At 41.3% G+C, this 72089-nt stretch overlaps 2 protein-coding genes across 2 annotated transcripts; both read right to left on the reverse strand.

The window, feature by feature from the left end:
• Nucleotides 1–1317: 1317 nt before the first annotated feature.
• Nucleotides 1318–5761, reverse strand: LOC115150488 (homeobox protein Hox-C12a-like). Its single transcript, XM_029693849.1, has 2 exons — nt 5012–5761; nt 1318–4107 (listed from the first exon to the last, which is right to left on the reverse strand). The coding sequence occupies exons 1-2, from the start codon at nt 5610–5612 to the stop codon at nt 3869–3871; spliced, it is 840 nt and encodes a 279-aa protein (XP_029549709.1). The 5' UTR covers nt 5613–5761; the 3' UTR covers nt 1318–3868.
• Nucleotides 5762–15678: 9917 nt separating this feature from the next.
• On the reverse strand, nt 15679–21326 carry LOC115150489 (homeobox protein Hox-C13a). The gene is made up of 2 exons (XM_029693850.1): nt 20477–21326; nt 15679–16745 (listed from the first exon to the last, which is right to left on the reverse strand). Exons 1-2 carry the CDS (start codon nt 21135–21137, stop codon nt 16486–16488), a joined length of 921 nt encoding a protein of 306 aa, XP_029549710.1. The 5' UTR covers nt 21138–21326; the 3' UTR covers nt 15679–16485.
• Nucleotides 21327–72089: the final 50763 nt, after the last annotated feature.

Consider the following 72089-nt stretch of genomic DNA (forward strand, 5'->3'; position numbering starts at 1 on the left):
CGATAATCGGCCTATATTGCTGAACCATACTGTTATGCGGGTGTGCAAGCGGCGGGAAAAGTGTTACACAGCAAATATATTATTTTATTGCATCCTCTTCGCAGCCTTGTAAAAGCATAGCTTGCTACGGCCAGCTTGTTTAAAAAGGGAAACATAACTGGATTCATTGCTATCAGCTCTCTTACCACTATACCTTATACAATTATTTGCTTGAAATGAGTGGCTGAGAATCAAAAAGGCTTCAGGCTACTTCTGTTAGTGCTCCTCGGGTAAGGTGAATGCGTTTGCAATATTATGTTGGTTGTTAGGATACACAGAATGGCGTGTACTCTACATGTGCTTTATGTTTAGCCTACATGTACACAAAAACGTCTATAACCCCTCCACTTGTAGCAATATTGATGTTAATCATAACTCCAATTACACAGAACAAAAATATAAACGCTTATCGCGTGTTTCATGAGCTGAAATAAAAGATCCCAGACATCCATAAGCACAAAATATTATTTCTCTCAAATTTTGTGCACAAATTTGTTTACATCCCAGTTAGTGAGCATTTTATCCTTTGTCAAGATAATCCATCCACCTGACAGGTGTGGTATATCAAGAAGCTGATTGAACAGCATGATCATTACACAGATGCACCTTGTGCTGGGAACAATAAACGTCCACTCTAAAATGTGCAGTTTTGTCACACAATACAATGCCACAGATGTCTCAAGTTTTGAGGGAGCTGCAATTGGCATGCTGACTGCAGGAATGTCCACCAGAGCTGTTGCCAGATCATTTAACATTAATTTCTTTACCATGTCATTTTAAAAGCATTTGGCAGTATGTCCACCTGGCCTCACAACCGCAGACCACGTGTATGGCGTCATTTTTACCACTTTTTATAACATAAAAATATAGCCTTCTTATAGCTTTCAATATGATAATAACTATAAGGATAATAGAAAATATGTAGCAGACAACAAGCAGTAATCATCAATGCATAGAAGGTAAGTGAATTTCAGTATTTGATGACGTCAAACTTGTGAATTACGGTATGGACAGGCATAAGCTACGGACAACGAACAAAATCGCATTTTATCTATGGCAATTTGAATGAACAGAAATACCGTGACGAGATCCTGAGACCCATTGTGAGGCCCATTTGTTTTTAAAGGTATCTGTGACCAATAGATGCATATCTGAATTCCCATTCATGTGAACTCAATAGATTAGGGCCCAATTCATTTATTTCAATTGACTGATTTCCTTATATGAACTGTAACTCAGAGAAATCAGGATAATTACCTTAACAATATGATAATAATATAAAAGTTAACATATTTTAATAGACATAATAAACCTTACACATACATTGAAACATTCATGTAATTCATATTGGTATAGGGCAGGGCACACAATCGCCAATGTATTCTATACACTGGATATGATGTTACATAACAACACAGACAAAACGAAAATCTATAACATTGGACATTCTAAAATGCAGTTATCTACATTCTAATTTTTACAATATAGCATATGCCTACTCGCAAGTGAGTTGATTACGTGGAGACAACAAACGGGTATCATATTGAATAATACTGAGAGAGAGAGAGAGAGAGAGAGAGAGAGAGAGAGAGAGAGAGAGAGAGAGAGAGAGAGAGAGAGAGAGAGAGAGAGAGAGGAGCACAAACAATTCAGGACATTTATACTGTATTTTCATGAACGAAATTCCTATCGGGGAGAACTTATTCCAAATTCTTTGCAAACACTGTCACTTCGACAATAATACAGCTACTCACTACTTTCTATAAGATTTAAATATAGCCTAGTTATAGCTTTCAATGTGATAATGACTATAATGATAATAGAAAATATGTAGCAGACAATAAGCAATAATCATCAATGCATAGAAGGTAAGTGAATTTCAGTATTTGGTGATGGAACGGATAGGCCCAAATTGCGTGACAATAAATCATTTTTGCGCAATTTCTCGACCTAATTCACATCTTACAGTGGATATCCTATACAAGCCTACATTAAATGTACTTCTCAAAACATGTATTAGTCTTTTTGGTATTAAATATCAATCGAATCGATAGAAGAGCCGTTTGCAGTTAGGACCCATTTTTCACTGCTCTCATTCATGCCCCAGTGGGGCTAAGTAAGGGACGGCCTTAAACCAGACCATTTTCACCTACTCCATGACAACTGCTCAGTTATTTACACAGGAAATACACGTTTTAAAGAGGGATCTAATAGGGATGTGTCCGAGTGTTTACGGAAAAGGATATTAGTCTACACAAGCCGCCAATTATTATTGCAGTAAACAGATCGCAGTCGATAAATAGTCATGACGGTACATAAGCTATTACTTTGAGCTCAAGCGTCGAGAGAATCAGCGGATCATTCCGCACAGAAATAGCAGCATGGACACTTGCCCACCCCTCCCAAAATACCCTCAAATAGCTTATCGCAGTCCCCCCAGCCTTTAAAGACAGCAACTCAGCAAATGTGTGTGTGTGTGTTTGTGTTTGTGTGTGTGTTTAAATGGGACGAGAAATGTAATACCAGATAACCGATTTTGGCAAATCAAAGTGTTGTGATTGACAAACAATATCGAAACGCAATTTAAAAACCAGCAGTAGGGTGTAGACCAGGTGTTGTCCTTGACCGTGGCCATGCACGTCCCCTAGAGCCCGGGACTGATTGGAAATACATAACTAAGGATTTTAATTGCATGCCCCAAAACTGTCTTATTGTCTACTATACGATCAAGACAATAGGCTATCAAATAATAGGCCTATGCTTATTTAGACCTTAGCCCAAATCCAGCCTGGCATTACCACTGGGATTGTTTTAGGATTCTGCAATTTAATGATTGTTATAGGTTCTGGGGTCGATTTTGGAAAAATATCACGTCATGACTTATTAAACAGACTACTGGTGGAATGTAGATTAGATGTAAACTATTATGCGCCATAGCCATACTGCACCGTCGCCTACATAGGCGTATAGGCTATAGTAGCCCTATAAACTCTAACTTATGAAACAGAATCGTGGTCAGTTCAATCATAATTCCACTAAACTCAGGTGATGGACGTAAATGCTTTATAAATACAGGCTGCTATGCATTCGTCAATTGAACTGAGCTATTAATTGATACTTACTATTCACTTGAATCCAATAGCATGAAATCCGTAGCTTTCTGTTAGCTTCATATTCTTCACAACTATAGGATACTTGTTCATATTTTAAATCAAGTACATTTTTAAACCCAAGATAAACTTTGATTAGTTCTACAACATTTTTTCAATGATTGTGACCATGGTTGATCCATGGTTGATCCATGGTTGATCCATGGTTGATCTAGGACGTTCCGCCATAGCGAGTGTGCCACAAGTGTGTAGTTATTGTACTGGTAAAGTTATGGGAAACTACACAGCCAAATATATGTATCAAAAAGTTACATATCACAAATAATATTTTCCCAAATTATGTAAACTGCCACTTTCTATTGCTTTAGACTGCACTGTGCCTTTCATTCCAGGGCATTTACTCATTAGATGTTTCTGTAGACCTGTCAAAGAACACAGAATATAGGCTAGGGAATACTTTACGCCCTTGCACTGCCACTACTTTAGTAACGTTTTATGCGATTCAAGGTCAGATAAACATTTATTTGGACTCTTAATTAATTAGTTTTTCGAAATATGTAGCGATAAACCAGATGCGTCCTCCTTCTTAAGGACATCAGACTTCATACTGTGCATGCTATGCGATCGAATTTGATTACACCAAAATACCGTACGTTTAATTTAAAATACTGCCTGCCTATACTCCTCTTCACAATCTCTCTTTCCCCTCTCTCTCCCTTTTAGAAGAAGGACAAGGACTGCTCCCTAAGCATCAATCTCTTCTTCTTCATCCGCCGGTTCTGGAACCATATCTTAACCTGTTGGTCGCTGAGGTTCAGGCGGTCAGAGAGTTCCCTCCGCCGCTGTCTGGTGATGAACTCATTGAGCATGAAATCGCCTTCCAGCTCAGCCAGCTGGAGTTTGGAGTAGGGTTTCCGTTTCTTTCGGGTTCGGGTGTGCATCGGATACCACGGGGCGCCTGGAGAGGGGGAGAAGAAGTGGATGGGTGAGCATGGATGAACGTATAGGCTCTATAGCCTATAGTTTGGCATACATCGCCAAGCTAAGGTAAAAGTCCTGCACTGCATCAGTTGATTCTATAGAGCTGGTTATCAGTGAGCTTTTGTCATCAGTGTGAGCAGTTCCTGGCCCAGTCTTAAAACAGACTCATTTAAAACAATGACTTAACATTCGGAGTAGATGATGGACACTCAAACAAATGACATTATACTACTACTGTTTATTATGTAAAAGGAATTTACAATTTTGAATTTCACCAAAGAATGTGTGGTGAGACAGTGGGACGTATGACATCTTGTAATTTGATTGTGGATAGATACGCTGTAATTCACATTAGTCTGTGTCAGGTTTACAGGGGCAGTTAAGGTCGTCAATAACGATAGTCTCACTCTCAAGCATGCAAGCATATCGAATTGCCAAAGGCATGCAAGCTAGAGCTCTTGTGAATAACAGCATGTATTTTTTCGGTGTCTGATTTTATTTGCAACAAACTATCAAAAACCTTGAGTCTATGTTTTTGCTGATTTTATCCTGAAATCCTATAGGTTGAAATTGTTCAAAATATTTTGTGTCAATTCTCATTTTTACCACAAGACATTCTCATTTTTACCACAAACAATATCGATTTTTTATTGTGCTGTAAGGGTTTACTGGTGTGTAAAAGGCTGAGTGTAAACGAAAATATGTACCCTTCCTTGAATGCTTCCCCTAGTGGCGCTCACCCCAACATGCAAGCCTGGTATCAATTCAGCATCCTAAGAATTTATAAAGACGAGCAATAGGACTATCAACAAATCAGGAAATAAGATTCCAATGACAAAAACAAGCGCATAACATTCCATTGTTAATGTCCAATAACTCACCTCCGCCCGCTGCTGTGCTTAGTGCGTGCTTGCCAGGGGATGTCAACGCCTGAGCGATGCCTGCAGAAGATTTGCTCCCTTCATTGAGCAGCGATGAACTGGAGTCAGATTCTAGGGATTGACAGGATGGCGGATCTTGGGTCAACTGCTCGGCGCCATAGTCGTATTTGGAAAATGTACCATTGTTGCCCATCCCGTTGTGCAGTCCATGCTCCGTCGTTATGGAGGAAGAGGAGTCTCCTCTTGCCCTCTCTTCACGTTTGAGGATTGCGCTTTCAGCGCAGGATTCCCTGTTGCCGACACCATTGCTGTAAAAACATTTGCTTTCATCCTGTCTGGTGATTTCACATGTACGGTTGAAAGAGGGATTCATGGGCACGGGACTGCTAAAGTAGGATTGAGGATATCCATTGCACGGCTCCGAAGGGGTCCAAGGGAGCGAGCATACATTGTCCCTTCTTGGGTAGGAGAGAGAGGGTAGACCCGCCAGTTGTCCCCCGGACGCTCTGAAATTGGGGAGGTAAAATGTGTCTCCAGTGTGGATGTTTACCAAAGGTCCCACAAACCCGGACCCGGGATTAAGAAGATTATGCTCGCCCATTTCGGCGGGCCCGACCAAGAGCTTCTAGTTTATAGCGATCTGACATTTAACATAGTTAAACCAAGCGGCGCGCCTGATTGGTCGGAATAGGGTCACATGTCTTCACCAACTTGCGTTACAGAAGGTGCCACCCACTATGTCCATGTCTGACCAAACAAAACATGAACTTCTGTATTGTGGGTTTTATATGCTTTTTAAAATACATTTTATGCAAAAGTAAATCTGGGTTTGTTTTCTCTTTATTGCTTGTTTGATTTCTCCTTATTGCTTCAAAATACTCTACTCTTTCATTTTCAAGTGATGACCCAATCCATTAATATTAGGCTACAGGCCATATTGATCTTAATACAGTTTTCCCAGAGCCTGCCTTTTCTTTTTAATATGTCATTTAACAGTTACAAGGCAGTTGCACAAAGGTCTGTAAGTGTTATATTGTTTCCCCCCCACCAAATATCTACCGTTGTTGGGTGTGCATACCTCACTCTTTATTTTAGAGCAAATTACAGACGAATTGAATGTCATATAAAGCTGTGATGCTCCACTTTACGGGTCTATTTTAGGGAACGACTGATACTCACAGGCTCACTGCTCTCACATTTACAGTAACAGGGTCAGTAAGTTGAAACCTTTGGCTCTGTAAAAAAGATGATCTGCAATAAGGTTATTTTAAGAGCATTTCCAAGGAACAACTTCAACATTTATCCTATTAAACGTTCGTAGCAATACATTGGGTAGCTTGTTATTAGCTATTATTTTTATGTGGGTTTAACAAGGTGGTCAAAGCAGCTTAAAAGCGCATCATCAGTCGAAATTCATCACAGTGCGTTTTTATTAATTGATTTGCAATTGAGCGGCCCTGTCCCAAACAAGTTGAGTAAGGTAACTAAACATCTGTATGATACTGCGAAAGAAGGGCTCACCGAGTAATGATAATATTTCATGGAAAGAAATTGCTAAATAGGCATGCACTGAGCCGTGCGCTTTTGTATGAGGAGACTGGCTGGTGAAATTAGGAAAGTGTTCCATTGCCTCTAAACACAACAACATGTAGGAAATGGAATTGAACGTAATTTTTGGCTTAGACATGGGCCTACCCACTACCCACTTCTCATTTTAACATTACTCGTGTAGGCCTAATGTTGCTACTCTCGAAATTCCTGACAACCTTCACCGCTTTCTAATCATTTGTCTACTTGCCAAATTATAGCAATTACGTAAGCTGTAAAGAAAACATTGCTTATTAAGAAATTGCTAATGGATTACCATTCTTGTTACAGTGCAATAGTGGGCCTATGTGTGCATACTCCACATCTTTAAGAGAGGAGTCGCTATTTTATCAATGTGTGATGTGTAATAAACCTGCCCATACATATCACTTTTCATGGAAGCATTGGCTTCTGCAGCAGCTTCTGCTATGCGACAAAAAATAAATGATAGTGTCTGTAAGGATTCATATTCGCCAAGAAGGATGGAGAGAGGCTAGGCCTAATATACAATGCCACATTTATAACTAACGTCAGCTTTGGAAGTTGGCAGTGCATTTGCATGTGCTTTTGCGTACTTCTGTGAGAAAGAAAATATCACATTAGTCCCAAAATAAAGATTGTTGTTATGTATGGAAGATTTAAATGGGATATCGAAAGCTTTGTATTCGAGCTGCGGAAGGAAGGCTTCTGAGGTCAGAAGGAGTTAAAAATATAGCTACAATACGTGAAATCTTTAATATTTGGGACATGTAAGTTAAAAAAGTGCCACGGGTCTTATACTGCATATGCGATAGATATTCAAAGAGCAAGCATAGCCTGTTTCAGCTGTCAAACAATGTCCCCTTTTTACCAATAATAAAAGACAATTGGAGAAAACAGAAACAATATCTGATTCCCTGGCTAGTATGTTTTCTTTGGGGGTAAAGATGGGGGGGGTATTTAAAAAAATGTCGTGCGTAATAGACTACCCAAACCTAAACAAATGACTGCAAATACAAACTAATGAAACACATGGCATGGATTTCCAAGTACTGTTTGTGGTCTTGTACTTATAACATGTTTTGTTCTGCCTTAAATAACTGATGCAGTTAGTGGATCGTTCAAAACGACTTGTGTATGTGTCATCTTCCCTGGATTTTCAAATCAATAGCGTTCGGATTAGTTAAAAAAAATGGTTTAATATTTTTTTTAACTAAGCAAGTCAGTTAAAGAACAAATTCTTATTTACAATGACGGCCTACCGGGGAACAGTGGGTTAACTGCCTTGTTCAGGGGCAGAACGACAGATTTTCACCTGGCCCAAAGCTCTAACCACAAGGCTACCTGCCGCAATTAGTTACGCGGAGTAGGCCTATATGCTGCAAAAGTTCACAAAATGTTGTAGGCATATTATAATTCTTATCAGAAAAAGACACCATCAATCATCGACCTCCAGTCATTCACCGCTTCAGTCATTGCAAAGGTTAGGGTACTAGGCTGGTATTGACCAAAGAGGGCAAGGGGAATCTCATAACAACAGTTTATGATATCTAGGATCACTAACACACAGGCCAATACATATTTGATGTTTGTGCTAATGTAGCCTATCCATTTCTCAGCGCACACAGTGCTTATCACAAGTTATGAGTTTAATGAACAGTCAGTTTGGCAAACACGGAAGTTACCTTGGTGAAAGAGAAGATAAGGCCTTCCAATGCCGCATAATGACAACATTGAAAATAAAGAATAACTACAAAACCTGACGCCTCGAAAGGAAGCAGAAAAAAACAACATGATCACTTATATTTATATTGAACACAAGACTCAGGAATCACATTTTAACATACAGTTGTAAAAAGGTGGCAAAACTTCCGCGTTTCTCTGACTCAAGTTCTTTCTTGACGTTTTTTTAAAACCTTAGAACGCAATGAGCCTACCAATTGGCGCTTCGGCAGTTCAAGGTCACTGTCTAGTGCATTGATGTCTGCTGGCTCATTGACACAACTGTCAATCTCTCGCCATGTCCAGACAGGGACAATAGCGTCAACAAAGAGCGTTTCCTTCCTTTGAGTTCCTTACAACATGTTGTCAAAGTTACAGCACCGTTTTGAAACTCGTGAGATTCTTTTGTCCCCCCAAAAATCATCCTGAAGCCAAATATTTGTCAGACGTGTTTACATTAGGCCACTATAGCTCATTCTTAGATGGTAGCATTTAAAAAGTATAGCACTTGAGTTATCTAATCGTTGAGTAGCCTAATTTTATTTGTCCCATCAATATATGAATGTTTTAAATTTTGTTAATGATTTTTCGTGAGAATTAAATGATATAATTATTCCGTCTACAGCCTGTATGTTGCATCCAGGCAACACCAATAGCAATATTAAATTGACAATCTAAGAAACACAATTGGACAGTGGAATGTAAAAGAAACTAAGGACTGCAACTTAATCCCCTTCAATAATGTTTAATGCTGACGCGTGTCGGGGCGCCTTCATCAGAGCTCATCTTAGCACTTAACGGTTTCTTCATTATTTCAACAACTTCATCAACATGGCATCGATATCATTTTGTACAATTTTAATCTGAGTTTGACACAGATTGCAAGGCTATTTTTAAATGTAATCCACGTTTAATTAGTCTACAACTCAATAAAAGCAGAACGTGTTTTTACTTCAGTCAAATTCAAATGCACAATCTAAGTACCAATTTACCCCACCATCAATGGCTTGATCTAAACAAAATGGCAACGTATAATATATTATCGTATAAAGACAGCTAAAGTAAACAGAAATAAGAGGGTTTATGCAGTTGGATAAAATAAACAAGCCTCAATTTAACTAGGCTTATAAGGTTTACTTTACAAGGCATCTGCAAATCATAATATGAAACTTAGGCTACTACATGGGCACATAATAGGCTAATACATGGGCACATAATAGGCTACTACATGGGCACATAATAGGCTACTACATGGGCACATAATAGGCTACTACATGGGCACATAATAGGCTAATACATGGGCACATAATAGGCTACTACATGGGCACCTAATAGGCTACTACATGGGCACCTAATAGGCTACTACATGGGCACATAATAGGCTACTACATGGGCACATAATATACTTCATGGGCATTGATTAAGAAAATATTCATACTTAGTCAATTGCATCCTTACTCCAATCGATAGGCCTACATTATTTGGTAGGCTAAATTTTGTTTACCCTAAACCCCGAATATATCCAACGAATACATAGCCTAAAGACATCACCTGGGATGGCTTCAAATACTTTTGGAATGATGTTTTCTATTTGTAGGCTATATGACCTATTTTGCAACAGTCCGTGTGATTTGTTTGATAAGGCAACAACCGCATATTATGGACCCAAATGCGGTTTTGGCACTGTGATGCAAATCTCATAAATCTGTCTGGCTGTGTGGTGTGTGTCATAAAGACTTCCGATTACCTACCAAATTACTAATCCACAATTAGTTATAACAATAAAAACTGTTAATCATATTTCGTCGCCAAGAATTTTTGCTTAAAATCAACATCTGCCATAATATGTTACAATATGTCAATTCCCTGCGTGTAAACGCGTCATCTGAAAGGAACGGCTGCAGCTTTTTGCTGATGCAATGTCAACACAGTTCAGCTGTTCAGGATAAAGGCTGTTCTTCTGGCTGACAAACTAGCTTTAAATCATGCAACATGACACATGCTATAAAAACGTCAATTCAAAAAAATATTAATTAAACTACTACTATCAAGTACAATTGATAAAAACGCAACATTTCTGGGTGGGTGGTTGAGGTGGTTGTTTGGATTAGAGTAAGGCAAAATGTAATAAAATCTCAGATCATTAAAACAAATCTCTTGATAAAAAAACTCAAACTTGACCATGTTGTTCTTCTTCCAATTCTGCTCACCTATATACTGCAAAGGGTTAATCCATCCACTACTTCCTGGAATTTCCATCCATCCACCACCAGAGGCTGTCATCCTCATTCTCAGTTCAGCATACCCACTCAGGACAGCACATATTCACTCACTCATACTCCTGCCTAAACTCTGGTCGACTGAGCATGAAAGCCTCCTCTCTCTGAGCTCTTTCTCTAAATCGGTCCACACGGCTCTAATTTAACATATTGACTCACACGAGTGGGCAAAATCCCTGTTTTAATGTAGGCTAAATTATATCATGTAAATTATGTAAATTATAAAACATATAACCGAAGACAGAATGTGACAAGATATTCAACAAAGAAATATAGCCTAATATTTGACGATGTTATCCAAAAACGAGCTATATTGTGGACTTTTTAGTTAAAGAACACTGTTCAAATGTAGGCAGGCTACAAGTGAGACAAAATAATACAGTATTACGGTATAGAGGCCCAGTGATTTTAAATGTAAACAAGCAGCTCAACTACGTGGTTTACCGAGACAAAACAAAGTGATATTTGTCAAAAGCCATTTCAAATTTTTCGATATACCGAAATGTGAAATTGAAACGGCAGATGGTCTAAGGAATACCGATTGCCCACAGCTCAGAAACGTAATGCATGGGGCTAAACATTAAAAACCTAAACTGAAAATATAATCCACATTGTATTATGTTTATTTGGATAAGTGAATGCTACACTATCTTACACACAAATAAACACGTGCGTAAAAGGCTCACTATTTCTTTAAAATGTTTGGCATTTGTTCAGCAACTGTTTCAAATGGTTGTGTGTGTGTGACTTATTTACTTTCTAGGAATTTGTAGATTTTCAGATATTTGTTCTTATAAGAGCAGTCATCGAAACCAAGCAAGAATTAGGACGTGCTATTCCAATATGTACAGTCCAGCAAAAGTGTGCGCTTAACGCCTCCATAGGCCTATGATTGTACAATTCTCGCAATACATTCCAATAAAAATAGCTTTTTCTTGCTATTTAAAATGAAACAAAATAACAAACCAATTAGTTTCGAAGCTGCCTGTCTTCACTAAAACATGCTACTCCTATTACAGAACCTTTAAGGTTGTTTTCTACCAGTGCCATCTAGGCTACTTCATGAAATTGTGTAAGCAAAATGAGTGATAGTTCATAACCTTGGGCTACTGCACTCCCCACATGCAAACATACGACCATAGGTGTGCATGCACACATAAATAAATAAAGTTACATCTTAAGAGGACAAATCTCATGCCGCTATTCTCTTTCCTATTATTGAAGTCCTAAATCTGAAACGGGGCAGGTATACACTCTTGATATAGCCATACAGTTCTGCACATCTATGTGAACTCAAGGTATAAAAACAGCCTACATACCTTCAAAATTAGTTCATGGGCCACGTCTGTTTTCCTTTAAGGCAGATGCACAGCTCATCGCAAGGAGCACACCTTAAATCTCGATTTGAAAAGAACGCTACAGCTCAAACTTGTCAGTGTCAAACCTGATGGACTTGCAAGAAGTCAATGTTCTGTCTACCTGTTATACATGCTCGAAATACGACACACTCCCTATGATGACTGTGTAAGTGTGCTGTATCATTTAAGGTCTGGAGAGCGGGGCGAGATTATTCTGTAAAACCGTCAGGCAGAAAATAAGGAAACATACTAAGAATAAGAAATATAAACGAACGACAGAAACGGATTAAAATGGCTATACTTTGGGGATGATATCAAATAAGTATTGACAGTAAACTATTTTATGGAATGCTAGCGATAACCTGTCTAGACTAGAACAAACATTCTATTGCCTTGCAAACAAACCGCGAAGCCGGTGCCCACCATCCATCCCACCAGAGAAAGGAAGCACAACCTTCCCTAGTTTGCTCTGCACGAGTTGTTGTTATGTCAAGGTCAAAGTGACTGCATAGTCATGGTCAAGGGTAGCCAAGAAGTGACGTACAGACACAAAAGACGAGGAGCTCCGCAGTTGCATTCCAGGGTACGATACAAGCCCAAAAACTTCTGCTAAAAGTTTATTGAACAAAATATACTAGCAACCAAGGCCTATGGTTAAAATGATGACGGATTTGTTGCGTTTTAGAGAGTATGGGCTACATTAATAATCAACATGACTATTGCGCAAATTGGGCTACTATTTGAGCACATGGGCTACCAAGCCTACCAAGTCAGCTAATGAATTTTGCTCGATTAAATTAAAAAACACTCAAGATACCTTAGATAGCATATTTAAAGATACGTATAGCCTCTTATGTGCTCTAATCACACGTCATCCACAAGCAATCTTACCAATATGCCAAAAGCACCATCACGTAGGACTATAGAGTACTTAGTTGAGATTTAAAAATGAAACCATTAGGATCTGTCAATTCAGATAGGAGATGCTTCATGCAGTCTGCGCACGCAACTAGTAGCTCCGTATCCGTTTACACCTTCATTTTGAAATGGTGGGCTAGCATGTCCACAAAACGTTTTCCGAAAAAAAAGTGAATTTGAGACACAGATGCAAGATAATATAGTTGAAATATGGACTATTATGAACCTGTAAAATAATTGTTGAATGTTGATGAAGAAAGTATAGCCTAACATGTCTTAGGGTAAAATGCACCGTATTCAAGGAATTACATGCTACACGAGAGTTCCTTTTTTTACGCACAACTAAACGCGTGCGTAAAAGGCCAATTTCCTCAAGAATGTTATCCATTCATTCACCGATTGTTTCAAAACTGTGTGACATTTCCATTGTCGAATTTAGATAAAAGAAAATGTAGTCGACATAGGTATATATAGGCTTTAGATAATATATTATAATATTACAAATGTAGGCTATAAGAGTCATATGATAATCTGAAATGAGTTAATGCCATATCTTGGAACACATGAATGAATGAATCACATTGCTGCGGAGACTAAAAACTGAAACAGCCAAGCAGCCAAGCGACATAACAGATTTTTTATAGGCTATTGACTAAACGTTTTGTTAATAATTTACAGACAATTCTTCTTTCGACAAAATACCTAGCCTATCATTCCATTTTGACAGAATCATATTCAGAATATGTAGTTTTAGTTTTCACTGAGATATTTTCACTTAATAACCTATAGACCGACTAAACCCAGTTTTGAAAGTGATTTGTTTGGCATGACAATCTTCCAATTTCGAATTGAGATAGTAAGGAGGTTCATTTGTATCAGGAGATTGACTTTTTGGTCTTGAAAGCAGAATTAAAATGATATGATGAGGACAAAGTCTGGCTTGCGTAATCATTCTGGAATCTAAAGCCATAGTCATGGATCCTTTTTCAGCTGAGCGGTTCTTAACCATTTAGTCCAGGAGTAGCCATGCTTAACGTCAGTGAAGCTGGTTCCATGCTAGTTCAAAGAGGTAATGTTATCAAATTAGGCTGTGGCCAACTTACGGCACTTTTATTAACGATTCCACTTGAACATTTGAGGTTGGACTGCTGTTTATTTACCGAAGGAGAACATTTCCAAACATGCATCATTATAACCTAACTAGAATATCAACATAGGTTATTATTTCCTTTTTTTGGATTGTGGTCCATAATTTGGTAACTCAACAAAAATTCAAATGCTTTTCTGATTTGCACAACATTTGCGCATACATTCTTAGCTCTCATGCACCAACTAATAGTCAATGCGAAATTCAACGTCAATTCCACATTGGTTCCACGTAATTTCATTGAAATGACGTAGAAACAACGTTGATTCAACCAGTGTGTGTCAGTTGGTGAAGACCTCAGACAAGGATAGATAGAATCATGTTATTACGGGTGTAGCGAAATGCTTGTGCTTCTAGCTCCGACAGTGCAGTAATATCTAACAAGTGATATCTAACAGGTTCACAACATATACCCAAAATACACGTACATCTAAGTAACAAATGGATTAAGAATATATATATACAGTATTGGACTAAGATACAGTGGCATAGATAGTATAGAGTACAGAATATACATATGATATGGGTGATGCAATATCTACAAACAATGAAAGTGACTAAGATAGGAACAGTGCCTTGCCTTGTTCAGGGGCAGAACGACAGATGTTTACCTTGTCAGCTCGAGGATTCGATGTTGCAACCTTTCGGTTACTAGTCCAACGCTCTAACCACTACCTGCAACCCCAGAGTAATGCAAGATACGGCGACAGTGGCCCGTGATTCCTAATCTATGTCTATAGGCAGCAGCCTTTGACGTGCTGGAGATGGCTGTTTAACAGTCAGTGGTGTATTATAGAATACAATACAGTATAGACATATGAGATGGGTGATGCAATATGTTAACACAATGTAAAAGCGACTAAGATACCGTAGAATAGTATAGAGTACAGTTTATACATATGAGATGAGTAATGCTAGATACGGAACATTATTAAAGTGGCTAGTGATCCATTCCTTAAAGTGGCCAGTGATTCCTTATCTATGTCTATAGGCAACCGCCTCTGATGTGCTAGTGATGGCTGTTTAGCAGTCTGATGGCCTTGAGATAGAAGCTGTTTTTCAGTCTCTCGGTCCCAGCTTTGATGCACCTGTACTGACCTCGCCTTCTGGATGATAGCAGGGTGAACAGGCAGTGGCTCGGGTGGTTGATGTCCTTGATGATCTTTTTGGCCTTCTTATGGCATCGGGTGCTGTAGGTGTCCAGGAGGTCGGAAAGTTTGTCACCGGTAATGAGTTGGGCAGACCGCATCATCTTCTGGAGAGCTTTGCGGTTGTGGGCGATACAGTTGGTGTACCAGGCGGTGATAGAGCCCGACAGGATGCATCTGTAAAAGTGTGTGAGGGTTTTAGGGGTTAAGCCAAATTTCTTTAGCCACGCTGTCTGTGTTGGTGGACCATTTCAGTTTGTCTGTGATGTGTATGCCAAGGATCTTGAAGCTTTCCACCTTCTCCACTACTGTCCCGTCGATGTGGATAGGGGGGTGCTCCCTCTGCTGCTTCCTGAAGTCCACGATCATCTCCTTAGTTTTGTTGACGTTGAGTGAGAGGTCATTTTCCTGGCACCACACCCCAGAGTAGACATTAAGCGATAAAACCTGATAAGTGGGAGACGGGTACAGATAGAGGGTCATGTTGATAAAATAGAAAACAGATTCTATAGAAAACAGATCCATTTGATCTTGTTTGATCGTTATATTTATTTATTTATGAAACATGTTACCATTGAGTACATTTCGATCGAGCACCACATCACAGTTCAAATACTGCACCAAATAAAAGGAATAAAACGTCTTACAATCGGAATGCACAGCCCGAATGCTATAAAACCTAACTCACTATACAAACCAAATGGCAAAAGATTCTGCATGAATATGCAATACTTTTTAATATTCTTATACTGATTACAATCATTCCAGTTGCATTACAGAGACATATCCTTCACTGACAAAAATGATCAAAATATGAGAACCATAAAATAGTCTGTAGCAATTTACAACGCTTGTCACACGAGACAACTTTTAATTAAATATGCATGGCACTGTACAATAGACAATAGTAACCTTGCTCAATCCCGTGGGATCAAACTAAAACGGCCATATACAATATCATTGAAAGTGAGTTTTCAATATCATTGAGTTTTCAGTCTTGATGCATCCAATACCTGAAAATGTCTGAACAAGATAACTGTATGAAATCCCCACAGACCTCCGTTTACTTTATCAGGCACAAAAGTTTGTAATTTAGGTCTGAGGCTATACCAACAATGCTGGAATTGCTTTCAATGCTCCTGTAAGGATGTGATCATTCATTCCAACCAGTTTTCATTCAATCTTCTGTATTTTCCCCCAGTTTATGTCCAAATAGGGAGGTGAGATTAAGTTTGTGTTTTGCAATGCATCATAGGTGAGAATTCTGTCGATATAAATATCGAGCGTTTCTGTGATAAAAGTATTTGAGTTGTCATGCCAGTGAGATTGGACTGAATCAAGTGGCATGCATGTGAGAGCTTGATTTAGATTTACAGACACATTTTTTCTCCTTCACCCGCCGGTTCTGGAACCAGATGGTGACCTGGCGTTCGGAGAGATTAGAAGTGGCAGATATTCGACGTCTCTTGTCTTTGGTGATAAACTTGCTGGCTGCGTACTCTTTCTCTAGTTCCTTCAGCTGGATCTTGGTGTAAGGAACTCGCTTTTTGCGGCCTCGTCTGTAGCTGCTGACTTCTGGTTGCAAAGGGACGACATCTGAGAAAAGAAGGGCATAACACACTGAAAGGAAGGCCGAGAAAACAACAACTGTTAGCCTACATTTGAAAATAAGAAGAAACAATTGGAAATATTGTTTTTTATTTAATTTTATGACAGGCAGAACAATGTGAAAGCACGCAGCACTGGATTCTGATGCATTGCATTTAAAATCATTTCATTTTGTGAAGTTCATGGTCATGGTAGATTGGGCAGGGCTAGGCTATAGGCTACTTTATTAAGATGGGCCTAAATATTTGAGGTAGGCTATGGTTAGATTGCAGTCATTATGGTATAGTTATATCAAAATATACACTTCATGACCAAAAGTATGTGGACCTGGATCGCAATTGCCATTCCAATTCATCTCAAATGTGTTCATAGGGTTGAGGTCAGGGCTCTGTGCAGGACAGTCAAGTTCTTCCACACCAATCTCAACAAACCATTTTTGTATGGCTCTCACTTTGTGTATGGGGGCATTGACATGTTGAAACAGGAAAAGGGCCTTCCCCAAACTGTTGCCACAAAGTTGGAAGCACAGAATCGTCTAGAATGTCATTGCATGCTGTAGCGTTAAGATTTCCCTTCACTGAAACTAAGGGGCCTAGCCCGAACCATGACAAACAGCCCCAGACCATTGTTCCTCCTCCACCAAACTTTATAGTTGGCACTATGCATTGGGGCGGGTAGCATTATTCTGGCATCCGCCATAACTAGATTCATCCGTCGGACTGCCAGATGGTGAAGCGTGGTTCATCACTCCAGAGAACGCGTTTCCACTGCTCCAGAGTCCAATGGTGGCGAGCTTTACACCACTCCAGCCGACGCTAGGCATTGTGTATGGTGATCTTAGGCAGCTGCTCGGCCATGGAAACCAATTTCATGAAGCTCCCGATGAACAGCTATTGTCCTGACGTTGCTTCTACAGGCAGTTTGGAACTCTGTAGTGAGTGTTGCAACCGAGAACAGAAGATGTTTTACACGCTACGCGCTTCAGCACTCAGTGGTCCCATTCTGTGAGCTTGTGTGACCTACCACTTCGCAGCTGAGGCGTTGTTGCTCCTAGACATTTCCACTTCACAATAACAGCACTTACAGTTGACCACGGCAGCTCTAGCAGTGCAGAAATGTGACAAATTGAGTTGTTGGAAAGATGGCATCCTATGACGGTGCCACGTTGAAAGTCACTGAGCTCTTCAGTAAGGCCATTCTACTGACAATGTTTGTCTATGGATATTGCATGGCTGTGTGCTCGATTTTATAACCCTGTCAGCAACGGGTGTGGCTGAAATAGCTGAATCCACTCATTTGAAGGGGTGTCCACATACTTTTCTATATTATTTATATATTATCTAAATGTTTAAATGACTTTGGCCTTGCCAAGCCCATCTCCTGAAGTCCTCAGACATGGATGTATGTCTAATACTGACTTGTATCACAGCGACCTGCTGGCTAGGCACATCATGATGACTGTTTAGTCCAAACATAGATATGTAACCTATGCATAAAAATGAAATTGGCATACTGACAGGAAAACACTGTGAATATTAAGCCTTAATAATCTGAATTGGGGCTATGATTAGCAAGAAGGCACCTCGGGTGTGGGGGTGTGGTATATGTGGTATATACCAAGGGCTGTTCTTATGCACGACAGAACGCGTAGGGCCTGGATACAGCCCTTAGATTTGGTATATTAGAAATATACCACAAACACCTGAGGTGCCTTTTTGCTACTGTAAACTGGTTACCAACGTAATTAGAGCAGTAAAAATAAACGTTTTGTCATACACGTGGTACAAGGTCTGATATACAGTAACATGGCGGTCAGCCAATCAGAATTCAGGGCTCGAACCACCCAGTTTATAATATCACTTGTAATAGGTTGGGAATAGTCTGGGCAGCTAATCCTATCTATATTAATGGACCCTGATTTTAAACTTGATTGCAGCTTCAATTGATGTAATAGAAGACATCACATCCTATTCATTTGATCATGTGGATGGGTTGTGCTCATTAGTTTGGTTTGTTAAAAGTCCCATTATAGCCTATTTATTCATTCTACTGAGTTTTATTTCAGAGGGTTTCATTAAAGAGCGCATCGACAGCAGAGATTATAAAAAGGACTATTTTAATGAGGTCATGAACAACATTATGAATGGTTAATTGGTCAGTCGAACCAAGGACAATAAAAAATAAAACTGTACAGTCTATATGAAAATGTATGACTGTTCAAACACAGTAAGTCTATTCTGTGTTATGGGCATATAGCCCCAATACTACATTATATCACAATAGGCTATTGACTGTATTGGCCTACGACAAGTGGTAATACAAGCTCCAAATGTCATAGTGTCAACTTTTTACTAGATTGTGAATGATAAGCCAATCAATCTATGAGCTATTCGTCAACAAGGCAGTATTCAGAAATTGAATGTGCTATTCAATAGTGTCAATCGGCCTACTTGTCTCTCTGCTGTTTATATGACGGAGTGTCACCACATAACTAACGGATCGATTCAGTTGAACTAGACAATTTATACATGAAAGGTTTCTAAGGCTACGTATAAAACGGAAACAAAACTGAAAATGCATATTTCTATGAATTGACTCAACGCATTCATAGCCTGGATAATTTATTTGTCTCTCTCTCTCTCACACACACACACACACACACACACACACACACACACACACACACACACACACACACACACACACACACACACACACACACACACAGACCTCAACAATCCTATATGGAGTCACTCTTGATTACCATTGATTTGGCATTGAATTTGAAATATTCATGAGAAAAATGAAAACAAATGCGCTCGCAATATCAAATTGAGAATAAACGCAAGGCGTAAAAATCGCGAGCTTGAAGGCACCACTCCCTGTTATGACTAGATTTACTGCAATGAGCAAATATCTGTTATTTTATCCTTGAGGGCAACGGTTCCATGCTCCAATCCATAATTGTAGCGACTATAAAATCAAAGGTATTGTTTTTTTGCATTGTTTCTAGTCCAATATCCGGCTATTGAAAAATGGCCTCTTCTCCGGAATTGAACGCAAAGACGAACATAAACAAACACCATCACTACCCTGTGATATCATGCACATCAAGTGCGTTATAGTCATACGCTGTTTTATATGACAAGGCTATACAAAGGAAACGGGGTTTAAATTAATAAATGAATAAATAAAAGCAAATGTGTGTCATGAAATGTCGATCCTTTTTCCAACGTTGCTAAATTGTTGCCACCCCTGCAATATATATATATAAAAATGTGTGTATATATATATATATATAAAAATGTGTGTATATATATATATATATAAAAATGTGTGTAATATATATATATATATAAAAATGTGTGATATATATATATATATACACATACACACATTTTTTTATTACATTTTTTGCATGGGTGGCAACAATTTAGCAACGGTGGGCTACCACTGCTAAATGAATATAGGGGAAACACTGCGCGCGCGCGCGCACACACACACACACACACACACACACACACACACACACACACACACACACACACACACACACACACACGCACACACACACACACACACACACACACACACTTTTGGTTCTGTTCGTCTTAGTTCATTGCAGGCAACACTAACAAGTGTGAAGCGTAAAAACCACTTGGTATTATAAAACATTACATGAACCAAGCATTTTAATAAAAGTGAAAAGGTTTTCATACCTGGGAATGGAGATTTCCAGAGATGTGTTGACTGTGTTTGCTCTTTAGAACAGTACACCTGTCCGTCCCAGCCATTAGATAGAGCCCAATGCTGATATCCATCCATGGGAATCAAAGTATCATGTCTCGGTTCCGGGTGCGCACTGATACCGGGAACCACAGACACGTCCAAGTAACCTGGGACAGTCTGGTATGAACTGGCAAAACTCGGGTAAAAGGCGAACTCCTTTGCCCTGCCTGACAGCTCTTCCGTGGGCAGTGCCGCGCTTGGTTCTGTATACTTCTCGGCATGGTGGTAAGAGCATGGCTTCTGCTGCAAGTTAACGTTGTGAGAGTGTGACAATCGACAACCGTAATAAGGGCTTCCGAACGGGTAGCCATAACCCAGGGTGGTGCTAGAGGAAGTCTGGGTAGCGGGGCAATGTCGCCCTGTGTCCTGGGAGGGTATGTCCGAGTACACAGAACCCTGGTGGCTGAGGCTGCCGGAGTGTCGTCCCAACGCTGAGTGCGAGATCAGTTCCCTGCAGTGGGTCGCAGGACAATTCCCGCCTAGTCCCTCCATTGATTGGTTTTTATTCTGATTATTTTCATTCGGGCTTTTTTCATATACGTACATTAAGGTGTCCGCCCAGGGTGGATGCAGAACCAGCGAAGTCGTCATATCACGGGTTGCCGAAGCTTTTTAAAAGTCGACTACTCCAAGACTGACACCTCATCTCCAAGCACATTTTACGCATGCGCAATACCCAAGTGTCCAGTTCATTATTGAGACCCTAGGATCCGCCGACACGTGATACAATAACGAGACCGACACGAGAGTGTGCTAGGGGTGGGGGCGAGTGGCTCATCCCTTTAAACCACCACTGGTGTTTGTTTCTTGATTGCAAAGCCCAGCGGATACTCTCATTGGCTTGGGTTGTCAGAGGCAAGTATCCTTAAAGGGGACGTAAAACATGCTCAACAGTTTGAAGGTGGAAGAGGCCATAATCTTCATATTTTACAAAACGGAAAAGTATTTAATCTAAACCACATAACGTTGGCGATGTTGAAGAATTCGCCGGGCCAGTGATACTATTTAGATACGCGTGAGGATTTTCGGTTCTTGATAAGGTAAAGATTAGGCATGTTGGGCGTATTTTGGTTAAACAATATTCTGATGTAATCAACTAGGCTAAGGTACATCACTTACAGTCTAAGGTTTTGAAATACAACATTTAGCAACCATCAGCGAAAGGATAGGCTACGTTTGAGTTTTAAAAGTTACAATGTCTGTAAAGAGAACCGGAGTTTGTTGGCTGTGGGACCTTTTAAATGTAGCATATGACATTAAACAACAGTCGATTTAGTCAAAATGTCTAATCTTACCAGAAGATGCAGAGTGCAGCATAACACACCACCCTTCAAAATGGGATTGTAATTTATAGGACTTTTGGTAGGAAATTATGTTTTTCTTGTCGTAGGCTCTGTCAATGGTAGATAGGCCTGTCTGAAACGTTCTGATGATTCTCAATGCGTAATGACAGCTACATTTATTTAACTTGACTGACATTTTTCAATGTTCAAATTCTAAGACATGTTTGTTTGAATCTAATAATGATTGGTAGGCTTATTTGCGTTAATGGAGGCCTACCACTATCGCAAACAATAGGCAAATACAATTGACACAAGAAAATAACAATCGAAATAATAAAGACATTAAATATAAAATAAAATAAACCTTTTCTCTACGGCACAGAGAAACCACTTTGTTTTGCTCGTATCCAATGCGCAGTTGGATACCCGGAAATAGTGGTTTGTTGAGACATGCAACTGCTTGGTCTTTATAATTTGGGGGTATTAAACATAAATTGCGGTGCAATTTTGGCAAAACTGAAAATATGAAAAACATAGGCTATAGACTATCCACCCCTCCTAAATATGCATATTCTCTAATATAACATGAACGTTTTCTCCAAAACAGTGGTCCATGCATATTCTTCAATCTAACAGAATGTATTATTTTCTCCATTATAGGCTAATGAACAATAAAGATGTGTATTGGCCGTTTTTGTCATCTGAGTCAAAAATCTGTGTAAGGGACGCAAGGCCTTGGTCTTGCGCCCATGCTTGCGCCTGTACTCAAACGATTTAATCGGACAATAAATTATTGACCAACCATAATGCCTTACATTGCATAGACGATGTGCTAAACATAGTTAAAATGTAGGATATTGCTATATTCTAAGAATAGTGTTTTGGGGGGCGTGTATGTACTGGGCGAGAACGTGTTTCGTGAAGTTTCTGTCTCACTATAAACACAACATTGTGATTATTTAAGCCCATCTAAAATCCCAGTTAGTTTTAGTACAACACAAGAAGGACACCATGGGGGTCATGAGGCAGTCCTTTATAGCTAAATGCACCAGGTATGGGCGCTGTGTCAAAAGCAACATGAAACAAACCACAGCCTACCAGGGCTCTCCAACCCTGTTCCTGGAGAGCTACCCTCCTGCAGGTTTTCTCTCCAACCTCATTTGTAACTAACCTGATTCAGCGTATCAACCAGATAATTATTAGAATCAGGTGTGCTAGATTAGGGTTGGAGCGAAAACCTACAGGATGGTAGCTCTCCAGGAACAGGGTTGGAGAACCCTGGCCTAGGCTATTGGAATTGAAGCGATACAGGGAATAAAATATTTTACTAACTCTTCAGTTTGTCCTAGAAAATAGGAACTCATATTGGCCAGCGGAGCAACTCACAGATATTGACTATTCATTCAAAAATGGCAGACACAAGGAAGTCCAAGGTCAAGGTAGGGTACGCGGACAAACACTGTCGTAATAAGTCTAGACAGGCAAGAATGAACTTCACACCGGCGTTGTGGAGCTTAAGTGTAAACTCGTTCCAATTAGGAGAGCCATCAATGACGCTTCCGAGTAGCCAGTTTCAGAAAACCAAATCTGGACGGAACAGTCCTGTCTTGCCATAGTCTAGATCAAACCAAACATTATCATGGAAACCACATCTGGGTAGAGGGCACAACAAAACATCTCTTAAACCGTTTTTGTGATCACATAGGCCTATTAGGCCTACACACAATATAATCGCATTTCCATTATTAGCAAGAATGATACAAAATCAACCGGCTAACTAATTCTATATGACGAACACATGGGGATTTCTTTTAAATTATAAGAAGTAGTCCTAGGTATAGCGGAAACGTGTCTATATTTTATAAGTAAAATGTAAAAGTTGTAAGATACAGTGTAACATAAGTCTGCCATCTTTAAGGCTACAGGTACACGTTGTATTTTGGAAGATACACTTAAACGTGTTTTTCTTTATCCATGGATGTTAAAAGTCTAAGCCACCATTTTGTGATTCAAAATTTAAAGGCATATATAGTAGCCTAAGGTTTAGTTAATTTCCATGGTAAAAACTTTGGCTTAGCGCTGAATTGCATTGTACAGTCCATAATAAATAAACCAATATGCAGTCTGTCTTCCAATAAAACATAAACAAACAAAACAAGTAAAACCCTTTTTATTCAAATAATTTGGGAAGTTGCAGAGGTCCTTTTGCTATTAACGTTAATTGTTAATGCTATGGAGCTACAGAGTACAAACCTTTCCTTTTTGTTATTTTTACTTCATTAATATTTGTTTATTTAATAGCCTGACTGGATTGTTTGAAATGTTGCTGACTAACTAAAATTGAAAAATATATTTCTCTCCCAAGCGTGGTATAGGTGTATAGGCTACAATATCATAAATATACATTCTGTAAACATTACAGCTACACTGTAAGATGTGCATACCATCAAATGGGACCAAGAAAAAAACATAAACCCTGGGGCAATATTCCCGAGGTGCATTCATAAATAGCACTTCCTATGATTGGAACACGATACTAGATTGTTTTATGAGAAGTGTTGCTATGCAGGGTACGGCATTCAGTGAGAGCTTAATTATTTGAATCGTCCATAAATTGTTAACAAAGTTTAGAAATGTCAAAGGAAACCAAAATGAGTCAACTACATCACAGTTATAGCCTAACTTAAAAGGCATACTCTTAAAACATCAAGGGGCATATTCTCATTGAGATAATCTTTTCTGCTAAAAATACATAACATTATCTGAAGTTACCAATGAGGAACTCCTACTGATTGGCTTCAATATTTGTTTTATTATATTCGTTGGTTTCAGTCTTAGGCCTATACGGCGCTTTCATGTGGACTAAAGTTAGACACAAACTACTCATCTCATAATTCCATATAGCTGCAAGCTAGCCTACACTTGTATATTATTTACATGTATAGATAGGCCTGGTGAAAAGTATGGACAGCCACGTGGCATCATGCAAACAACAAAGGCCTAGTAAAGATTCAGCCCTATGGAAGATTTTTTTCATTGATCCTCAGCAGTGTTCGAATGATAACACTGTGCAGAGCCACCTCGGACCCCTAATATAATGTTGCTGCCATCTAAATTAGAGGATGAATTTAAAGTAAAGTTCGGGTAACTGAAGAACAAACCCAAGCCGCTGAATGAGTAGGCTATTCAGTCTTATTTCCGGCAATATGTTCAAACCAGGTAAGTCTATCATGGGTGGGTATGCTTTTCGCTTCCAGTGTTGGATGGAGTCATTCTTAGAGCTTTCCCCCGAAAGCCAATGGACATCTTTTGTATCAGAAACACATGTCAAGTTGGAGAGAGTAGTGTTCCCATATACCTTCTCCCAGTTATTGTAATAACTAACAGTAGGTGGAGATTTAGTTTAAAACTAAGCATGGTCATTGCACTGGTGGTGACAGTAGCCTATTGAACATCCACCTCTGTAGAACTTCGATAGAAAACACACGTCCATACATGTTTTTGTGGAAAAAAGTGATTCATTTGATTCATGCAAAAAACGAGATGGGGTTTCTGGTTTTATTTTGATCAGGGATCATGGCAAAGGTATTTTAAATCTTAACGGAAAACATGGTTTTGATTTAGCCTACATGCTTTCACTCAATTCTGAACGTGAGCCAGGTCCACATACCTGAAACGTCGATTTCTTTTTTAAACAATATATTTCTTGGATTTTTTTCTTCTTCTCACAAGCATCCAAAAAAACATGACAATTAAGATAATGCCCCTTCTACACCATACTTCTACACCAGGGTTGGTCGTCATCAAATGGATTTCCCAAAGTAATTCATAAAAAGGTCATAATATATATTTTCCAGAATGTAAAATAAGCAACAGGTAAATGAGATGATGTGCTTCATAGCATTCAAAACGAGTTATTCATGCTCCTATGTATTTACATTAACATTGCCTGTCATATTATACAGCGTGGACTCCAATTCCAGATCTGGAACATGTAACATTAGGCACATTAGTTAGTCGAAGTAGCGGTTTGAGATCACTTCAGCACGGTATGCCAGTCAACCTAAATAGAGAGACAATGATAACGCCAGTATATAATTGCATCAACGACAGAAAGTGACTCCCGAGGTGCGTAGCGGTCTAAGGCACTGCATCTCAGTGCTAGAGGCGTCACTACAGACCCTGGTTCGATTGATTCCAGGTTGTATCACAACTGGCCGTGATCGGGAGTCCCATAGTGCGGCGCACAATTGGCCGAGCGTCGTCCGGGTTAGGGTTTAGCCGGGGTAGGCCGTCATTGCAAATTAGAATTTGTTCTTAACTGACTTAGTTAAATAAAGGTCAAATCAAATAAATACAAATAATACAGAAACTCATTCATGTTAGATAGGCCTACATGAAAAAAGTTAATGCAAAGGCTGTTACAGAAAAAAGCCCACAAAGTATTTGTATAAAGATGTACTAATCGCCTGGATGAATATAGTATATGTTCTGGGAGTATACCCAACCTCACATAACCAAAAGCCGGGTTATGATCCTTTATTGCTAATTTAGGGTGCTGGAGGTTACCGTATTTCTACTTTTACCAAATCACAACTGGAAACCTATTAACGGAAAATTAACATTCCTCTTACAATTTCAATTACATTTACAATACTGAATTGTACAAGGGTAAAACTAGATCAGACTGTCACACGTGGCGTTGCAACCTATCTTGAGAGGTATCTCTGTACTCCGAACTTAATTAGCTTGAATTCGAGTTATGCGCGCGAGTCTAAAATTGGCCGTTAGTGGATTAGGGTCAAACTGGACCTACTGTATTAGGCTATTCAGACAATATTTAACATTGGCACAAATGAGCCTAATCAATTTCATCCGTTATTATGGTCAGGTCACCATGCACTATACTCCATCTCACATGGATTGGGCCAGTCTTTTCTAATCAACATCCGTTATAATAACATGGTAAAACACGGCAATCTCAATGTGTAGGTGGTTTCTTTGTGTAGCATCATGGTACCATGATGCAAATAGCTCGATGGTAATATACCTGTCACATGTACCTCAGAAGTCCAAGTTCAAGTTAAAAGAGACGTCCACTGCCTTGTTCTGTCCAGACCGCTACACAGAAAAGGCTAGCTCTTTCTAATTAGGCCACCATGTGCACTAGGCCTATACATCTGACATGGAGTTGGCCGTCTTCTCTCATGGAAACATTTCTCTGCTAACACTGTTTCGGTTGAGGAAATGGTATGCAAATGTGGTGTCATAATAAATAGGCAAATATTACTGTTTATATTTTGAAGTTTAAGTCTCTACTTAACTTTCCACTTGTTGGATGGACATTAGGACATCCCTTTGTAGAGGAAAGTAATCACAGCTTCACGGTTTTTTTTGGGGGGGGGGGTTCATAGGGAAATACATAATACTGCACCAGATCTGGTGGTATAGGCCACATCACTGGCTTTGATGAGACTTTTCACCGGTCAGAAATGCACGTCTCCCTCAATATGTTTGGAAAATACTGGTATTTAAATGTCACTTCTATCATCCCTCATGTCTGTCAACTAGGATAGGGCTACAATCAAACCAAATCACTAAATGTGTTTACCTTTACAGACTACCTTTACAGATTCCTTCAATATGTCTTAATATTATTAGTATAGGTTTGAAAAAGGTAGGGCCACATGCACCCTCTAAATATGTATTATCAGTCTACATGTAAAATGCATAGATTAAAGCTACAATCTGGGATTCGACTTTGAGCAAAACGATATCCTTGCCAGTTGTTTTGATTTGTATACAGAGGCATGGGGAAATGTAACCCCTCTCAAAGACAGTGCTCTAGATGCAATAAGTGATTTGTATACAGAGGCATGGAGAAATGTAACCCCTCTCAAAGACAGTGCTCTAGATGCAATAAGTGATTTGTATACAGAGGCATGGGGAAATGTAACCCCTCTCAAAGACAGTGCTCTAGATGCAATACGTGATTTGTATACAGAGGCATGGGGAAATGTAGCCCCTCTCAAAGACAGTGCTCTAGATGCAATAAGTGATTTGTATACAGAGGCATGGGGAAATGTAACCCCTCTCAAAGACAGTGCTCTAGATGCAATACGTGATTTGTATATAGAGGCATGGGGAAATGTAACCCCTCTCAAAGACAGTGCTCTAGATGCAATAAGTGATTTGTATACAGAGGCATGGGGAAATGTAACCCCTCTCAAAGACAGTGCTCTAGACGCAATAAGTGATTTGTATACAGAGGCATGGGGAAATGTAACCCCTCTCAAAGACAGTGCTCTAGACGCAATAAGTGATTTGTATACAGAGGCATGGGGAAATGTAACCCCTCTCAAAGACAGTGCTCTAGACGCAATAAGTGATTTGTATACAGAGGCATGGGGAAATGTAACCCCTCTCAAAGACAGTGCTCTAGACGCAATAAGTGATTTGTATACAGAGACATGGGGAAATGTAACCCCTCTCAAAGACAGTGCTCTAGACGCAATAAGTGATTTGTATACAGAGGCATGGGGAAATGTAACCCCTCTCAAAGACAGTGCTCTAGACGCAATAAGTGATTTGTATACAGAGGCATGGGGAAATGTAACCCCTCTCAAAGACAGTGCTCTAGAAGCAATAAGTGATTTGTATACAGAGGCATGGGGAAATGTAACCCCTCTCAAAGGCAGTGCTCTAGATGCAATAAGTGATTTGTATACAGAGGCGTGGGGAAATGTAACCCCTCTCAAAGACAGTGCTCTAGATGCAATAATTGACAGTCCACGACATCTACGTTTCAGTTTGAGGCTATTGGGGGGTTGTTGTTTTTAAACAATTGAGTAATAACATATTTGTTATTATACAGTAATACAGTTGTGCTAAGCTTATGAGGAATTTACAGTGCATTGGGAAAGTATTCAGACCCATTTACTTTTTCCACATTTTTTTTTACATTACAACATTCTAAAATTGATAAAAAAATTGTTTCCCATCAATCTACACACAATACCCCATAATGACAAAGCATTTTGTATTAAAAATAAAAACGGAAACATCACATTTACATAAGTATAAAGACCCTTAACTCAGTACTTTGTTGAAGCCCCCTTCTTCTTCGGTATGACGCTACAAGCTTGGCACACCTGTATTTGGGGAGTTTCTCCCATTCTTTTCTACAGAGCCTCTCAAGCTTTGTCAGGTTGGATGGGGAGCGTTGCTGCACAGCTATTTTCAGGTCTCTCCAGAGATGTTTGATCGGGTTCAAGTCCGGGCTCTGGCTGGGCCACTCAAGGATATTCAGAGACTTGTCCTGAAGCCAGTCCTGTGTTGTCTTGGCTGTGTGCTTAGGGTCGTTGACTTGTTGGAAGGTGAACCTTCGCCCCAGTCTGAGGTCCTGAGCACTCTGGAGCAGGTTTTCATCAAGGATCTCTCTGTACTTTGCTCCGTTCATCTTTCCCTCGATCCTGACTAGTCTCCCAGTCCCTGCCACTGAAAAATATCCCACAGCATGATGCTGCCACCAATATGCTTCACCGTAGGGATGGTGCCAGTTTTCCTCCAGACGTGACACTTGGCATGAAGGCAAAGGAGTTCAATCTTGGTTTCTTCAGACCAAAGTACACTGCTCAAAAAAATAAAGGGAACACTAAAATAACACTTCCTAGATCAGAATGAAATAAATAATCTTATTAAATACTTTCTTCTTTACATAGTTGAATGTGCTGACAACAAAATCACACAAAAATAATCAATGGAAATCCAATTTATCAACCCATGGAGGTCTGGATTTGGAGTCACACTCAAAATTAAAGTGGAAAACCACACTACAGGCTGATCCAACTTTGATGTAATGTCCTTAAAACAAGTCAAAATGAGGCTCAGTAGTGTGTGTGGCCTCCACGTGCCTGTATGACCTCCCTACAACGCCTGGGCATGCTCCTGATGAGGTGGCGGATGGTCTCCTGAGGGATCTCCTCCCAGACCTGGACTAAAGCATCCGCCAACTCCTGGACAGTCTGTGGTGCAACGTAGCGTTGGTGGATGGAGCGAGACATGATGTCCCAGATGTGCTCAATTGGATTCAGGTCTGGGGAACGGGCGGGCCAGTCCATAGCATTAATGCCTTCCTCTTGCAGGAACTGCTGACACACTCCAGCCACATGAGGTCTAGCATTGTCTTGCATTAGGAGGAACCCAGGGCCAACCGCACCAGCATATGGTCTCACAAGGGGTCTGAGGATCTCATCTCGGTACCTAATGGTAGTCAGGCTACCTCTGGCGAGCACATGGAGGGTTGTGCGGCCCCCCAAAGAAATGCCACCCCACACCATGACTGACCCACCGCCAAACCGGTCATGCTGGAGGATGTTGCAGGCAGCAGAACGTTCTCCACAGCGTCTCCAGACTGTCACGTCTGTCACGTGCTTAGTGTGAACCTGCTTTTATCTGTGAAGAGCACAGGGCGCCAGTGGCGAATTTGCCAATCTTGGTGTTCTCTGGCAAATGCCAAACGTCCTGCACGGTTTTGGGCTGTAAGCACAACCCCCACCTGTGGACGTCGGGCCCTCATACCACCCTCATGGAGTATGTTTCTGACCGTTTGAGCAGACACATGCACATTTGTGGCCTGCTGGAGGTCATTTTGCAGGGCTCTGGCAGTACTCCTCCTGCTCCTCCTTGCACAAAGGCGGAGGTAGCGGTCCTGCTGCTGGGTTGTTGCCCTCCTACGGCCTCCTCCACGTCTCCTGATGTACTGGCCTGTCTCCTGGTAGTGCCTCCATGCTCTAGACACTACGCTGACAGACACAGCAAACCTTCTTGCCACAGCTCGCATTGATGTGCCATCCTGGATGAGCTGCACTACCCGAGCCACTTGTGTGGGTTGTAGACTCCGTCTCATGCTACCACTAGAGTGAAAGCACCGCCAGCATTCAAAAGTGACCAAAACATCAGCCAGGAAGCATAGGAACTGAGAAGTGGTCTGTGGTTACCACCTGCAGAACCACTCCTTTATTGGGGGTGTCTTGCTAATTGCCTATAATTTCCACCTGTTGTCTATTCCATTTGCACAACAGCATGTGAAATGTATTGTCAATCAGTGTTGCTTCCTAAGGGGACAGTTTGATTTCACAGAAGTGTGATTGACTTGGAGTTACATTGTGTTGTTTAAGTGTTCCCTTTATTTTTTTGAGCAGTATATCTTGTTTATCATAGTCTGAGAGTCCTTTAGGTGCCTTTTTCACCAAACACCAAACTCCAAGCGGGCTGTCATATGCCTTTTACTGAGGAGTGGCTTCTGTCTCGCCACTCTACCATAAAGGTCTGATTGGTGGAGTGCTGCAGAGATGGTTGTCCTTTTGGAAGGTCTCCCTTCTCCACAGAGGAACACTGGAGCTCTGTCAGAGTGACCATTGGATTCTTGGTCACCTTCCTGACCAAGCCCCCTCCCCCCCCCCCGATTGCTCAGTTTGGCTGGGCGGCCAGCTCTAGGAAGAGTCTTGGTGGTTCCAAACTTATTCCATTTTAAGAATGATGGAGGCCACTGTGTTCTTAGGGACCTTCATTATTGCATATTATTTTGGTACCCTTCCCCAGATCTGTGCCGCAAAACAATCCTGTCTCTGAACTTTACAGACAATTCCTTCGAACTCATGACTTGGTTTTTGCTCTGACATGCACTGTAAACTGTGGGACCTTTATATAGACATGTGTGTGCCTTTCCAAGTCATGTCCAATCAATTGAATTTACCACAGGTGGACTCCAAACAAGTTGTAGAAACATCTCAAGGATGTTCGATGGAAACAGGATGCACCTATGCTCAATTTCGAGACTCCTAGCAAAGAGTCTGAATACTTATGTAAATAAGGTATTTCTGTTTTTTTGTTTTAATAAATGTACAAAAATTCCTCAACCTGTTTTTGTTTTGTTATTATGGGGTATGGTGTGTAGATTGATGAGGGAAAACAATTATTTAATCAATTTCAGAATAAGGCTGTAACGTAACAATGTGGAAAACGTCAAGGATGATGCACTGTTTAAGTTAACTTTTTCAAGAATGTGTAAACATCAAGAATTGAAATGACTATTGAACAGGTTCCCAGATCCCAGATCATACCTTTTAAATTGCTTAATTAAATTGGCAGTTTCCATAACCAGTGAATTTGAAGCAGGATTAGTCACCTGTGAATACACCTTGAACTTGAACATGTTCAAATGTATTTGGAATACTTTTATGTTTCATAACATTTAGAATTCCTTCAAAGTATTCATACCCCTTGACTTATTCCACATTTAGTTGTGTTACACCCTAAATTCAAAATGGATGAAATATATTTTTTTCTCACCCATCTACACACAATACCCCATAATGACAAAGTGAAAACATGTTTTACATTTTGTTTAGCTAATTTATTTAGAACGAAATACAGAAATATCTAATTTACTTAAGTATTCACACCCCTGAGTTATTACATGTTAGAATCACCTTTGGCAGTCTTTCTGGACAAGTTTCTAAGAGCTTTGCACACCTGGATTGTACAATATTTGCATATCATTCTTTTAAAAATTCTTCAAACTCTGTCAAGTTGGTTGTTGATCATTGATAGACAGTCATTTTCAAGTCTTACCATAGATTTTAAAGCCAATTTAAGTCAAACCTGTAACTAAGCCACTCAGGATCATTCAAAGTTGTCTTGGTAAGCAACTCCAGTGTACAGTCGTGGCCAAAAGTTTTGAGAATGACACAAATATTAATTTTCAGTCTGCTGCCTCAGTTTGTATGATGGCAATTTGCATATACTCCAGAATGTTAGGAAGAGTGATCAGATTAATTGCAATTAATTGCAAAGTCCCTCTTTGCCATGCACATGAACTGAATCCCCCAAAAAACATTTACACTGCATTTCAGCCCTGCCACAAAAGGACCAGCTGACATCATGTCAGTGATTCTCTTAACACAGGTGTGAGTGTTGACGAGGACAAGGCTGGAGATCAATCTGTCATGCTGATTGAGTTTGAATAACAGACTGGAAGCTTCAAAAGGAAGGTGGTGCTTGGAATCATTGTTCTTCCTCTGTCAACCATGGTTACCACCAAGGAAACATGTGCCGTCATCATTGCTTTGCACAAAAAGGGCTTCACAGGCAAGGATATTGCTGCCAGTAAGATTGCACCTAAATCAACCATTTATCGGATCATAAAGAACTTCAAGGAGAGTGGTTCAATTGTTGTGAAGAAGGCTTCAGGGCGCCCAAGAGAGTCCAGCAAGCGCCAGGACCATCTCCTAAAGTTGATTCAGCTGCGGGATCGGGGCACCACCAGTACAGAGCTTGCTCAGGAATGGCAGCAGGCAGGTGTGAGTGCATCTGCATGCACAGTGAGGTGAAGACTTTTGGAGGATGGCCTGGTATCGAGAAGGGCCGCAAAGAAGCCACTTCTCTCCAGGAAAAACATCAGGGACAGACTGATATTCTGCAAAAGGTACAGGGATTGGACTGCTGAGGACTGGGATAAAGTAATTTTCTCTGATGAATCCCCTTTCCGATTATTTGGGGCATCCGGAAAAAAGCTTGTCCGGAGAACACAAGGTGAGCGCTACCATCAGTCCTGTGTCAAGCCAACAGTAAAGCATCCTGAGACCATTCATGTGTGGGGTTGCTTCTCACCCAAGGGAGTGGGCTCACTCACAATTTTGCCTAAGAACAAAGCCATGAATAAAGAATGGTACCAACACATCCTCCGAGAGCAACTTCTCCCAACTATCCAGGAACAGTTTGGTGATGAACAATGCCTTTTCCAGTATGATGGAGCACCTTGCCATAAGGTAAAAGTGATAACTAAGTGGTTCGGGGAACAAAACATCGATATTTTGGGTCCATGGTCAGGAAACTCCCCAGACCTTAATCCCATTGAGAACTTGTGGTCAATCCTCAAGAGGCGGGTGGACAAACAAAACCCCACAAATTCAGACAAACTCCAAGCATTGATTATGCAAGAATGGGCTGCCATCAGTCAGGATGTGGCCCAGGATTTAATTGACAGCATGCCAGGGCGGATTGCAGAGGTCTTGAAAAAGAAGGGTCAACACTGCAAATATTGACTCTTTGCATCAACCATGTAAATGTCAATAAAAGCCTTTGACACGTATGAAATGCTTGTAATTATACTTCAGTATTCCATAGTAACATCTGACAAAAATATCTAAAGACACTGAAGCAGCAAACTTTGAACATTTATATTTGTCATTCTCAAAACTTTTGGCCGCGACTGTATATTTGGCCTTATATTTAAGGTCCTGCTGAAAGGTGAATTTGTCTTCCAGGGTCTGGTGGACAGCAGACTGAACCAGATTTTCCTCTAGGGTTTTGCTTGTGTTAATTATTTATTCAATTTTATTTATTCTGTTTTTGCCCCTTATTTCTCCCCAATTTCGTGGTATCCAATTGGTAGTTCGCTGCAACTCCCGGATGAACTCGGGAGAGGAGAAGGTCGAGAGTCATGCGTTCTCAAAAACATGACCCTGACAATTCTCACTACTTCTTGACTCACTGCTTGCTTAACCCGGAAGCCAGCCACACCAATGTGTCCGAGGAAACGCTGTACAACTGGTGACCGTGCCAGTGTGCATGCGCCTGGCCTGCCACAGGAGTCGCTAGAGCGTGAGGGGATAAGGACATCCTGGCGGGCCAAACCCTCCTCTAAACCGGACGATGCTGGGCCAATTGTGCGCCGCCTCATGGGTCTCCTGGTGACGGCCGGCTGGGACACAGCCCGTGATCGAATCCCGGTCAGTAGTGATGCCTCAAGCACTACGATGCAGTGCCTTAGACTGCTGCACCACTCAGGAGGCCTTGCCTCTGTTTTTATCCTCAATAACTCCTTAGTCCTTGCCGATGACAAGCATACCTATAACATGATGTAACCACCACCATGCTTGGACATATGAAAAGTGCTACTCAGGGATGTGTTGTATTGCATTTTCACCAAACATTAATGCTTTGTATTCAGGACATAGTTAATTTATTTTACCACATTTTTTGCAGTTTTACTTTAGTGCCTTATTGCAAACAGGATGCATGTTTTGGAATATTTGTTATTCTGTACAGGCTCCCTTCTTTTCACTCTGTCATGTAGGTTAGTATTGTGGAGTAACTACAATGTTGTTGATCCATGCTCATTTTTCTCCTATAACAGCCATTAAACTCTAACTGTTTTAAAGTCACCATTGGCCTCATGGTGAAATCACTGAGCGGTTCCCTGCCTCTCCGGCAACTGAGTTAAAAAGGGTGCCTGTATCTCTGTAGTGACTGGGTGTATTGATACACCATCCAAAGTGTAATTAACTTCACCATGTTCAAATGGATATTCAATGTCTGCTTTTTTAAATTTGTACTCATCTACCAATAGTTGTCCTTCTTTGCGAGTCATTGGAAAATCTCCCTACCTGGACTTTGTGGTTGAACCTGTGCTTGCAATTCACTGCTCGACTGAGGGACCTTACAGATAATTGTATGTGTGGGGTACAGAGATGAGAGTCATTCAAAAATCATGTTAAACACTATTATTGCACATTGAGTGAGTCCATGAAACTTATTATGTGACTTGTTAAGCACATTTTTACTCCTGAACTTATTTAGACTTACCATAACAAAGGGGTTGAATACTTATTGACACAAGACATTTCAGCTTTTCATTTGTAATTATTTTGTAAAAAATTCTAAACACAATTCCACTTTGACATTATGGGGTACTGTGTGTAGGCCAGTGACACAAAATATGAATTGAATCCATTTTAAATTCAGGTTGGAACACAACATAATGTGGAAAAAGTCAAGGGGTGTGAATACTTTCTGAAGGCCCTGTATACCCAATAGTTTAATAAACATGTTTGTAGTGAATGCTGACTACCCAAACCTTATGTAAGCAATAAAATATAAAATGCACTTGTGGATACAGGTATAATATGTGATATCAGCTCCTGGAAGCCTTTAGAATGGTTGAAGTACCTTCATGTAACCTATAACTTACAGAAAAGATAAAACAAAACAACAGCCATTAGGGTTATATCATTACAAGCATGTCAACATTAAGGTGTTATAAAACATATCCTAGGGGGTAGGGTATGGTAAGAGAGCCACAGATTTAAGCCTGTGGAAAAGTAACAGGTTTAATAAAATGCGAGGACACGTTTGTTTAAGTGGCTGAGCCTTTGCCCAGAGTAACACCCAAAGCCTGCGATGGAAGCTTGTTAAAGTTTTAAAAGTAGGCTTAGGGTTATTTTTTAGGAGCCGCTAAGGGAAGCGAATTTGAAGTTGATGTCAAGGATATAGTTTGAATGTAAGAAAAAGGAGCAGCATGGTTAATCCAAGTTTTTCCGTTGACCTCTCTAACAAGAGTAGTCATACTGTCAAAACAGTTTAAGTAAATAAAGATAGTGGAATAGTTTTAGTTAAACTAATTCACAAGAGGGGAATATGGTACGGAATGGGTTTATTTGTGAGTTATATCTGAGGATAATGGTATTGATGGTAACAGTATACATAGAGCAATTCAAAAACGAACATAATATATAAAAGTACAATATAATTTTAAACAAGAAGCAAGTGCACCTAGAAATCAAGTGATCTATTCTTAGCAATCTTATTCTACAACTGCGATATTAAAAGTTCTGCAACATCTTAAAACTATTTAATGTCATGCATAACCAAGAGATGTACAGAATAAGAAGAGGAGGTGTAACAGAGCACCATGGCCCAGCGTAACTGTTGTACAGAATAAGAAGAGGAGGTGTAACAGAGCACCATGGCCCAGCGTAACTGTTGTACAGAATAAGAAGAGGAGGTGTAACAGAGCACCATGGCCCAGCGTAACTGTTGTACAGAATAAGAAGAGGAGGTGTAACAGAGCACCATGGCCCAGCGTAACTGTTGTACAGAATAAGAAGAGGAGGTGTAACAGAGCACCATGGCCCAGCGTAACTGTTGTACAGAATAAGAAGAGGAGGTGTAACAGAGCACCATGGCCCAGCGTAACTGTTGTACAGAATAAGAAGAGGAGGTGTAACAGAGCACCATGGCCCAGCGTAACTGTTGTACAGAATAAGAAGAGGAGGTGTAACAGAACACCATGGCCCAGCGTAACTGTTGTACAGAATAAGAAGAGGAGGTGTAACAGAGCACCATGGCCCAGCGTAACTGTTGTACAGAATAAGAAGAGGAGGTGTAACAGAGCACCATGGCCCAGCGTAACTGTTGTACAGAATAAGAAGAGGAGGTGTAACAGAGCGCCATGGCCCAGCGTAACTGTTGTACAGAATAAGAAGAGGAGGTGTAACAGAGCACCATGGCCCAGCGTAACTGTTGTACAGAATAAGAAGAGGAGGTGTAACAGAGCACCATGGCCCAGCGTAACTGTTGTACAGAATAAGAAGAGGAGGTGTAACAGAGCACCATGGCCCAGCGTAACTGGAGGTCCATCTTAAGAAAAAGAGGAGAGGCCATCTTAGGGGAAAGAGTCAAAGAGAGGGTCCATCTTGGGGAGGAGGCATTGGTCCATATGGGATGGAGAGTAGGAATGGATTCATCCCATATGGCACCATATTCCCATCATAGTGCACAACGTTTGACCAGGGCCCATAGGACTGTAGTACACTATATAAAAAATAGGGTGCCATTTGAGACGCATACCCATTTTAGGGTATAATGGGTGATAGCTATGCACTAGCATCAGCTGATCATTCAATTCCCCATACATTTAAGGGCTAGCACTGGAAATAGATACCCTGTCTATACAGAGCACTTACCCTGCTGCCACATTAGGGAGGGGAAAACACAGTAGCAAACAGAGTTGCAAATGTATAGCCTAGCATTATGGCATAGCATCTATATACAGCTTTATAGTACTACTAGTAAACGTAGTTTAAAATAAATGGAAGGACACATTTGTCATGACATGTCTTTTAGCCATGCCAATGAAGTTAACTTGAATTTACCACCACTTCTTGGGATGCAACCAAGCATGACCCAGAGTAAAGAGGTCCATCACAATCTGTTATATTTACTTATACTATATATAGAACATTCACTTACAGTATACTGTGGTACTAGCACAGTATGGTGCATGCTGTGGTAAACAATTGCATTACTGTAGTCGCCTACTTTTTGCATGATCTCTATCTATCAAGCCATCAAACCATCTCTCTCTCAATTTCTTAATTCCTCCATCCAGAGTTTGTCAAATTTAACTTACTTATTAAAAATAGGGTATTGTAATAAATCTAGAATCAGGACAGTGTTATATTACTATTATTGGACATCATTATGTTATCATACCCATCCGCAAATAGTATATTCTTTGCATAGTATAACCTTCTCATAATAATTATGGTTGAAATGTAAGAAAACACCTATATAAACTCATTTCTGGGCCCATTTCTCCCCATATCAGTCTCTCGTTGTATCCAGTGCTGAAGCCTATCTGCAGCTAACGTTGTAGCCGACGTCTGGTAGAATGAACTGCTCCTCTCTGGAAGATCAAAGTTCAAGTTCAAGATTGTGACTCTCGAGGCACAACAACCAGGACATGAAATCAACCGTTTGTTTTATTTAGCCGACAAATAAACCACTGCAAACCCTATAGCTTTCAATATAGAATCGATAGGAACACCATCAATACTAATAATATGAAAAGGTAATTATTTACAATATGTGTTTAAATAAATCGATGGGCCATTAGGATAGGAAAATAGTTGTCAGTATACTTTTTTGCTGACAATATTTGAAACATTAATGCCACATCTCAACACATAGTTAGACATATCCAAGTCACCCTTTTTAAATCGAGCAAATAATACAGGGTGAAATGAGATTACTTGATCCACGATAGCCTATGTTGATTTTAAAAGACGATTTTAAAATCAAACATTACAGAATTTAATTCAGCATTATTTAATTATGTGCACCTTCGGGGAAAAAGACTACATAGTAAAGAAGAGATTGTAAGTAAGCATTTCGCTGTATGGCTTGCACATGTTGTTTTCTGTGCATGTAACAAAAAAAAGTTGATTTGATTTGAGACAATGCCATCGGAAAATGGCATGTGTCAAACGTCGTTTTGATATTAGGCCTATAAATATTTATTTTCTTATCGACTAACGAGATTTGCTAAATCCTCACGGTTAATGGAAACAAATTCGGCATCTTATTGTATCAGAATTATGACTATAGGTTCATGACCACCTGCTCTTGTTGTCCTAAAATTGCATATGTGAAAATAAACAGATGTAAAATACATTAGAGTGAAACAAATACGATATTTAAAGAAGTCAAATGCTTCTATTTATCTATTAAATAAACGAATTGTGTACGTTTTATTTGTCTCGGCAGGCGCTTTAATTCAAACTCGTAAAGGAATACGATTCCTTTATGCAGCCAAAGGAACCAAACAGGCCACTCAGGCATGCACAAAGTGTAAAAACAATAATAATAATAAAAACAAATATATACAGTCTTTAGTACTAACAATTGCCTACAACTCTTGTATTGGTTCCTTATTTATGTCCAAAGTGTTACGTTTGTGTTTAGCTGGGTTACCCATGCAACTCTTAAAATAGAACAAGGCCCTAAAAGTAAAGCAAATCGGAGTCAAAAGGTAGGCCTGTACTTAAGCTGCATCTGTATTCCATCATAATAAGTCTTTATAGGAGACCAAACACAGCATAGTTTATTACAAGATTCTGTTAAAATGTTTCTTAAACCCGAAGCAGAATATATAGCTAATATTAAGCTAATATCTCCCAACAATGGAATGAAAGTAATCCAACTAGATACTGTAAATAAATACTAAACTGGAGTTGGTCTCAACTTGACCGTTAAATGATTGAGTATGCGTGGAGTAGACATACATGACAATCTGTTTTGATAAGCCACTGTATGACTTCTACATAACCACACGTTGCTGAGCTTCAGTGAGAAATATTCACTGCAGAAATACAATATCCTATACTTTTCCAAAGTGTGCATAAAATGTCCGCGTGATGTCTAACGCCTCTCATATTGAAACGTAAGACACATAGGCCTAACAGAAGGCTCTATTCATACACCGTGCAAGTAAAACTGCCTCGTGGGGCTTTCGATAGGTCAGTGTCGCATGTTTGGAAAGGTCTCACTGAACCGATGATGCACATCCATTTGTTTCAGTGGAAAAAGACATCCTTGAACGTTAACTGTGTGAACTGTAACAGAGTAAGTATTACATCTTTGGCTTGTCGGTCTTTGGTAAATAGAGAAAGTAACTGAGTAAATAGGCAGAGTATACAACTGCTGGGCATAAAACCATTATTGGGATGCAGACGTGCACTTCATGCAGTCTTTTCTCTGCCCTGAGAGCTGTGTTGCCATGATTTTTGAAATTTACCCAGGCAAGTCAATTAAGAACACATTTTTATTTTCAATGACTGCCTAACCCGGCCAAACCCGGACGACAATTGTGCGCCGCCCTATGGGACTCCCAATCACGGCCGGTCGTGATGCTGCCTGGATTCAAACCAGGTACTGCAGTGACGCCTCTTGCACTGAAATGCAGTGTCGTGGACCACTGCGCCACTCGGGAGACCTTAAATGTAGAATTGACCTATGGATTTTGTTTGTGGTAGTAGTAGCCAATCAGATCACCTGGAGTCCCGTACCTACCAGGACTAAAGTAGAGTCTGTCTCATAACCACCATGACATACATATGTGGTTGGCGTTAGGTTCTGGACATGCGTGTATCTGACTACTCTCTAACCAGTCGTTTTGGATTAAGGTCCATACCTTCTAGCAGTCGTGGAAAAAGTACCCAGTTGTCATACTTGAGTCAAAGTAAAGATACCATAATAGAAAATGACTCAAGTAAAAGTGAAAGTCAACCAGTAAAATACTCCTTGAGTAAAATTATATTGGTATTTGGTTTTAAATATACTTAAGTATCAAAAGTAAAAGTATAAATTATTTCAGATTCCTTATATTAAGCAAACCAGAAGGCACCATTTTCTATTTTTATTTTTTTTGGATAGCCAGGGGTATGCTCCAACACTCAGACATCATTTACAAATGAAGCATGTGTTTAGTGAGTCCGCCAGATCAGAGGCAGTAGGGATGACCAGGGATGTTCTCTTGATAAGTATGTGAATTAGACTATTTTCCTGTCCTGGTAAGCATTCAAAATGTAACAGTACTTTGGGTGTCAGGGAAAATGTATGGAGTAAAGACTACATCATTTTTCTTTAGGAATGTAGTAAAGTAAAAGTTGTCAAAACTATAAATAGTGAAGTACAGATACCTCAAAAAACGAAGTAGTACTTTAAAGTATTTTTACTTAAGAACTTTACACCATTGCTATCTAGGGCTAACATGCATCCATATTAATAACTTCTCCATACTTGAAATTGATATTCACATTGGACTATCCATTATATATGTGCCATAAAGGCAAGCTTTAAGCTGATTGATCAAAATGTGCAGAGACATTATTTCCAAAATAATGGCAGAACCATAAAGCAAACTGTCAAATCCTGTGGCAAAATATGACACCCAACCTAAACTCAAGAAAAGATTTGGCACAAACACGCTGCATCTAAAGAACTGAAAATCAAGAAAAATAATGTCTCTCTGTCCAGAACATTCAAGAGTCATTCGAAACTACAATTACTCACTATGACTGCAGACCAATTGTGAATGTCTGCAAGTACAGTTCTGTGTGTGTGTGCGCATATGTGTGTGTGTGTGTGTGCATGCGTGGGATCTTTGAAGTAAGAATAACATTACACTGGAGCATGGTTTGTATTAAAAGCTGCAGAAGAAAGATAGACTCCATGGTAATTGAACTTGGGTGGGGTTGGAGACCCATAGCAACAGACTGTTTTTTCCAGCCAAGTAAATTAATGTTACGTATGGGGACCAACCTTGTCCAACTCCATCCATGACAAAGCCAGGGAAATATTTAACACCTTTGCCAAGCACCCCAAAGTAATATCCCTGCTGGTATTACCCCTTCCCTCTTCAAAATATATTTATATTCACTGTTCTTATACAAAGCAATAAAGATTAACACACTTGCGCTGTTGGGTAGGTTATCAAATCGATTACCTGTGGTGATTATCTTTTAAGGGAAGTGGCATTAAGGCACAAATCGATTAGCACGCAGGCTAAATGTTGTGGGATGCTGAAATCCGGCAGCCGCAGACACTGTCTTTGCCCATTCACATCATAATAAATATTGGCCTGGTCTCATAGACTAGACGTAACATAGTAAACGTAAATCGGAGACAATCAAATTAGTATATGTTACATTTGGTATGGTTACATAATACAGATGGTTACTTAAGGCAAAAAGGAAAGTAGGCTGGTTGGTTGGGGGGATGGATGGATGGGCGGGCGGGCGGGCGGGCGTGTAATGTGAACGTCTATAGCATCCCAAAGTTTACGATTTCAAATCTCATCACGGACAACTTTAGCATTTTAGAAACTTTTTAACTACATACAATTTTTTGCAACTTTGCAACTACTTAGGATGTTAGCTAACTCTTCCCCTAACCCTTTTAGCTAACCCTTCCCCTACGGTTAACCTTAACCCTTTAACCTAACTCCTATACTTAACCCCAACCCCTAGCCTAGCTAATGTTTGCCAGCTAGCTAATGTTAGCAACCTAGCTAGAATTCAAAACATATCATACTTTTTTCAAATTCATAACATATTTAACTTTTTGCAAATTTGTAACATACAATTTGCGTATTAATTCTTAACATATTTCACAAAATGGGTGATGGACATCCACAAATTAATACATACCATACGAAACGTAACATATCATACTAAAAGGAGTGTCTCGGATTTGTATGTCATGAAAATCTAATGCTATTTGCATGTGTGAATGTCTTGGGATGCATTAGCTCCATTTTTTGCAATTTTGTTGTTGGCCCACTTTGATGAGTGTGGCTTTAGCTGGTATGCAGAGGCCCGAAATAGTCTAATTGTTATTTTGAATTCCGAGTAAGCCTAGCTGCCGGTCTGCTTTACTTTGACGTTCTGTTAACTCCTAAAACCAGAATATAAACCGTGCATGAAGATGAGTGTGGTGTATGTTACTTATATGCACAAAAAAGTATGAAAATGTATGTACACACTACTGTAAGTCGCTCTGGATAAGAGCGTCTGCTAAATGACTAAAATGTACAAATTAAAAAATGTATGTTACCTCTGTTAAAAACATTGTTTTATACCACACTGGCATCCAGTCGGACTGGCGTGCTATAGAGCAATCATATTTTATTGACTATACATCCCAGAATTACTACAAGGACTCTTTGTCGTACACTTCATGGTATCAAACCACGATAAGACCAATTATGTATAGAAACCCTGGATTGTTGATGCTCTTTATTGGCCATTGAGAGGCTTTGAAGCCAGTGGTCGGCAATATACTGTATATTTGCACTCCCCAGTAAGAGTAGTCCTCTATAGGAATTCATGGAATTCTACAGTATTCAATTAAATGTTTCAAGGACAAAATTACATGTACAGTATTTAAGTATTATACTTCTAACTATTAGAAATCATTGTAAATAAAAAATTGTTCTTAACGGACTTGCCTAGTTAAATTAAGGTTAAATATTTTTTTAAATAATAGAATGAAGGTGGCAAAAACAAATGTAGACATGAATAAAATGCATTTCTATAGCTTCCAAAATATTTTTTCAATGGTGGGGGAGTGCCAAGATGGAGGCATGGTAGCTTCGTCTCAGCGCCCACTGAAAGCTATGATCCCTTATTGATGTCACTTGTTAAATCCACTAGAATCAGTGTAGATGAAGGGAAAGAGACAGGTTAAAGAATGATTTTTAAGCCTTGAGACAATTAAGACATGGATTGTGTATGTGTGCCATGCAGAGGGTGAATGGGCAAGACAAAAGACTTAAGTGCTTTGAACGGGTATGGTAGTTGGTGCCAGGCACACCGGTTTGAGTATGTCAAGAACTGCAATGCTGCTGGGTTTTTCACGCTCAACAGTTTCCCATGTGTATCAAGAATGGTCCACTACCCAAAGGACATCCAGCCAACTTGACACTACTATGTTGACTCCAATGCTTCCCACAGTTGTGTCAAGTTGGCTTGATGTCCTTTGGGTGGTGGACCATTCTGATACACACGGGAAACTGTGGAACGCTTGACACCTTGTAAAATCCATGCCCCGACGAATTGAGGCTGTAATGAGGGGAAAAGGGGGTGCAACTCAATATTAGGAAGTAGTTCCTAATGTTATATAGATAATTGGTTCAGACTCAGAGGCTCTTGTCATAAGCTCACATTAACATGTCCATTATAGACTATAGACTGGTCCTACGCAAATTATGATCCGTACAACTTACCTGAAGTTAAATAGAACAAACATAATTTTTTATTGAGTCAAATGAATTCACAATCATCTGATTTATTTCATGACTATAGTTTACAGTGTGTTAGAACAACTTTTTACAAAAGGCTGCTGTGAAAATTTCTGAAAAACACTGATAAATAACTAAGATGCCTTGGGTGGGTCACCTTCTGCATCATTAAGTTGCGTTTTTATCCGCCTGGACTTGTAAAAATAACCACTTTCTCCCGTTCGTCGCTGTCTCTCCACAGCACCTAGCCCACTGTGTTTCACTCTTTTGTTCATTAATCCTCACATCTTTTACACCGTGCAGAGTTCTCCATTTGTTGTCTGCCTTTGATCATTCAGCAATGTGCCCTTTCTACAGCGTGTATTCTAGTTTGTTTTATTTCTTTGTTCCTTCACATGAGCAGAAAATTGTGTTTTATGCCCTACGCTGCCCAGAGGAGTGGCTCAGCTTGCTGCACCAGGGATGGCAAATGTCATACCCACTGAAGTCATCCTTACCACAGCCAGGCAAACACACATCTGACAGTGCAATTTAAACACTGAGCCACAGAAATGTCTATTTAAAGTCATCTAATTGATCTGCCAATTAAAATAACATTTAATGGGACTAGATGAAAATGTGTATTTGGCGGATGTCAGATTTGCTCGAATAGCCTGGGGTGTTGAATATGTATTTTTTCTGCTAATGGGCCACGTTGAGAGACAGGATGTGGTGGAGTCTTGGGTGGCAGGCACCAAATGAGGTCATGGGGTGATTGGATGCCAACTAAATCCCTCCTCTAACCTTTAAATCCACAGCAACCTCACCCATCATGTCAGGGGTGGCCAGTCCCAAAAGCTTGTTTAGCTCCAATATTTAAGAGTTATGGTTAGGGTAAATGTACCAGAAAATGTACACATCGAAATGAACCAGAGACTTCTGTTGACTTAGGTAACTACACCGAACAAAAATATAAAAGCAACATGTAACAGTTTCAAAGATTTTACTGAGTTACTGTTCATTTAAGGAAATCAATTAATTAAGCCCATAATCTATGGATATCACATGACTGGGAATACAAATATGCATCAGTTGGTCACAGGTAAATAAATAAAAAAGTTGGGGAGTGGATCAGAAAACCAGTCAGTATCTTGTGACCCCCAATTGCCTCATGCAGCACGACACATCTCCTTTGCATAGAGTTGATTAGGCTGTTGATGGTGGCCTGTGGAATGTTGTCCCACTCCTCTTCAATGGCTGTGCGAAGTTGCTGGATATTGTCGGGAACTGGAACACGCTGTCATACATGTCAATCCAGAGCATCCCAAACATGCTCAATGGGTGACATGTCTGGTTGGTATGCAGGCCATGGAAGAACTGGGACATTTTCAGCTTCCAGATCCTTCCGACATGGGGCTGTGCATTATCATGCTGAAACATGAGGTGATGGCGGAGGTTGAATGGCACTACAATGAGCCTCAGGATCTCGTCACGGTATCTCTGTGCATTCAAATTGCCATCGATAAAATGAAATTGTGTTGGTTGTCTGTAGCTTATGCCATCCCATACCATAACCCACCACCACCATGGGGCACTCTGTCATAATGTTGACATCAGCAAACCGCTCGACCCAACATCACACACACGCTGTGTGCCATCTGCCAGGTACAGTTGAACCCGGGATTCATCCGTGAGGAGCACACTTCTCCAACGTGCCAGTGGCTATAGAAGGTGAGAATTTGCTCACTGAAGTCGGTTACGACGCCAAACTGCAGTCAGGTCAAGACCCTGATGAGGATGATGAGCAGGTAGATGAGCTTCCCTGAGATGATTTCTGACAGTTTGTGCAGAAATTCTTCAGTTGTGCACCATCCCACAGGTGAAGAAGCCAGATGTGGAGGTCCTGGGCTGGCGGGGTTACACGTTGTCTGTGGTTGTGAGGCCGGTTGGATGTACTGCCAAATTCTGTAAAACGACATTGGAGGTGGCTTATTGTAGAGAAATTAACATTACATTCCTGCAGTCAGCATGCCTGTGGCATTGTGTTGTGTGACAAAACTGCACATTTTTGAGTGGCCTTTTATTGTCCCCAGCACAAGGTGGAACTGTGTAATTATCATGCTATTTAATCTGCTTCTTGATATGCCACAACTGTCAGGTGGATGGATTATCTTGGCAAAGGAGAAATGCACACTGACAGGGATGTAAACAAATCTGTGCACAAAATTTGAGAGAAATTGTCACGTTCGTCGTAAAGATGGGACCAGCGCAGCGGGAATGTGAATACTCATCTTCTTTATTGAGAGGACCTTCAATTAGAGGCAACGAGGAACAGCTGCCTCCAATTGAAGGTCAACCCAATAAACTAAACATAGAAATAGAAAAACCAGAACATTTTTTTTTTTACATTTTAGTCCTTTAGCAGACGCTCTTATCCAGAGCGACTTACAGTAGTGAATGCATACATTTCATACATTTTTTCCCCCATACTGGTCCCCCATGGGAATCGAACCCACAACCCTGGCGTTGCAAACACCATGCTCTACCAACTGAGCCACACGGGACAGAACCAACATAGAAATATACTAACATAGAACTTTAACCAAAAAACCCCGAAACACATAAAACAAACATCCCCTGCCACGTCCTGACCAAACTACAATAACAAATAACCCCTTTACTGGTCAGGACGTGACAGTTCCCCCCCCCCTCCCCAAAGGTGCAGGCCCCGGATGCACCTCAAACCAAAAAAACACAAAAATTAACCCCAAAACAAAAATAATCCCAAACTAAAGGGAGGGAAGGGAGGGTGGCCACCGTCACTGACGGTTCTTGTGCTACACCCCCCCCAATCCTCCTACTAGGGAGGTGGCTCAGGCTCTGGCCTTAGTCCCCAACCTAACCTGTCCACCCCCGCTGAAGGCTCAGGGCTAAAGCGCGTCGCTGAAGACCTCGGGCTGAGGCGCGTCGCTGGAGACCTCGGGCTGATGCGCGTCGCTGGAGACCTCGGGCTGATGCGCGTCGCTGGAGACCTCGGGCTGATGCGCGTCGCTGGAGACCTCGGGCTGATGCGCGTCGCTGGAGACCTCGGGCTGATGCGCGTCGCTGAAGACCTCGGGCTGATGCGCGTCGCTGGAGACCTCGAGCGGATGCGCGTCGCTGGAGACCTCGGACTGGAGGGCCGACTCCAGGAGCTCCGGACTGGAGGGCCGACTCCGGGAGCTCCGGACTGGAGGGCCGACTCCGGGAGCTCCGGACTGGAGGGCCGACTCCGGGAGCTCCGGACTGGAGGGCCGTCTCTGCCGGTTCCGGACTGTGGGCCGTCTTTGCAGGCTTCGGACTGTAGGACGTCGCCGGAAGCTCTGGATGGGGAACTGTCGCCGGAAGCTCTGGATGGGGAACTGTCGCCGGAAGCTCTGGGCTGGACAGGTGCACTACAGGCCTGGTGCGTGGGGCTGGCTTTGGAGGCGCCAGACTGGTAACACGCACCTCAAGACCAGTGCGAGGAGCAGGAGCAGGACGAACTGGACTGGGCTGACGCACTGGAGGCCTGGTGCATGGTGCTGGCTTTGGAGGCGCCAGACTAGAGACACGCACCTCAGGGCTAGTGCGAGGAGTAGGAACTGGATACACCGGGCCATGAACAAGCACTGGAGGTCTGGAGCACACAGCCTGCACCACCCGTCCTGGCTGGGTAGTCACAGTAGCCCTGCACGGGCGGAGTGCTGGCACAGGGCGAACTGGGCTGTGCAGAGGCTTGATGGCTGCCGTACGTAAAGCAGGCGCAGGGTAGCCTGGGCCAAGGAGACATACTGGTGGCCAGATGTACTGCACAGGCATACTCTTACCTGGCTGGATGCCCACTCTAGCACGGCACTTGCGAGGGGCTGGAATCGCTCGCACCGGACTGTGCGTGCGCATGGGCGAGATCGAGCGCACTTCCGCATAGACCGGCGCTCTTCTCCCCGCCAAACGCTCCCCATAATAAGCACGGGGAGTTGGCTCAGGTCTATTGCCTGACCTAGCCACACTCCCCGTGTGCCCCCCCCAACATTTTTTATTGGGGATGCCTCTCGGGTTTCCTTGCCAGCCGTGTCCCAGTATAGCGTTCTCTCCAATCTCCTGCTGCCTTCGCTCTCCTGGCTTCCCCCACCTGTTCCCAAGGGAGGCGATCTCTTCCAGCCTGGATCTCCTCCCATGTGTAGGATCCCTTTCCGTCCAATATCTCCTCCCATGTCCATAAATCCAAAGAGCTCCTCTGCTGCTTCTTCCTCCGCTGCTTGGTCCGTTGGTGGTGGGTAGTTCTGTCACGTTCGTCGTAAAGATGGGACCAAGGCGCAGAGGGAATGTGAATACTCATCTTCTTTATTGAGAAGAAAACCAAAATAAACACTTAAACAAAAACAACGACGAGAAACAGTCCTGTAAGGCACACAGCTTACATACAGAACAACTACCCACAAAAACCCATAGAAAAACACCCCTACTAAATAGGACCTTCAATTAGAGGCACCGAGGAACAGCTGCCTCCAATTGAAGGTCAACCCAATAAACTATACATAGAAATAGAAAAACTAGAACGAACATAGAAATATACTAACATAGAACATTAACCAAAAATCCCCGAAACACATAAAACAAACACCCCCTGCCATGTCCTGACCAAACTACAATAACAAATAACCCCTTTACTGGTCAGGACGTGACAGAAATACGCTTTTCTTTGCTTATGGATCATTTCTGGGATCTTTTAGTTTAGCTCATGAAACATGGGACCAACAGATGTTGAGTTTATATTTTTGTTCAGTATATTATGTTCCCCAATAAGAGAACCAAAAATATTGTTGCTCAACAGAAATGGGGAATTAACATAAGCCACGAACAACCAAAACAAAACAGGTGGGGTTTAAAGGGGGTGGGGGGGTTCCAAAGACACTCATGGGGTGTCCACTGAAAGATGACAAGCAACAACAATCCGGATCCTTCCAGTGGCCACAGGTAGAGGATCACTACCGGTTCCCACCAATTTCTCTGCCCGATCGCAGCGGGAGATGTACGATTTCAACATATTGACATGACACAGCCTGGTATTCTTCCTGCCCTCCGGTGTGGTGAGGTAATCCAGATGACCATTTTTTTTCTCTATGGTGTAAGGTCCTGAAAAAAAAGCTTGCAACGTTGTCCTCAGAATGGGCAACAAAACCAGGACCTGGTCACCCACATCGAAAGTGTAGCTTCGGGCCTTTCGATCATACCAACATTTCATTTTCGTTTGCTCTCAACATAGACTTCAAAGTCTGATACATTTTTGAATTTGGTTACCACTCTTTACTTTGGGTAGAGGACCAACACAACCCACCAGAACCCTGCTGAAAGGTTCGTCAAAAGCAGGAAAAGGCTACAAAGGTACAACTGGTACAGCTTGGTTTACCCATCCACTGGCAAATGTAACAGGATTTACAGTAAGCCTCAACATCCTGTTTCAGACCAGGCCAGAAGAAGTTATGCAAGATATGGTCATACATCTTGTTGACCCCAAGATGGCCTGCCATATTGCTATTGGGAGCCAACCTTAGTGTCTTGTGTCGAAGTGTAACTGGAATGACAATTTGACGTACACTGGTCCAATCGTCTTGCCAGAAGTGGCGAGAAAATGCCATATCCTCATCAGATTAAACCATTGAGACCATGGTCTCAATGGGTTTCACCTGACTAAATAAAAGTAAAAATAAATATCTCAGCAAAAAGAGGGGAGACGGAAGTATCTCTACTCTGCTCAGCAATCTGCCACTTCCTAGATATCGAAGTGTCAACTGTAGGGACCCTCTTCTTGTAGAGGTCCTGCAAACTCGCTCACCTTTTGAGGTTTTCAAAGGAGAGATCAACGCAGGTTTACCGAAATCAGGACCACATAAATGTGTCAGACTGATCGAACATGGTGTGATCGCTGACATCCTCCACAACATGAGACTTTCTCTCAGCTATCTTCTTAGACATAGCACGTATAACGGCACATGTTGGGAACACTCTATAGTACTTTTCCGATAACCCATCAGGTTCCTCCACTTCAGTTTCCCTTCAAACAACAGGATTTGGCACAACCAGTCACATCTTTGCCCAAAATGAATGAGACCCCATTCACTGGTATGCTAGACCTCACTCCTACGACAACAGAACCAGAAACAAGATCAGACTCGAGTTCCACATAATACAAATGAACTTCCATGCAACCCATCTTAAACTAACACACTGCTAAAGTGTCAGACAAAGGGAAAACACCCTCCAAAATAAAGGACTGGGCTGCCCCGGTGTCACAGTATCTTCACCGTCTGCTGAACAGCGTCACCAGTCTGCAGAGACACAAAGCCGTCTGAAACAAACGATTCATACACATCTGATCCAAAATCTTGTTTAGGAGATAAACCAGTCCCAACCAGAGACTTAAACAAGCTGGAGTGCTCCCACAAGAATAAACATATTTTTCTCTCTCATTTTTCTGTTTCAATTTTGGACTCTGAGAGACAATGTGTCCTTTCTCAAAGAAATAATGCCAACAAATAAGGAGGATACAAAAAAACTGTTCTGCTGATCCTTGTCTTTGGGCACTGGGGAAGAAGACTGAAACCTCGCAGTAGGCTGTGACTTCTGAATTGCTTTTTGTGTAGGGATAACTACTGGGTGCTTTGTTTGAAGGTAGTTTTATGTGTCAATACAAACGCATCTGCAAGGACTGCAGCTTCCTCAAGAGTGAGACCCTTATGCTCATAAATGTAGGTAGCAAGGCTTTTGTGAAGGCAATTTTGGAATTGCTCAAATAGTATGAGTGTCTATAAAATCCTCAAGGTCTTTTGACCTCTTGAGAACCACACCACCGATCAAAAAGAAATGCTTGTTCCCTTGCAAATTCAACATGGCTTTGCGATTTTGTCTTTCGTAATTTACGGAACTGTGGTCTCTGGGACCAACTCATAAGCCCGAAGAATAGCAGCTTTAACAGTGTCATAATCTGAACTCTGATTAAGAGATGAGGTGGCGTACACTTTCTGAGCTTTTCCCCACAAGGAGCAGTGACCAGATATCGCACGGCCATGTGGCAATCTGCTCAGTCAGAGTAAAATATACATCCACCTCCTTTTCATTGAAATGTGGTACAATCCGACTGTTCCAACCAAGATCAAACCCTCTTTAGGGTGCATTCAGAGTGCTTCCAAATCTATCTCTCTTAATCTAATGGAGTTCTCACGCCCTTGCTGTTTGACTTCATGCTCCTGTTGTCTTTTTCTGTGCTCCAACTAATTTCTGTTGCTCCAACTTTGCCTGTAGTTCTAACTCCCTCAGTTGCACATCTACGGGAGCCACCTTTTCATCAGCCGCTCTCGCTAGGAGGATTTCCTCCACCAAAGCAGCATCGAGCACAAATACATTCAACTTAAAGTCCATGGCTTTATCTATTTAGTATTTATTTTTCCACTCCCCAATTTCAATCTTGTCTCATCGCTGCAACTCCCCAACAGGCTCAGGAGGTGAAGGTCGAGTAATGCAACCCGCAAAACCACGCTTCCGCTTAACCTGGATTCAGCCGCACCAATGTGTTGGAGGAAACAACATTCAAATGACGACTGAAGTCAGCCTGCAGGCGTCCAGCCCGCCACAAGGAATTGCTAGAACCAATTATGGGGCCAATTGTGCACCGCCCTTTGGGACTCCCGATCACTGCCGGTTGTGATACAGCCCAGGATCGAACCCAGGTCTGTAGTGATGCCGCTGCGCCACTTGAGAGGCCCCTCTTTGTTTTGTTTTTTATTTAGCCTGTGTGTTTATGCAACTTCAAAATGATTTCACCAATCTTATAACCCTTCAGTGGTTGTCAGTGACAGAAACTCTGCCACAAAAGTGTATTTTGAAAACTCAAATATCTGGGCACAGTAGAGCTTCAGAGTAGGTGAAAACAATATCCCGAACGAGCCTCAATAAGAAAACCAAAAATTAGGGAACTAACAAATAAGCCACGGATTACCAGAACAAAACAGGTGGGGTTTAATGAGGCGTTCTCAAAGGTACTCATGGGGTGTCCACTGAAAGCTGACTAGCAACAACAATCGGGGCCCTATAAGACACCCACCATGAGTACCTAATAAATTTGCCCCAGAAAAGGCAAACCAAAATAAAAACCTACACCAAGTTATAATATGGAGCTAAAAGCAAGTGGAGCAAATCAAAGGGGAGAACACAAGATAAAAGGCTTTGTTTTTATCACACTCAAAGAGCAAGAGCTAAACCGCTGTCAAGCACTTCCAACATCTCTCATGCACACTGGAGCAATGGGCCAGCTGATCTTAAAGATGTAAGGTCCCCTGTTTAGGTACCGGTTCTGACTGAAACTTTGACTTATAAATCGATCTATGGACAAAGTAGATCGAAATGGCTTGCATTGAGCAATAGCCCTGTGTCCCACGGACAGAGTACATGCCTGCAATTGTTACATCGTAGTGCAGCAGGAGATAGTGGTTTCATCACGGTAGCACATCCAGAGATGGATTTATAGCCATTCATCTAAAATAATTGATCGATTTTTTTTTTTTTAAACAAAAAATACTTCCTGTTTGTCATAGACATACAAGATTAATATGATATGAAAGGCGTGATCCTAATGAGTCTGAATTTGTCCTGCTAGGTGACCTAAACTGGGACATGCTTAAACCACCTGACCAAGTGTTAAAGCAATGGGACTCCCTAAATATTTTTTTTTAGATTATTACCAATCTATTTTTTTTAGATTATTACCAATCTATGACTCCAAACACCCAGAAAAGGCTACTCTCCTTGTTATCCTCACAAATAATCCTGATAGGTATCAGTCTGGTGTTTTCTGTAATGACCTTAGTGATCACTGTTTTACAGCCTGTGTTCACAATGGCTGCACAGTGAAGCGACCTGTCCTGACTTGTCATAGATGCTTGCAAAAAAACTTTAATGAGCAAGCTTTCCTTCATGATCTGGCCACTGTAAATTGGTATAAAATCAGCTTGATCCCTTCTGTCAAACAGTTTGACCTTCTTTTTTATATTTTCAGTGGTAGAGCTTGAGAGGATCTGAAGAGAAGAATGGGAGAACAAATAGTCGTGTGCCAGTCTTGTAGCGTCATACCTAAAGGTGCTTCAACAAAGTACTGAGTAAAGGGTCTGAATACTTATGTAAATGTGATAGTTCAGTTTTTTTTATTTAATAAATTTGCCATAATGTATAAAAACCTGTTTTTGCTTTTGTCATCATGGGGTATTGCGTGTAGATTGATGAGGGGAAAAAACAATTTAATCCATTTTAGAATAAGGCTGTAACATAACAACATGTGAAAAAAGTCAAGGGGTCTGAATACTCTGACACAGTAGATCGAAGTGGCTTGCATTGAGCAATAGCTCTGGTTCAGAGTAGCATTTTTTTCTGAGTCTGTGTGATGTAGGATGTGAAATATGAAACCATTTGAAGCTGGGATGTCCCTACTAGTATTTAATTTGCTCTTCCGACACTCCATCAAATCCTGGTTGACAAATCACATGCCTGTAATCGTGACATCGTAGCGCAGCAGGAGAGAGTTGTTTCATCATGGTAACACATCCAGACATCGATTTATAGCCATTCATTTAAACAAACACCTTCTGTTTGACATAGACAGATAATATTAATGTGAGATGAAAGGCGACTTCCTAACTAGTTCAGGAAGGCAAGCTAAAGCTCTGTGGAACGTTCACAGGGATGGAGGCAGATGTTTTGTTCAGGAGAAACCTTGAGAAAATACACACATTTTCCCTAACACTAAACATACCAATATGTATTTTACACTTATAAGGAAGGTGAAATCTTAGTCGTTTTTATAATTTGATTTTATAATAAGAAAACATACACACTACCGGTCAAAAGTTTAAGAACACCTACTCATTCAAGGGTTTCAATTTATTTTTTACTGTTTTCTATAATTGTAGAATAATAGTGAAGACTTAAACTATGAAATAACACATATGGAATCATGTAGTAAACAGAAAAGTGTTAAACAAATCAAAATATATTTTATATTTGAGATTCTTCAAATAGACACCCTTTGACTTGAAGACAGCTTTGCACACTCTTGGCGTTCTCTCAACCAGCTTCACCTGGAATGCTTTTCCAACTGTCTCGAAGGAGTTCCCACATATGCTGAGCACTTGTTGGCTGCTTTTCCTTCACTCTGCGGTCCGACTCATCCCAAACCATCTAAATTTGGTTGAGGTCGGGGGATTGTGGAGGTCTTGTCATCTGATGCAGCACTCCATCACTCACTTTCTTGGTCAAATAGCCCTTACAAAGCCTGGAGGTGTGTTGGGTCATTGTCCTGTTGAAAAGCAAGTTATAGTCCCACTAAGCCCAAACCAGATGGGATGGCGTATCGCTGCAGAATGCTGTGATAGCCATGCTGGGTAAGTGTGCCTTGAATTCTAAATAAATCACAGACAGTGTCACCAGCAAAGCACCCCCACACCATAACACCTCCTCCTCCATGCTTTACAGTGGGAAATATACATTTGGAGATCAACCTTTCACACACACCATGTCTCACAAAGACACGGCGGTTGGAACCAATAATCTCCAATTTGGACTCCAGACCAAATGACAAATTTCCACTGGTCTAATGTCCATTGCTTGTGTTTCTTGGGCCAATCAAGTCTCTTCTTCGTATTGGTGTCCTTTAGTAGAGGTTTCTTTGCAGCAATTTGACCATGAAGGCCTGATTCAGAGTCTCCTCTGAACAGTTGATGTTGAGATGTGTCTGTTACTTGAACTCCGTGAAGCATTTATTTGGGCTGCAATTTCTGAGGCTGGTACCTCTAATGAACTTATCCCCTGCAGCAGAGGTAACTCTGGGTCTTCCTTTCCTGTGGCAGTCCTCATGAGAGCTAGTTTCATCATAGCGCTTGCTGGTTTTTGTGACTGCACTTGAAGAAACTTTTAAAGTTCTTGAAATTTTCTGGATTGACTGAACTTCATGTCTTAAATTAATGATGGACTGTCGTTTCTCTTTGCTTATATGAGCTGTTCTTGCCATAATATGGACTTGGTCTTTTAACAAATAGGGCTATCTTCTGTATACCACCCCTACCTTGTCACAACACAACTGATTGGCTCAAACACATTAAGAAGGAAAGAAATTCCAGAAATGAACTTTTAACAAGGCACACCTGTTAATTGACCTCATGAAGCTGGTTCAGAGAATGCAATGAGTATGCAAAGCTGTCATCAAGGCAAAGGGTGGCTACTTTGAAATATAAAATATATTTTTTATTTGTTTAACACTTTTTTTGATTACTACATGATTCCATATGTGCTATTTCATAGTTTTGACATCTTCACTATTTTCTACAATGTAGAAAATAGTAAAAATAAAGACTACCCATTAAATGAGTAGTTGTTCTGAAACTTTTGACCGGCAGTGTACGTAATTTCAAGCCTTATTCATACAGTTTTGTTGAATAGAAAATACATCATATAAATTATTTCATGCAGTATTTGTATCATCTTTGTACTGTGTTCTTGAGCTTGTGTCCTCAAATTGACTACACCTCAGCAATGTATAACTTTTTTTAACAGAAAGGTGAGATTATAACCTTTCTTTGAGTATGCAGCATTACTAGTTATTGTTTATGGCCCTCTCATTATAAATAATTACTTTTGGGTATTATGTAGATTACATGTTCGATTACATTTCGTTACATTTAACTGGTTAAATATCACCTGTGCCAGCACAGGTGGAACTAACGAGGCAACAGGTCCAACACCTCCTGACCAATGAGGTGATTCCAATCAGGGCAAGCCACACCCAAACAGAACCAACCTCGAAATCAAAAACTAAATCAAGCAAAACCCCAAAGCCTGTAACACCAATATCAATACACTACAGTTGAAATGGTTGGAAACAACATTCACAGTATTTAATATGTAATATTATAAACTGGGTTGTTCGAGCCCTGAATGCTGATTGGCTGACAGCCATGGCTTATCAAACCGTATACCACGGGTACGACAAAACATTTATTTTTACTGCTCTAATTACTGTATGTTGGTAACCAGTTTATAATAGCAATATGGCACCTAGGGGGTTTGTGGTATATGGACAATATACCACAGCTAAGGGCTGTATCCAGTCACTCCGCGTTGCGTCATGAATAAGAACAGCCCGTAGCTGTGGTAAATTGGCCATTTACCACACCCCCTTGCACCTTATCGCTTAAATATACCTTTTCGAATCTGAAAGAAAACATTTTCAAAATAGTCTCTGCCCAGTGCTATAGATGTAGATGGTGGTCAGCTGTCCCACAGATTGACAAGTCCAGCTGGACAGTTAAAAAGCGACAGCGAGGAAAAGGATGTTGAAAAGAAAGGAGACAAGCAAGACTTTGAGTAGAGTTGCTTCAGACCCATAAGGAAATGGCAGTGCAGAGCCAAGATAGCTGTGTGTTTTTGAGGGATTCTTTTTTTTTTGTCTGCCCTCTTCATGTCACATCAAAGTCGACAATCTTCAAGTTTACTGCCGAATCTCAGCAACAAGGAAGGGGGTGGAGGAGAGAAAGAGGAAGGAAAGAGAGTGGAGAGAGGGGGCGGGGTAGAAAGGAAGGGAGGAGTGAAGCCTCTTTGCAGATGTCCCTGAGGGTAATAAATCACTGGTGCTCGGAGGGACTCAAATAGTTTTGACTGAAATCTCTCTCCCAGCCCTGGGGCTACAGACAAACTAAAACCTGCCATTTCACAACACTCCCCAAAGCCATTAAAGCTCCTTCTGCAACCATCACGACAAAGAGAGACCTTGACTTTAAGATAAGAACTACAACGTAATCTAGACTGAAATGCGTTTAGAAAAGAACCCTGTTCCTATGCAATCAGCGTTACTATTTGCAAAGTTGTGAGAATGAAGTGTGACCTTGAGTTATTGCACTGGGGAGAGAGATATAGCGCATTCGGAAAGTATTCAGACCCCTTGACTTTTTCCACATTTTGTTACATTACAGCCTTATTCTAAAATGGATTTAATAAAAATCCTCAACAATCTACACACAATACCACATAAGGACAAAGCGAAAACAGGTTTTTAGAATTTTGGCAAATGTATAAAAAAAAACAGAAATACCTTATTGACATAAGTATTCAGACTCTTTGCTATGAGACTTGAAATTGAGCTCAGGTGCATCCTGTTTCCATTGATCATCCTTGAGATGTTTCCACCAGTGGTAAATGCAATTGATTGGACAGGAACATTTTGAGGCACAGATCTGGGGAAGAGTACCAAAAAATGTCTACAGCATTGAAGGTCCCCAAGAACACAGTGGCCTCCATCATTCATTTTTTATTTAAATGTTTTTAAACTTTTACCCCTTCTTTCTCCACAATTGGTAGTTAGTCTTTTTTTTTCTCTCCCCAATTTCTTGGTATCCAATTGATAGTGTCTACTGTCTTGTCTCATCGCTGCAACTCCTGTACAGACTCAGGAGAGGCAAAGGTTGAGAGCCATGCGTCCTCCGAAACACAACCTAGCTGCACTGCACACAACATACATCCAACCCAGAAGCCAGCCGCACCAATGTGTCAGAGGAAACACCATACACCTAGCAACCTGGTCAGCGTGCACTGCACCCAGCCCACCACAGGAGTTGCTAGTGCGCGATGAGACAAGGAAATCCCTGCCAGCCAAACCCTCTCTAACCCGGATGACACGGGGTCAATTGTGCGCCGCCCCATGAGCCTCCCGGTCGCGCCCGGCTGCGGCAGAGCCTGGGCTCAAACCCAGAATCTCTTGTGGCACAGCTAGCACTACGATGCAGTGCCTTAGACCACTGCACCACCCGGGAGGCCCCGGTAGTTACATTCTTGTCTCATCGCTGCAACTTCCCTACGGACTCGGGAGAGGCGAAGGTCGAGAGCCATGCGTCCTCTGAAACATGACCCTACCAAGCCGCACTGCTTGTTGACAAACTGCTCGCTTAACCTGGAAGCCAGCTGCACCAATGTGTCGGAGAAAACACTGTCCAACTGACAACCGACGTCAGCTTGCAGGCACCCAGCCTTCTACAAGGAGTTGCTAGAGCATGATGGGACAAGGAAATCCCGGCCGGCCAAATCCTCCCCTAACCTGGATGACGCTGGGCCAATTGTGTGCCGCCTCATGGGTCTCCCGGTCATGGCCAGCTGTGACACATCCTGGGATCGAACCCGGGATGTAGAAATTTGGAACCACCAAGACTCTTCCTAGAGCTGGCCACCCGGCCAAACTGAGCAAACGAGGGAGACCAAGAACGGGGAGACTGATGGTCACTCTGAAAGAGCTCCAGAGTTCCTCTGTGCAGATGGGAGAACCTTCCAGAAGGACACAGTGGTCCTGTGTGGCTCAGTTGGTAGAGCATGGTGTTTGCAACGCCAGGGTTGTGGGTTCGATTCCCACGGGGGACCAGTATGGGGAGAAAAAAATGTATGAAATGTATGCATTCACTACTGTAAGTTGCTCTGGATAAGAGCGTCTGCTAAATGACTAAAATGTAAATGTAAATGGACAACCATCTCTGCAGCACTCTACCAATCAGGCCTTTATGGTAGAGTGGCCAGACGGAAGCCACTCCTCAGTAAAAGGCACATGGCAGCCCGCTTAGAGTTTGCTAAAAGGCCCCTAAAGGACTCTCAGACCATGACAACAACATTCTCTGGTCTGATGAAACCAAGATTGAACTCTTTGGGCTGAATGCCAAGCGTCACATCTGGAGGAAAACTGGCACCATCCCTACGGTGAAGCATGGTGGTGGCAGCATCATGATGTGGGGAGGTTTTTCAGCGGCAGGGACTGGGAGACTAGTCAGGATCGAGGGAAAGATGAGAAAGAGATCCTTGATGAAAACCTGCTCCAGAGTGCTCTGGATCTCAGACTGGGACGAAGGACAACAACCCTAAGCACACAGCCAAGACACGTCTCTGAATGTCCTTGAGTGGCCCGGCCAGAGCCTGGACTTGAACCCGATCAAACATCTCTGGAGAGACCTGAAAATAGCCGTGCAGCGACACACCCCATCCAAGCTGACAGAGCTTGAGAGGATCTGCAGAGAAGAATGGGAGAAACAACCCAAATACATGTGTCAATCTTGTAGCGTCATAACCAAGAATACTCAAGGCTGTAATCACTGCCAAAGGTGCTTCAACAAAGTACTGCATAAAGGATCTGAATACTTATGTAAATGTGATATTTCAGTTTTTTTATATTTAATACATTTGCAAACATTTCTAAAAACCTGTTCTTGCTTTGTCATTATGGGGTATTGTGTGTCGATTGATGAGGGGAAAAAACGTTTTAATCAATTTTAGAATAAGGCTGTAATGTAAAAAAAATTGGAAAAAATAAAGGGGTCTGAATACTTTCCAAATGCACTGTACATACTTTTTGCAGGTGGTTAGTCACTGGGTTTGATATGGAAAAACATTCTGTGCATGTGTGTGGGCCCTATAGCACCTTTTGGATAATAAAGCTGCCAGTGACATTTCAGAGTAGCGCACTGTGTCGACATGCAGGTGTTGGTTTTTCACAGTGGTTTAAAAAAGGGCGAGACAGAGAGAGAGGTGGGGGGAGAGAAAAAAGTCCAAACCAAACATTCTGGTCAATGAAAGTTAGTGTACTGTACAAATGGTAGAACAGCAAGCCAGCTTAAAGCCAATAATTTAGCCTCCTGACTGGTAAAATCAAATTGTCTTTGGCAACATAACTCAAGGACCACACATGTAACTTAGCAATGAGTAGACAATCTGGTCTCAGAGCATTTCGAATTATTCTGTATGTAAATCTGAGACACTCCATTTAGTATGATACGGTACTTTTTGTATGGTATGTATTAATTTGTGATGTCCATCACTCATTTTGTATGATATGTTACACATTACAAGTCGTATTATATGTATGAATTTGCAAAATGTAGTATATGTTACAAATTCTAGCTAGGTGGCTAATGTTAGCTAGGCTACATGTTAGGGTTAAGGTTAGGGGTAAGTTTAGGAGTTAGGTTAAAGGGTTAAGATTAGGGTTTGGGGAAAGGTTAGCTAAAAGGGTTAAGGTTTAGGGTTAGGGGAAGGGTTAGCTAACATGCTAAGTAGTTGCAAAGTAACTAAAAAGTAGTAAGAAGTTAAAGTTTCCAATTAGCTAAAATTGTAAAATTGTTTGTGATGAGATTAGAACTCACAACCTTTTGGTTGCTAGATGTTTGCGTTTTATGCCTACCCATCCAGCCCGACTTCTGTCTTATGTAACCATAACAAACGTAACATATTATACTAATTTGAGTGTCCCAGATTCAAATCAAATCACATTTTATTTTTCAAATGCGCCGAATACAAAAACCTTACAGTGAAATGCTTACTTAGAAGCCCTTAACCAACAATGCTTTAAGAAAAAAAAGTGTCAAGTAAAAAATAGACAAGTGAAAATAAAAATAAAAAATAATTTAACAGCAGCAGTATAATAACAATAGCGAGGCTATATACATGGGGTACTGGTACAGAGTCAATGTGCGGGGGCACTGGTTAGTCGAGGTAATTGAGGTAATATGTACATATAGGTAGAGTTAAAGTGACTATGCAGCAGCGTAAAAGAGGGGTCTGGGTAGCCCTTTGATTAGCTGTTCAGGAGTCTTATGGCTTGGGGGTAGAAACTGTTATGAAGCATTTTGGACCTAGACTTGGCACTCCGGTACCGCTTGCCATGCGGTAGCAGAGAGAACAGTCTATGATTAAGGTGGCTGGAGTATATGACAATTTTTAGGGCCTTCCTCTGACACCCCCTGGTATAGAGGTCCTGGATTGCAGGAAGCTTGGTCCCAGTGATGTACTGGGCCGTACGCACTACCCTCTGTAGTGTCTTGCGGTCGGAGGCAGAGCAGTTGCCATACCAGGCAGTGATGCAACCAGTCAGGATACTCTCGATGGTGCAGCTGTAGAACCTTTTGAGGATCTGAGGACCCATGCCAAATCTTTTCAGTCTCCTGAGTGGGCTTTGTCGTGCCATGTTCATGACTGTTTAAGTGTGTTTGGACCATGATAGTTTGTTGGTGATGTGGACACCAAGGAACTTGAAGCTCTCAACCTGCTTCACTGCAGCCCCGTCAATGAGAATGGGGGTGTGCTTGGTCCTCCTTTTCCTGTAGTCCACAATCATCTCATTTGTCTTGATCACGTTGAAGGAGAGGTTGTTGTCCTGGCACCACACAGCCTATGGGAGGATGTCAGAGACCTGGCTATCTCATCATTGTTGGTGATCAGGCCTACCACTGTTGTCATCGGCAATCTTGAGGATGGTGTTGGAGTCGTGCCTGGCCATGCAATCATGAGTGAACAGGGAGTACAGGAGGGGACTGAGCACGCACCCCTGAGGGGCCCCGTGTTGAGGATCAGCGTGGTGGATGTGTTGTTACCTACCCTTACCACCTGGGGGCGGCCTGTCAGGAAGTCCAGGATCCAGTTGCAGAGGGAGGTGTTTAGTCGGTCCTTAGCTTAGTGATGAGCTTTGAGAGCACTGATGTTGAACGCTGAGCTGTTGTCAATTAATAGGATTCTCACATAGGTGTTCCTTTTGTCCAGGTGGGAAAGGGCAGTGCTGAGTGCAATAGAGATTGGATCTGTTGGGGCGGTATGCAAATTGGAGTGGGTCAAGGGTTCCTGGGATAATGTTGTTGATGTGAGCCATGACCAGCCTTTCAAAGCACTTCATGGCTACAGACTTGAGTGCTACGGGTCGGTAGTCATTTAGGCAGGTTACCTTAGTGTTCTTGGGCACAGGGACTATGGTGGTTTGCTTGAAACATGCTGGTATTACAGACTGTCAGGGACAGTTTGAAAATGTCAGTAAAAACACTTGCCAGTTTGTCAGCTCATGCTCAGAGTACACGTCCTGGTTATCCGTCTGGCCCTGCGACTTTGTGAATGTTGACCTGCTTAAAGATCTTAATCACATCGGCTATGGAGAGCGTGATCACACAGTCGTCCGGAACAGCTGATGCTCTCATGCATGCTTCCGTGTTACTTGCCTCAAAGCGAGCATAGAAGTAATTTAGCTCGTCTGGTATGCTTGTGTCACTGTGCAGCTCGCGGCTGTGCTTCCCTTTGTAGTATGTAATAGTTTGCAAACCCTGCCACATCCGACGAGCGTTGGAGCCGATGTAGTATGATTCAATCTTATTCCTGTATTGTCTCTTTGCCTGTTTGATGGTTCGTCGGAGGGCATAGCGGGATTTCTTGTAAGGATTTACATTTACTATGTTACTTCTAGTCTAAAATAACAGGCTGGAGTGGACTTTCATTAATTTCATATACATTTTCTCAATGGTCCCTTTACCACAGTAAAAATAACTACAGTAAATGTTACTCTAATAGTCTAATTGATGAAAATGCCACAGATAACAGTCTAAAAGGAGTAAAGCGTACTCTGGCAACATATTCCTTTTTTCAGTGTTCTTTGTTCTTCATTTAGTGTTGATATTTAACTCCGGTCATTGCGTTTCACTCTGTATATCATTAATTTAAAATCACAGTTTTTTCTTTTTTAACTCTCTGCAGTGTTGTTCAGTATTCTAGAGTTAATTGTTTAGAGTAATGTTACCTCCTACCAGTGTCATTAGAAATGTACTCTGACTCATAATAGTACATACATTTACTCAAATCAGGTAAACACAGAACAATCCTATGTTACCATAATACAGTAGCCTAAAACTCCTGGTTTGCAGGCCATATCAGGCCTGCAAGTCATATTATTCTGGCTTGCAAAGTTATGTTTAATTCCTGTTGGAATCGAGCCAGTGGGGAAATCGAACAATTTTAATTTAACCTGCATTCAGAATGACTGCCAGGGTTAGAAAGATTAATAAATGAGACTACCTAAACCATCTAAACAGGGACAACCATTTTGGTAACAGCTGCAACAATCCCGATAAGATTAGTTTAGAAAAATGTATGCTATTTATCTTTGTGTTGCATAAGACTAATCAATCAATCAATATACATGCAAAAACACAGATATTGAAGCAACATTCTAAAATCCGCAGTGCAATAGAGCATGCTGAGAAGTATAATGATAATAATAGCCCTGGTTTTGAGTGAAAGAATCACGCTCAACTCTGGTAATTAACACCAACACTGTGGTTATTTTACACCATGGGTGTTAATTTCATTCTTTGCAGAGTTAATTCAACTCTTTTCGAGTACAATAGTAGTAACTCTGATGTAATGACTCGGCATTTTTTCCTGTGTGTCAGGGTTGGACTCAGTTGAATTAAGGAAATAAATGAAAATTAAAATAATGGCCCTGGAAAAATGTCCACAGTGCACTTCCTGAATTAACTGGAATTAAAAGGGAATTGACTCCAACCCTATAGTTGGAGTTGATATATTTTTTTTAGAAGAGGAATGGTATGTTTAGGGTGTGCTGTCAGCATAACTGGCTGCGTCTGAAATGGAGAGCCCTGGCCAAAATAAGTGCACTATATAGGAAATAGGGTGCTATTTCTTACACAACTAATGACTTCCTGGGGAGAATGGAAGGATTTAGTGGACAGAAAAATATTTCTCTCCCACTCCACAACTCTCCACTATGACATGACATGATGAATGTGTCAGTGTAATGACGTTTCTGAGAGCAATTGGCAGCAGCAAAGCTTTTAAGATTTGTGTATCTTCCTATTAAGCCACCATTATTCACAGAGAAAAAGAGAAAGTGAGAAAAACAAGAAAAAGGCAATGAGAGAGTTAACTTCAGCCCTGATCTGACTAGATCTCAATGCCTCAGTATCATTCCAGTGCCTGTCTAGTCTATCCAGCCTCTCCATATTGTGGTGATCAGCACTACTGCCCCCAGGCAGTAAAGACAGGTACTACAGCTTTGTTCTTCTTCACTTTTCCTAAAACTCAGCTTCCCCTCCCCCACTTCTTTCAAACGTTCATTCACAAAATGTGCTCTCACCTCCCTCGCCGCTCCGTGCTGGCAGTAAGTGGAAAAACATTCTGTGCATTTGAGAGAGTGCAATTGGCATCTGACATGGAAAAAAGACGCCACAGCAGAATGAGTCTGTGATTACATTTGTGAAAATCAAAGATTGAATGGTAGGTGAAAAGATTGAATTAGATTCGAAATGATGGTAGTTTGCTCTATTTGATGCAAGTCACGAAAGAGCACAGTTGTGTTTTTGTGAGAAAGGGAAAGTGAGTGAGACTGAGGGAGAACTATTCTTCTAAACACAAACATGTGTCTTGAACTCAGTGGCAGCCTAATTAATATAACAACTTTAGGTTACATGTTGCCTTGTGATATTTGCCATCAATATTTTCCTTTACATCCTTTTGTATGATAACACACACCTCTAATTTATGTCCGCTACACACTTTACGCAAACACAGTGAAGGAGCGCTGTTTGCAACATACAGTACCAGTCAAAAGTCTGGACACACCTACTCATTCAAAGGTTTTTCTGTATTTTTTCTATTTTCTACATTGTAGAATAATAGTGAAGACATCAAAACGATGAAATAACACATATGGAATCATGTAGTAACCAAAAAAGTGTTAAACAAATCTAAATATATTTGAGATTCTTCAAAGTAGCCACCCTTTGCCTTGATGACAGCTTTGCATACTCTTGGCATTCTCTCAACCAGCTTCATGAGGTCAATTAACAGGTGTGCCTTGTTAAAACTTAATTTGTGGAATTTCTTTCCTTCTTAATAATGTGTTTGAGCCAATCAGTTGTATTGTGACAAGGTAGGGGTGGTATACAGAACATAGCCCTATTTGGTAAAAGACCAAGTCCATATTATGGAACGAACAGCTCAAATAAGAAAAGAGAAATGACAGTCCATCATTACTTTAAGACATGAAGGTCAGTCATTACGGAAAATGTCAAGAACTTTGAAAGTTTCTTCAAGTGCAGTCGCAAAAACCATCAAGCGCTATGATGAAACTGGCTCTCATGAGGACTGCCACAGGATAGAAAGACCCAGAGTTACCTCTGCTGCAGAGGATAAGTTCATTAGAGTTAACTGCACCTCAGATTGCAACCCAAATAAATGCTTCAGAGTTCTGTTTAGAGGAGACTGTGTGAATCAGACCTTCATGGTCGAATTGCTGCAAATAAACCACTACTAAAGGACACCAATAATAAGAAGAGAATCGCTTGGGCCAAGAAACACGAGCAATGGACATTAGAGTGGTGGAAATCTGTCCTTTGGTCTGATGAGTCCAAATTGGAGACTTTTGTTTCTAACCGCCATGTCTTTGTGAGATGCTGAGTAGGTGAACGGATGATCTCCGCATGTGTGGTTCCCACTGTGAAGCATGAAGGTGAAGGTGTGATGGTGTGGGGGTGCTTTGCTGGAGACACTGTCTAGGATTTATTTAGAATTCAAGGCACCCTTAACCAGCATGGCTACCACAGCATTCTGCAGCTGTACGCCATCCCATCTGGTTTGCGTGTAGTGGGACTATCATTTGTTTTTCAGGTCAATGACCCAACACACCTCCAGGCTGTGTAAGGGCTATTTGACGAAGAAGGTGAGTGATGGAGTGCTGCATCAGATGACCTGGCCTCAACAATCACCCGACCTCAAACCAATTGAGATGGTTTGAGAAGAGTTGCTCCGCAGTGTGAAGGAAAAGCAGCCAACTCCTTCAAGACTGTTGGAAATGCATTCCAGGTGAAGCTGGTTGAGAGAATGCCAAGAGTGTGCAAAGCTGTCATCAAGGCAAAGGGTGGCTACTTTAAAGGAACTAAAATATAAAGTATATTTTGATTTGTTTAACACATTTTTTGGTTACAACATGATTTCATATTTATTATTTAATAGTTTTAATGTCTTCACTATTATTCTACAATGTAGAAAACAGTAAAAATAAAGAAAAACCCTTGAGTGAGTAGGTGTGTCCAAACTTTTGACTGGTACTGTAGTTCTATGTACTTTTGTGTGGCAAACATTTTGGAACAGACCGTATACGACGCTCCGTCGCTATGTTTGCGTGGGGCCCATAGCAAAGATTATGGATATACTGACAAGATACATATCACTATGCCTAACATTGGGAGTCTTGTCCACAAAGCGGCGCGGCGGCCTGTCTAGCTCCCGCCTATCCTTTCTTTGGATTGGTGGATACATCTCATTATTGTAATCCTTTTTTGAATTTTCAATGAGGGTTGTTGTCTTCAACCGCCTGTATTCAATGGAGAGAGATGCTTTGCTACTAGCCTCATACCATGAATATGCATAACCATCTCGACACAACTCAAATAAAGTGATTTTTTTCTCAAAGTTGCTGGGATGTCACGTGTCCTACCTTTATCAGTACACTCTTAACAACTTAAGCATTACGAAACTTCTATTTGAGCAAATGAACCTCACGTAGCAAATAAGCCATAGATTTTTTGTTGTTGACCAAATTCAACACTCTTTCATTGACTTCCACACAAAAACTCCTTGCTTGGTGGGCGAAACAATAGAAAAACGCAACCTGCTGGAGGGAGACAGATTTTCCGCAGAGTTGGGCCTCTCTCTTCCTCTTCCTCTCTGCCTTTAGTCAGCAGAACAGCAGGCCCCCATTATGCTCCTCAGCTGCCCATGTAAAATGCCTGAGCAACCACTAGTCTCACAAAGCGCCCATTTTAATGATGTAGCTGTCCATCTGTGTGCCTGTGGGCTTTCACGACTACACTTCATAAACATAAACTCCAGCGATATCACTGTCTGTGCAATGTGTGTATCCATATCTATTCCTCCTAATTATCTCACATTATCAACTGATATTCAATATTGTCAGGGCAAAACAGGCACATGTTTCTCACACAACCGTATATATCAAGACATCAGCCCATCTACTCTTTACCACATCAACTGTAATGTTACTTTATCCCACCACAGGAGGTACACTATAGACAGGGCATCATTAACCTCACCACCCTAAAGCTAGGAGGAGCTTCCTATTACCGTTAGAGGAATGTGGACCCGCGTTGACAAAGTACACCAACTCCTGGTGTGTTTCTGCACGTCTACACCGCAGTATGTCTGTCAGTTCCACTTGCGCACAGGAAATGCCAGACTGGCAGTGTGCCCATGCTAACACTCAGCAGCAGGTCCCCTCCTGAACTGAAACCCAGTCAGTGCTGCCAACTGCAGACCCACATCGCTGGGAACACAAACAGGATACATCCCAAATGGCACCATATTCCCCACATAGTGCACTACTTTTGAGGACCCATTGGGCTGTGGTCAAAAGTAACGCACTATGTAAGGAATAGGGTGCTATTTGGGACACAGCAGGCAGACAGATGTAACAGGACTCAGGGGCTGGCTTCAGCTCCCTGTTCAGGCTGTAGGTGGCAGCATAGCACCCGGGACCAAGTACTGCCTGTGATGCAAATTACCTCTTGTGGTTGTTGAGGAGACTGAGATGAAAATTAAAAAAATAGTCTGAATCCTACTCTGATAGTGGAGACAGCAGCTTAGACACATCTCCTGCATTGGACTATAAGCTCACATATACATTTTGTGTACATTTGCTTATGTAGGCTACACCATTGGGGAGAAAGTAACAATACTCCTGGGTATATACTCTATTTAATTTCAGCCTATGATCACATGTGTTTACATTTAAGGTGTTGTGTCATTTAAGTTATATATAAATATATCATACTCTTGGAAAGCACAGTGCTATATTGGCCCTCCCATATAACAAATAAATAATGTATGTATATATATATATATTGCCACTCTGCCCATCACCTCTCCATCTCCCTTTGTCTGAATCACATTCCAGGTATTAAACAACAGCTCTGATAGGAGCATTACATCATTCAGAAGACCATCTCTGGTGCCAGGACAGTGGCATAGAGGCGATTAAAATTAATTAAGGAACAACGCCCAATTAAGATGGGAGTCACAGGTCAGACAGTGGCTGCATTCGTCACCTCAATGCTCAGTCGGAGAGATGTGGCCCCATTCTCTTATTATTTTATGAACATACTACATCTTCTACACGCCCTCTCTCCCTCCCTCTTTCCCCCTCGCTATGTTTCTCAGTGGAGTATTTTGTGTTGCCCTCTATTTAAGAATAATTACAGAATCAAAGACATTAACAGGGTCATTCATAAAAAAGCTATTTCGTACATTAAGTCCAGAGTGCCAGGGGGTAGTAGTAAAAAATGTTTCTCAATATGCTAGCTGATCATCCTCCATACCTGCATTTTTCATACCTACACAATCATATCACTGCTATAATCTATAGGTTTGACTTACGTTGACACAAACAAAACAATGTTTATCAAAAGGACAAGAGAAATGAAAAAAAGATTAGTAATAGGGAAATAGATGAGCCGAGGAGCTTACAGAGCCAAAGAGGAAACATATGAGACTATACAGTCTGATTTATGCTAGCTCAACTCTACCCCAGACTCTCCCAGCTGCATTTTCTCTCATTTATTTCACTGCATTCATTTCTCTCTGCTCTTTTCCATCCCATCCCTTTTCAGTCTCCTTTCTCTAACTTGCTTATACACATGTACTTCCTCTTCTGCAAATACACATACTATCCGTTCTCTTACATACTCTTGCTGTATATCTCTCTCCCTTTGCCTCCCTCCCTCACACTCTATTCCTCTCTCTCTCACTTATCACACTCTCTCTCCCTGCACCATTCCGTCATTAAGATTCTGGTGCCATGCGACTGCAGCACTTTGCAAATGGAAGGCTGGACATAATTTCCCTAAAATGCTGTTTTTTATCACCTATTTCCCCTTGATCAGGTTGCGGAGCGCCTGTGATTGATGGCTGACGGCTCCTCTGACAGCCCAGCATTTTTACGGCCAGATTTACAGCCTATCTGCCGCTCCGCTCTGCTTTTTACGGCTCATACTCTGTAAAAATGCTTATTTCTCAGATAAGGGCTAAAGGGAGGATGGGGGGATGGAGTATAGCTGTGTGCGTGTGTGTGTGTGTTTGTGCGTGTGTGTGCGTGCGTTGTGCTATGATACACACATATACAAACTGAGCCACATTAACCCGCACAGAACAAAAAAAACACAGAGGGGCTTGTCCTCATTACATACTCTCTCCCTTCACTCTTCTACTTTTCAATGTCCACTTCAAGAGTCCTTTTTTTCTTTCTTTCCAGTGCTTTCTTACCAATGCTTGGTATGAGGACAGAGATTTTATGAGGGAGAATCCTTTAAAGGGGAAACAGAGAAGAATGTGTGGTCCGTGTTAAATTTTAGACCCTACAATCTTCCCCTGCAGTAAATCTGGGTGATAATGTCTTCCAGAATAGAGAAGAGGATGACATTACTATTGACAGATAGATAAAGCCTTTGGTCTTACAACCTCTGCTCTCTGTCTCTAATGAACCTTCCTGACTCTGGAATTCCAGCTAGGTCACACCAGATCCAATGCAATATTCGACATTCGTCCAGGTCCCCAGGAAGTTGGGAGATGACTTCAATACTGGCCACTAGGGGCAACGATGAGTGTTATTATTATCAAGTAGGCTTGAGGCTTGCTAGTGCGTTGTGGATGTGGATGGGTGTAATTCCTAAACTTAACTGTCAAAACTCTACGTTTATCCTCACCTGGACAAGAGTCGAATACTGAAATCAAACCATGTCAAACCGTGAGATCTTGTTGCATGTAACAAGAACATACAAAGCCAAGTGCAATGACACCTTGGATGATAGAGGGATATGAATTCCTGTGTGTACATGTGTGTGCACACGTGTTTTGTGTTTTCACTTTTCATCCATTTCATGCACAAATATGAACTGTGGTTATACAGAGAGGCTGGGAGGAAAGAGCGAGAGACAGGCATACATAGAAGCTGCATCACATCCGGCCGTGATTGGGAGTCCCATAGGGCGGCGCACAATTGGCCCAGCATCGTCCTGGTTTGGCCGGGGTAGACCGTCATTATAAATAAGAATTTGTTCTTAACTGACTTGCCTAGTTAAATAAAGGTTAAATAAAAAATAAAAAATAGAGAGGGGCCCTGCATTTTCAATCAGAGTCACTATCTGGGGAAAATGAGCACTCAAAAAGCTATTTTGTGTTTCACATATGACATCCAAACCAATTGGCAGCCAATGTTAGATGAACGATGTATCTAAGAGGTTTTTTAAGAGACCATTTCACTAGAGCCTTTCTTTTTTACACATTTCCTCGGATGACTCTTAATAACTTGGCTACTGAAAAGAGACCGGCCACAGTGCTTAAATTTCACATAAGGTCAAATCCAGGGGTGAAAGTACAATTCATTACTTCCCGGTACAGGATCTCTAATACGTGCACACGTAGAATGACCTATAGAATCCATATTAATTCAATAGGATCTCTGTGGGCCTAGTCGTAAAGATTTGTCATTTAACTTTTAAAATGTATTACCTTCATAATTTTTTCATTTTATTGTCCAACAATCACTCAAAAAGGCTCCATTACTAGGTTATCCGTGCACGTTCATCCATTCGCAACATACACTGAGTGTAGAAAATATTAGGAACGCTTTCCTAATATTGAGTTGCACCCCCTTTTGCCCTCGGATCAGCCTCAGTTCATCGAGGCATGGACTCGACAAGGTGTCGAAAGCGTTCCACAGGGATGCTGGATGTCCTTTGTGTGGTGGACCATTCTGATACATATGGGAAACTGTTTAGCGCAAAAAACCCAGCAGTGTTGCAGTCAAAGACTCCAGTCACCCAAGTCATAGATTGTTCTCTCTGCTACCGCACGGCAAACGGTACCGGAACGCCAAATCTAGGAGAAAAATGCTCCTTAACAGCTTCTACCCCCAAGCCATAAGACTGCTGAACAATTAATCAAATGGCTACCCGGACTATTTACATTGACCCCCCCCCCCCCCCCCTTTGTTTTTACACTGCTGCTACTCGCTGTTTATTGTCTATGCATAGTCACTTTACAAATTACCTCGACTAACCTGTACCCCCGCACATTGACTCGGTACCAGTACCCCCCTGTATATAACCTCGTTATTGTTATGTAATTTTCTTGTGTTACTTTATTATAATTTTTTTTATTTTCACTTTAGTTTATTTAGTAAATATTTTCTTAACTCTATTTCTTTAACTGCATTGTTGGTTAAGGGCTTGTAAGTAAGCATTTCGCGGTTAGGTCTACACCTGTTGTATTCGGCGCATGTGACAAATAACATTTCATTTGATTTGAATTCTTGACACACTCAAACCGGTGTGCCTGGCACCTACTACCATACCCAGTTCAAAGGCACTTGTCTCAAGGCATACAAATCCATCTTATATATATTTAATTCTAATTATTATCTTTACCCCTTTTTCTTCCCAATTGGTAGTTAGTCTTGTCCCACCGCTGCAACTCCAGTACGGACTCGTGAGAGGCGAAGGTCGAGAGCCATGCGTCCTCCGAAACACGACCCTGCCAAGCCGCACTGCTTCTTGACACACTGCTCGCTTAACCTGGAAGTCAGCCGCATCAATATGTCGGACGAAAAATGGTACACCTGGCGACCATGTCGGCGTGCATTCGCCTGGACTGCCATAGGAGTCGCTAAAGCGCAATGGGACAAGGAAATCACGGCTGGCCAAACCCACCTCTAACCTGGACAGCGCTGGGTCAGTTGTGCACCGCCTCATGGGTCTCCCGGTCACAGCCGGCAGTGACACATCCTGGGATCGAAGCACTGCTTTAAGCACTGCGATGCAGTGCCTTAGACCGCTGCGCCACTAGGGAGCCCCGAGTGCTATATTTAGCTTTGTTTTGTGGTATCAATGAAAGTATTTAATTGGAGAATGGGGATAC

Source organism: Salmo trutta, chromosome 16 (genome assembly GCF_901001165.1).
Source record: "Salmo trutta chromosome 16, fSalTru1.1, whole genome shotgun sequence".
Taxonomy (NCBI): Eukaryota; Metazoa; Chordata; class Actinopteri; order Salmoniformes; family Salmonidae; genus Salmo; species Salmo trutta.

Excerpts from the sequence above, each read along its gene's own strand:
- LOC115150488 (XM_029693849.1), bottom strand. The coding sequence starts at position 5,612 with ATGGGCGAGCATAATCTTCTTAATCCCGGGTCCGGGTTTGTGGGACCT. Across the intron at positions 4,108-5,011 it reads AAGCACAGCAGCGGGCGGAG|GCGCCCCGTGGTATCCGATG; the intron begins GTGAGTTATTGG and ends CCCCCTCTCCAG.
- LOC115150489 (XM_029693850.1), bottom strand. The coding sequence starts at position 21,137 with ATGACGACTTCGCTGGTTCTGCATCCACCCTGGGCGGACACCTTAATG. Across the intron at positions 16,746-20,476 it reads CTGGAAATCTCCATTCCCAG|ATGTCGTCCCTTTGCAACCA; the intron begins GTATGAAAACCT and ends TTCTTTTCTCAG.